The sequence below is a fragment of the Quercus lobata genome, chromosome 5, assembly GCF_001633185.2.
Source record: "Quercus lobata isolate SW786 chromosome 5, ValleyOak3.0 Primary Assembly, whole genome shotgun sequence".
NCBI classification, from domain to species: Eukaryota; Viridiplantae; Streptophyta; class Magnoliopsida; order Fagales; family Fagaceae; genus Quercus; species Quercus lobata.
In genome coordinates, this window is record NC_044908.1 from 85708068 (window position 1) to 85780156 (window position 72089).

Consider the following 72089-nt stretch of genomic DNA (forward strand, 5'->3'; position numbering starts at 1 on the left):
AAGAAGAAGCTAAGAATAGAAATATAAGATAATAAAGATGGGTTACCCTCAAAAATAATAATCCATGGATATTCATTGAAATCTTCTAGACAATTTCAGATAATGGAAAAAATAAACGTAAAAGTTAAGATGTTAAAACTTCAAAAAGGTCAAAAAAATAATAATAATAATTAGAAGATTCAAAGCTTCAAAAGTATTGAAATAAAAAAAAAAATTATATATATATATATTTATATAATTACGCAATAGAAAAATACAATAGAAAGAAGGGTTACTCTCAAAAGATGATTATAGCTTTTCTACTATTGAAATTGGCCAGACAATTAAATGTATTATAAAAAATGAACTAAAAAATTCATATGTAAATCAAACAATTAGAAGATTTTGAGCCTATAATTTATTGAAATAAAACAAAAATTATGTGACTACACAATGAAAAAATATAATAAAATGATGAGATAGCCTTTAAAAATAAATCTATGTCTATAGGTGTTGAATTTTGAAATCTACCAAACAGTTTTAGTTATTGCAAAAATTGAACAAAAAATGTTAAAACTTCTAAAACGCAGAAAGAAAAAAAAATTGAGGAATCAAAAAAAAAAAAAAAAGTCTACACAACATAGAAATATTAGAGAAATATGAGTTACCTTTTAAATGTTAAAATTCAAAATATTAAAACTTTTAAAAGGTAAAAAAAAATTAAAGATTTAATTAAAAGATTCAGGCCTAGCAATTAAATAAACAAAACAAACAATTGACAAACTTATAAGAAAAAGGAACAAAACTATAATTTTTATTGAACAAATCAAAAATCCTAATCTTGATGCATTGACCAAAGAAGGAAAGGAGTCCAATACATAAGTGGAATATGTGAATTGTGAAGCATGAGCCACCCTCAAAAAAATTCTTGAAGAAAAAGAAGTTTTAAGGAGAAAATTGTGTTGCAGTAAAAGAAGATAATAGCAGATCTGATCATAGAGTACTTTATGCACACAAGCATGTGAGAATTCACAAAGTGAGACTTTGTGTTAAGAAAAAAAATTAAAATTAAAAACTTAAATTCATAGAAAGGATAAAGAGAAAAAGAAGCGTTGCTATAAGTTTGACAGTTTCATTGGACCAAAGCAATTGAATTTTCTGGATCTTCATTGGAGGTAGAGATTGAAGTGAGAGAGAAGGAAGGAGGCAATTGAAGCTTAATTCACCTTGTGTTTCTTTAGGTTTTTTTTAGAAACTTGGAGTCAGGTCTTAAAACTAGATATTAAGGAGAGAGATTTATCAACCAAAAAAAAAATAGGAGAGAGAGAGAGAGAGAGAGAGAAGTGTTTGTTTGTTAATTGGTAACTACCACCAAACCCAAGAGACAAAATATTGTAAAAATATCATTGAAACATTTCTTTTATTCCACCAAATGAAAAAACACAATGTTTTGGTGTTGGATATACAAACAGGTGCCTATTGACCAAAAAAGTGCATATTGGCCGAAAACGTGTCTATTGAATGAAAATGTGCCTATTGAATGAAAAAATGTCTATTGATCGAAAAGCATTCTATTGAATAAAAATGTGTCTATTGACCGAAAATGTGCCTATTGAAAAATGAAAAGTCACAACTATTTGGTATTTTTAAATGTATACGTGGCATTAATTTATGTAGCCACGTGGCGCAATGAGGTGCAATCAACAAAAAGTTAAATGTTTCGGCTATTAGTTATTATATAGATATAGATTAAGCACTTGTATTACAATTAACCCAATATAAAGTTTATATACTAGAGAATACTTTACTAACCCCAGGCTACCCATAAACTAACAAAGGTTAGTATGCTTGTTCTACAAGTACATGGGCCTACAATTAGTTTAGGTCACTTGAGCCATACTATATCTAACACTAACACCTATTAAAAAAAATAAAAATAAAAAAGAAGTAAAAATTTCATTTCAAATTACAGGAAACAATTAGAATATATTGATATGCCTATGGAGCCTTGCCATCGATCCCTCACCCTCATATAAAGGTACAAGCCTCCAAGGTCTTATTAGAAAAATAATAATTATTTTGAAAATTTGGTTCAAGAAGAATTCTCCAATAAATAATTCAATAATAAATACTATCACAACAAAATCACAAACTTTCAACTAAATCAATAATCAGATCCTAAAAATAAACATTTAAAAAGTTTCTAATATTAATCTTCTCACATTTAAAAAAAAAAAAAAACTTTCCAATGAAAAGTCATGTGAGCTAGCTACTCTTTCCAAAGAAAATGGTAGCTTAGCAGCTCAAGTAATAACAAATGGTCTTAACTAGTTGGATCAAACATATAGATAATAAAACCAAATAATTTTTCATGGTAAATAGATTTCGTAGTAGAAACAAAATTTAATTTCATATAGAACTACTAATTATAATGTAAAAAATAAAAATAAAAATAGTATCAAATATGCTGGACTTGCCAAGAACATTATACTTAGTGACATTATTAATAACATTAAGATGCGAAGCAAAGAGTTGATTCCTCTCTGACTTTGAAAGTAAAAAGAGAAGAAGGCACATGATGATCCAAAGAAATAAGCAAAATAAAAGTGATTTGTATCACGAATCATGCTGCACTGATGTCTCACAAATGCTGAAAGCTTGAAACTGTAGTTGTCAAGTTTTTACTTAACACAAACAAAGAAAATTAGAAATCATCTCCTTTTTTTCATTTTTTTAATATAATATTGTATGTATGGACTGTTTTTTAAATGCATCAATTTAAATTATTTTAACCCATTTTTATGCTTGAGATTTAGCCTTCGTTCGGGAGTTCTTAAGGGAATGGAATGGAATGGAACGTAAAGATTAGTAAAGGAATGGAATGGAATTTATAAGCAATGGAAATGAATGTAATAGAATTAAGTAATCTTGTTTAGATGTTTTAAAAAAAAGGAATGAAATGTAAATAACATATTTGGAAGTAACTTTAGAGGGAGTGGAATGAAAATATTTTATAATATGATTACTATTATATCCTTCATTTTATAGAACATAAAAATGATTCTAGTTTAGACTCCATGTGAACAATGCTTTGGAGTGGTGCAATTGTGGGGCACACGGATTGTCTTTGTGTTCAAACCGTAGACATGTCTTCTTAAATCCATCAATATTCATTGGCTAAAAATGAAACGTAGATTTCTAAGTATGTCGTAAAGCAATTTTGTGAGAGACTGCGCCCCCGGCTTGTTTTATAGGATGTTGGACCAAACCCATGTGAATGGGTGGAGTCGTGTTATTGCCTCTCAAAATGGAGGCTTGACTGATTATGTTTTCCCCCTTTAGATTAAGGGTTTTACAATGGAATCGCCACTTATTTAATTATTGGAATAAATAAGAAAACCAAAAATTGAAAAATTTCTCATTTCATTAATTTGTAATTGAATTTACATTGATCATAGGAAAATTACATGGCTTTGGTCCTAGATACAATCTAAGATAAAGTACATGGCTTCGTTTCCTAGTTACAATCTAAAAATAAAAAATTACATGGATAAGCATTTGATCTACTAACTCTTGATTTAAGTTCGGAGGCTATGTTACAAGGTGGGAAGGTGTTAGGCATCCACCTTGCCCGGTGAAACCGATCTTCTAGATTATGGTGGCCAACATTCATATCACATCATCCAATATGTTATCAATCAATTTGCATGTTGAATTTAATATGTGTGTATGTGATAAACCCTAATTTAATATATTAAGCATGGCATTTGGATTGAAAAGTTAACTCCAGTGAATGTGTGTGGATAGTGATATTCTAGATTCAAGAATTTAAAAGAATTATTAAACAAACATATTTTTCATATTTTTGATGTGGATTTAAGATCAAAACTAGTGTCATGCAAGAACATGTGATGAACAATTAAGAACATGTGAAGAACATATAAGAACAATTAAGAACATTCAAACGTATTCAAAGGAATTTAAATGATTATTATCATGCTTTAATCTTAAACTCTCTTCATGGCAACACCAAAAACAATTAGGGAATAGGATTATACTTTCATGCAAGATCCATATGGTGGAGGAGGAGACTCTTGAGGGAGGTCGTAAGGGTGGAGGAAAAGAAGAGTTAGGAGAGGAAGAGTGAGTCTCACTCAATACCTTAAGTCTCAAGAAGACCAAGATATGACAAGACTACTCAATTTCCTAGAACTCAAGAGAGGAGAAGAGATGGGGTTTTTGTATGCTTTGGAATGAAGGAGATGTGGGGTTTATATAGTAGTAGTGAAAGAAATGTAAATGAAAGGTCATTTAATGAGAGTGACAAAGAATCATGAACCTAGATCTCATTTTAGCCTTGGGGGAAATCTGGTGTATTAAATGGAAAGATTGGTGGGAGTGAGGAGCAAGCCAAAATTTTATTTTCCCGTAGTTGCTGTAACAGCCTGTAGAATCAACTTTGAATAATCATATCTGACATAATTCTGATCGGAATTGTCTCGTTCTTGTGCTTAAATTGAAGCTCTGGATGTCTAGTTTTTTGAAAAATTAATCTCATTCACAGATTCAAAATATTCTGAGAGATATCGATGAAATGGTGAGCAGAGGTCATTTGTTAGAAAATGATTTTAGCACAATTAACATTAATGGGTCCCAAATTAGCTCCCAATTAACATTAAATGGTTCCAATCACTCCCATTTCAGACTTAATTGGTTCCAAATTTACCCTAATTAGAAGATAATTGCATAAATTATTCATTGAATAATTAATGTTTAACTATCTAGTTAATTAGGTGTGTACAACCCTACCATAAAATGTAGTCCTAACCAATAAAATTATGACACATCATCATTCTCAAATTGTTTATACTTATAATCAAATAAAATCAATTGTTCATAATCACATATAGTCGGACTCAATTTGTGATTGTGCATCTCGGCCATTAGAACTTGATTAGATGATAACTTTCAATCTGATGGTCCGATTAGGGCTTATGACCAATCGATTTGATCGTTACAACATCAAGATCATTTTGGTGAAATGAGATTAAGGATCTAGTGACCAGAATAAAGATGCATATTTCTAAGGTGAAATTACCCTTTTACCCTCCATGTGAGGTTAAATGCGAGTTGCAAAATGGGATGTCAACAAATTCAAGAAATTCCAAGAAATTAAAGCAAATCTAAAGTTAGTCAAGAAATTCCACACTTCTTAATTTTTAAACCTAGACATCAATGTCAATAGGACACCTTTGTGCTCATCATCTAGGCAACCAAAGAAAATCTCCTTAGACAATGGATTTTCCATAAAAAAATATTGTCGACACCAGGCCCTAACTCCAAGAGTCCTCGCTCCATGTGTGTACATGCAAAGGCAAAGACAAAAACAAAGACAAGAAACTAGCAAACAAGCCATGGAAGGAAAAGATGCAAAGAGCATATAAAAAGGCATAAAGCTGATAATCATGATGAGCATGGCAAGCATAGAAACAAGGATGCAAGCAAACAAGTGGTAAGGCAAACAAGCAAGAAAGCAAACAAAAGGTGGTGTCTGCAAGGGACAAATGTAGGTTTGGATTGGATGTCCATAGCTTCATTGAGTTAAAGCATGGACGACACACCAGTAAGCAAGGCTCATGCATGGACATGTAAGCAGGCATGTAAAAATGCATATAAAGCCAACGGGTGGCACAAACAAACATGGTAAGCATATCATCGCACGGAGCAGAAAAGAAGAAAGGTGTGCACGAGGCAACTAGCATCATGGCGATGCATTCCAAATGGTCACATCCAAACAAGGCCTCATGGGTGTCAGACGTAACCACACAACTACAAACCCACTAAGGGCGTTAAGCATGGCAAAGCCACGTACTAGAAAGGCTAACACAAGCATTAAGCATAGAAACGAACAAGCATAGACATGCAAATAGGGGTGATCCAAACCCTTTGATGTGCGCCAAGGTGTACGGGTGATGACAAAGACCATAGGGTCTAGATCGGGTCCCAACCATTAGGCCAAAACATAAGAAAGAAAGATAAAGTGATAAAAGGGTTACAATAGCACATGGCATGACAAACATAGCCTAGGTCTAGGCACGTGAACATGGCATAGAGTGCACAAGCACATGGAATATAGCATAAGGCATGTAGAGAACATAGGTCCAAGCACATAGATATGTGAGAACATAGATCTAGACATATAGGCATAAAAACATTCATGTAAACATATAGAAATTTAGCACATAGACATGGAATGACATGAATCCAAGCATATAAGCATGTGAAGACTCAGATCTAACCATATAGCATGGAAATAAACACATAGACACATAGATCCAAGCAAGGCATAGCCCAACAACATCATACAAGCATGTGAGCATGTAATCCTAACATCAACATAAAACAAAAAGAGACATAAAGCATAGAAAAACATAGCATAAAACCCTAAGCATGTAGATCTAAACATATGAACATGTGGGAACATAGATCTAAGCACGAAACATGGCATCAGACATAACAACAAAGAGATTTAAGCTAGAAACACAAATAAAGCAAGAAACACGCTAAAGAAAGCAATAAATCATGTTATTCAAGGAAAAAAGAGCAAGATAAATGCTAAGAAAAGATTTAGAAGGTTAGGGGTGTGGATGATAGCTAAAAAAGATACATCCACACCCTTAAACCCCAATCCAAAGTGTAGAACCAAGGAAAGGAAGATTGGGTATAAGAATAATACCTTGTGTTATTGGTGAAAAGAGAAGAATCAAGAGATGTTGATGTGTTTTTTGGTGTTTGGAAGAGGGAAAAATGTGTAGAGAAAATAGGTAGAGAGTAGAAAATCAGAAAAATGCCTTCCTCTTTTGTCTGAAAGGTGCTTGGGCTATTTATAGCCTCGGCATGCATTTTGAGGCAGCAGTCCTTGGAGGGCCACCAGTAGCCCTTCAAGGACTACCGGCCTCAAAAGGCCTAATATGGGGTTGATATTGACACCCTTGGAAAGATCTTGACTTTCTGTTTCTGAAAAGGTATGGATCATGGAAATCAAACGGTCGGATCAAAAGTTATGGCTCTCGGAAGTTAGTGGTGCATTGATCGATGCGTCATCTCGGTTTTCATGATATCTCGGCCATTCTAACTCCGATATTGGCCCATTAATAGTCATTAGAATGAGAATCTAATAATGTTCGCAATGACATTAGTTTCAACCCGTTCTGACAACTGAATCAAAATTAGGGTTTTTGGGCCCACCCGAGATCCACTTCGAGTCAAACTTGGTCAAAGTTGTTAAAAATCTCCGAGAAACTTGGGTTTGATGTAAAACTATGAAAAATATTTTTTTTTTTGTGAGGGTTTTGACCTCATTTGTCATTCGGTCAAACCTAGGGTTGACTAGGGGCATTTTGGACATTTTAGCTGAAAAAGGCACTTCGAATGCTCTTATACCCGAACGGGTTACGCCACGTCGTTCTGGATTTTCTCGCGGCCCCATGGAGAAAAAATGATATTTTTGGATTTTTCGGGGTCCGACACGCAAATTGAGGGCAGACAAAATACGGTATCAACAAATATGTAGGCCTCAGTCTTCAAAATTGGATCCAAGTCTAGTAACCCCAAAGCTATATGAAATTCTACTTCATATGACTTTGAGAAGCACTTTGCCATGACCTCAGTCACTCTATCAATTGACATGGATACATTATCAAATGACTGAGAAATTACATTCCCAATTTCATCATCTTCTACCACTCTTCTTTTCTTGTTTTTAGAAGACTTTGCATCACTTAGTGACACTCGAATACGTACAACATTAATTTTTGGAGATCTTGATTGATCACCTTCTTTGACTTCAATGTTCTCTTTACAAAAAAAAAAAAATTGATTTTGCGTTATCTTCAGCCTAAAGTTGTGCCATCTTAAGGTCATTGTGCATAGTAGTTGTCATCCACTTCTTGGAGGTAGGTTTATTGGTACAAACCAAGAAAAATGGTAATACAACAAAAATATATTTATGTAATACAAAATAAAACTCAAGTGATTGAATAGTAATTTACCAATATGAGTGCATCTTAAACTTCTGGTTCAGCTGTCCACATATGTAAAAAATCATTCTATCTAAAACCACTCAATCTTTCTTTAAATATGTCATGACATTCATGATTTTTTTTTTCCAGTGTATTTTGTAGAGTTTTCACCTTATCCTTGTTAATCTCCATATGAAATTTGTTAACCAACTCTTTCACTATGTCATTATATGCCTTAGAGGTAAAAGTTCCATTAACTCTTCCACCTATGTTCAGTTCTTGTAAAAAAAAAAAAAAAAAAAAAAAACCACAAAAGCATCATCCATAATACTAGTCCATTGTACTTATTTGCTTGAATCTCCACCATTCTTCTTTGATATATTGCCTATGCTATAATTAATAGGACAAAAAAAAACAAACATATAAAACAATGATATAGAATCTCTTATAATATCCCCTTGCTAGCATCCTCATCATCTTCTCTTGAAGTAGGGGCCATACGTTTAAGATGAGATTGTAAAACCTCTTCATCAACTTCAACAATAAGGCTTTCATTAGGATTGCACCCATTAAATAACTATGAAGTACCCATTAAATAACTATGAAGTATACAACACACTAAAAAAATTTCAATTTGTGTATCCTCCAAATAAGTAGGCTTCGTAGTACTTGCTATAATAGGAAATCTCTTTTTCAATACACCAAATGCCCTTTCAACAGTATTGTGCAGTGACATATCTTGCAAATTAAACAATTCTTTAGCATTGTAATGATAACACACTCTCCTATAAGGTGCAATTAGACGACTTCTATTTGTGGTTTTAAAATCCGGACCATTCATCAAACCATAAAAGAAAGAGGTTCAAGGTTTTTGAGATCGAACGGGGTCGAACCATGATGATGTCATAATTAATTTTTATTTAAAATTTGACTAAAATAGACCAAATAAATATAAATACCATATTTCAAATGTATTTTTCATATCACTACTTTCATTATAGTGTTTCAAAAATTAACACAATATTATCAATTGTTAAAAAGAACAATAATAATAAGAGGAAAAATTATTTATTTACATTACAATATCAAGGTAAGATTTATAATGTATACTAATTAAATAAATGCGTATAACATTATACACTTTTATACAAATGTTTATAATAGTGTACACTTTTTATACAATATTTTATGCATTTTTTTAATCTAAAATTACAATGATAGTACAAAAGTAATAAATAAATTTAATATACAAATTGGTGGGAATTGGTGGGTTTGAAGTATGCTGCATAAGAAAGGAACGAATCACATGCTGAAAGCTTGGATTTGTGCTAAAATACAAGAGCTTGTTCAGACCCCCAATTAAAAATTACGGTTAGATTGCTTTTATACTAACTTAGACTAAGTGTGGAACAAGACTATTAAGCACAATGAACTGATAACACTACCTTAAGCCATATTCATGCATCATCAATAATAAAATGAAAGCTTAAAGAATAGGGAAGAGTGATACAAACACAAGATAGCACCGAGACGTTTTATTGAAGAGAAAACAGAAGAACCCGGTGAAAAATCTCTCCGCGACCCTCCAAGTCGAAATCGATCCACTGGAGAATAAAGTTAGAGTACACGAAAAACAAAAGACCCTCCAAGCCTAGTCTACCCCATGTACTTGAGCCCTCCAAGCTCCTGCTACCAACTGACTTCTCAGAACTTTATCTTCTCTAACTTTCCAGATCCTGCAATTTAGCTCAATTGCATCTGCCAATGAATGGCTCTTTCCAATGCTTCCTAGTAGTACCAAAATCTCACTTTACACTCAGAATGGGTGTGATAAGTGTTTGGGATAGCAACCTCTCAAGGATATAGAGATGGAAAGGTTGGAGTTGAGAAAAACCACAAGGAAATGTGTAGATGATTGTAGGTATGACAATCTTTAACTCTCAAGTGTATTTTTTAGCTAGAGTTTTCTCTCTGAAAAGCACTCCTTACAATTTATGGGTAATGAGGGTATATATAGTGCGTGTAAAGACACGGTAAAGAAAAACACAACTTTTTGCCAAACAGAATGTTTCGCGGGTTGGCCTTACCCGCGAGACACTCACGAAAAGTACAGTTTGGCGCGACTCTTCATCTTCCAGTCACGTGTTCTACACATGGCGCTTTTCGCGGGAAAGCTTCTCGTGAGACAATCACGAGCCAGTCACGAAATCCACTTGTACATTCTTTGAAGCTTGAGTCTTCACCGATCTCTCACACTCATCCCTTACAATTAATCCACATACATACAGGGAAAATGATTGAAGAAATTACAATAAAACTTGGCAAGAAATTAAAACCAACACAACATAGTTTGAAATCACAACTTTACACATGCCAATAGTAGACTACCAATAATTGAAGCAATCAAACAAAAAAAAGTTTTAAAAAAATAACAAACCAAATGAAAGGTGGAGACATATAGCCATATGTCCAACTTTTCATATCAGGTGGAGACATAGAATATCTGTCAAAGAGAAACAAGGAAAATGCAAAAGAGGAGTAAGAAGGAAAACACAGACGAGGAATAAGAAGAAAATGTTCATGTTTTTCATTTCATTTTATGTGCATTTACTGATTTAGTGTGTTTAGGGACTGCAATTTGAAATTTGGAGTTGAGAAGGAGAGATTAAAGATAGAGAGAATGGCACATAGTGGCAAAGAAACTCAGTTTTATCGGAGATGAATTGATGAAGTCAATTTTTTTAAAAGCTTTGGCTTGAATTGTGAGACCCGGTTATAGTTCTCAAACTTGAGCGATTCAACTATGGTTTGCACGGTTCACTATATTTTTTGTGTAAGGCAAGTTTTGGGATTAAAAGGACTATCCTAATGAGTGGTTCCTAGTTAATCAAGTCGGACTGTACAGTCTGGCCCAGGTTTCAAAACCATGATTCTATTCATATATCTTGTATCAACAAGATAAAATTCACCTAATAAACAATAACAATTATTAATTATATACTATAAAATTAGGGTAAAATATTATTTTGGTCCCTAAACTTTACCAAAAGTTTTTTTTTTTTTTTTTTTTCATCCCTAAACTTTAAAAAGTTCATTTTTCATCCCTAAACTCTTGAAAAGTTCATCTTTTATCCCTAAACTATTGAAAATGTTTTATTTATGTCCTTAAACTTTACTAAAAGTTTGTTTTTCATTCCTAAACTATTGAAAAAAGTTCTCTTTTTATCCCTATTTTTGTCTCTAAACTATTGAAAAAACTCTTTACAAAGTTTAGGGATGAAGAAGTTTTTAAAGTTTAGGAATGAAAAAAAACTTTTGTTAAACTTTAGGGACAAAAATAGCATTTTACCTAATTTTAAATTATATAAAATACAACCTAATATGTATTTGAATTAAATTTACCTTGTGGGATTTTCAAGTTATTGTTCCTAGTTAAAGCATTCTTTATTATTCTTGATAGGGGTGTGCAGAAAACCCACCGACCCGCCAAACCCGACCCGACCCAACCCGACCCGCCGGGTTGGGTCGGTTTTTAAGGCTTGGTGGGTTGGGTTGGGTTACAAAAATTTGGGTTGGGTTTGGGTCATAAAATTACAAACCCACCAAACCCAACCCGACCCACCCATATTTAATATATATTTAAAATATATTTTATATTTAATAATTTTTTTAAAATCAATTGTAGGGCACTTATATATATATATATATTATATTTAATAATTTAAAAAAAAAAACAGCTGTAGAGCAGCATTTCCTCAGTTCCTCCTACTAATACTAATTTAATATATATATATATATATATATATATATATATATAATATATTATATAATTAATAATTTTTTTAAATAGCCAGTTCTTCTTATCCTATATAAAAACCAATTAATTCACACAAATCCTAATAAATTACTATTGTTGTTTAGTCATTAGTGTTGTTTGCCTTTAAGGAGTTACATTGATACTAATCTTTAGGTTTTTTTTAATATATTAATTTTTTTTTCTACTCAATTTAATAATAATAATAATAAAAATTTGTCAAACCCATGAGTTCAACCCGACCCAACTCGACCCATGTGGGTTGGGTTGGGTTGGGTTGGACTTATGTGACGGGTTGGGTTGGGTTGAATTATTTTTGACCCACCATGGTGGGTTGGGTCAAAAAATTCCCTCAACCCGACCCAACCCGACCCATGCACACCCCTAATTCTTGAATTTGAAGCAGTTCCTTCTAATCTGGTAATACGTACATAAATTTCAAATCAAACAAGTATGTAGCCAACACATTTTGTGTTGGGTAACCCTTCCTACTCTGATATCTTAGTGCATCCTCGTTAAACACTTTGACACGAACGTGTGTTCCATCAAGTGCCCCAATATAATCCCGAGATTAACATTATATCTCAAAAAAATTTACCTGAAAAATATTTATACCAACAACTATCAAAAAGAAAATATATACATGATATGTTTATCTTAAAATTTGGGTTGAACAAACTACTTTCTAGCATTTCAGATGGCACTTGGATTCTATCAAGTTGTTGAAAGAATTGATCTTCTAACATAATTATTGATCTTAAAACTCTATGAAAATGGCAACTAATGATCTCCCTGAAACAACGAAAACAAGATTCGAAGAAATTTGGCAACTTGCTTTTCAGTTGTGGTTCATTGTGTGTCTTGAAGATTACCAAATCTTCGCAAAATATTTCACAAACCTTGAAAAGCTTGTGGACTCATGCATACTATATCATAACATTTTTCACTAGTTTGAAGTCGATATATTATTTCATGACAGACTCTTTGTCTTTATGTGGTTGATTGTGTAGGAATACAGTGAACATGTCTTTAATTTCAGTCGTTGTCTTCGATGAATAGTATAGCACAAATAGCGATATATAACATAAACCAAGGCTAGTTGCCACAAAAATCCGAAGGAATTATGGACTTAGCTACCTCCTCGTTCAAATCCATCTAATTACACTATTAGTCATAGTTATAAATTATGGGCACATGTTTTATGCATTATAAAATTTGGATACTTCACAATACAGATTCTGTCAGTTCATCTATATTACTAACGTGAGATAGGATGCAAATCCTATTAACACGTGCGTCTAACCATTATCAGAAAAAAGCATGCATGTGTCCCCTAACTTGCACGATATGAATGAGCATCCTAATTCCTATCCGTTAAACTCTAATGAAGTGATCATATTGAATGGCAGATCAATATGTAGCATGTTAAATGATAGAAATATACTAAAGACAAATAGACGAACATAAGTAGCAATATGATTGTTAGAAAAGTAGCAGACAAAAAGACAAACAAAAATACCAATAATGAATTATTGAAATACATAAAGTGGCGTGTCTCAGAATTGGAAGACTAGCAAGCAAATATACTAGCATCTACTTTTCAGAAGTTACTGAATTGATGGAATTAAATCAACAACAGGAGAGCAGCTCCGGCAGCAACGTGAGCAATAGAGTGCAAGAATGATAGCTATGTTTCAGCAACGTGAACAATAGTGTAAGAATGATAGTTATGTTTTTATGGCTGGTTGAGAAAAAAAAAGGTGTTTTCTTTAATCCTTTATTGGTTAATATTACAAACCAATTGAAGGGTGTAAAGAAGAAATTTAAAATTATGTAAGTAATGAGAAATTAATAATTTCAACCAGGTTTTGATGATAATCAAGTATTTTAAGTATTTTTTTTATTTTTTATTTGGAGCGGAAGATTTCAATTTTCAAATGAAAACCCAAGACTGAGTTTCATTCAAATAAAGGCGGTCTAATATAGGACAAGATATGGGTTTAATTTTTATTGTTTATTAAATTTTTTTATTTTTTTATTTTGGATGTAATTTTCATTGTTTAGCTTTAGAGGTTTTATTTCCTTGATTTTTGGTATTTTAAGGGTTTTCTAGTCAAACTAGAGTCCTATAATGGTAGGGTATCAAGGATTAGTTTTGACTTGTAAAATAAAGTTTTTTATTTTATTATTTTTTTAAGAGTTTAAATAGGCACGTAGTATATAAAACAAAAATTCAATTAAGACACTTCAGAATATCAATAATGTTAGGTTCTAAAGATTTAGGATCTTATGTATTTAGAACTCTAATGTGTATTGTTGGCAAACCATGATCAAAACAAGATGTTTAGTCGTGTTTAGACTTGCTCAAAGTTGGTTCATTTATGTAAAGTTGGAACAAGTTGATACAGAAATTAATATTGCTTCTCGGCTTGGTTCGATTGATCGAAACTTAGGCTCGATCAATCAAAAATCGAGTCAGATGCATTTTTCTGCAAAATTCCAACTCAGCCCTAATTTATTTAAAACATTTTAGGGTTTTGTGTTTTTACCCAGGTATATAAGGCAAACCCTAACAACGTTTTAGTGTTGCTCATATTGCTGTTTGTGTAAATCTCTTGTGAGATCTGTGAGGAGCTTTCCTTTACACAAGTTTAGTATTATCAAGAAGGAGATTTCTTCAAGAGCTTGATGATCATTCAGTTGCAGCCATAAGAACTTAAAGAAACACAAGCGGGTTTGCCTGTACTTGCTGGAGAATCCAAGAAAGAAGGAGTCCGTGGTTTTGGAGCTTGCATGTGGTCGTGTCAGTAAGTTTCTACTATTGGGTAGTAATAGGATGTTAGTAGTCTAAGTCTTGTTGAATAGCTTCGATTCTTTCATAGTGGATTCAGGTTTACCTTGAAGATAGCTAGGTTAAATCCTCCCCAGGTATTTACTGGTTTGGTTTCCTAGATGATCATATCATTGTGTTATTTATCTTTTCGCTGCTTTGCATGATATGATTGTTTGAAATTGTGATAACCTAGATTTGGAATTTAAACTAAGTAACAACTTGGCTAATTACCTAGGTTAATCCAATTATTTGGTTTTAAGGGGTCTAAAAACTATCAAATAATATTTTCCAAAGAGGTTTTCGCTTTTTATGGATTGATTTCCCGTTATGGCTATGGTAGAACAAGATCCAACCCTTATTGCGTTTCACAAAAGAACTACAAAACACCAAGGTCCTTTAATAAAGCAACAAGATATCAAGAACATCGTAGGCAAAGGACCCATGAAAGCATCTCCAGCAGAATCATCAAATTTTTGTACTGTTTGGAGAATAAATAGACTCTTTTACCTTTATCTACCAACTTTTTCAAATACATTTTCCAACAGACTCTTTATCTCATTCTCTATCTCATTTAAATATTATTTCTTCATTCATTAATTTTTTTTTTTAACAATTACACATCTTCCAACATTTTTTTATTCAATACCTAATTATTATAATAGTAAAAAAGGATTTGAAGAATGAACAGTAGCTCATCAGACTTGATGAGCTATTGTTCATGAGCCAAAAAATATTTCATGTATAAAGAGGCCATTGGAGCAGCATTTTGTGGTTATAGTCTCTAAAATAGAGAGTATTTTGTGTTTATTGATGCTATTGGAGATACTATGAGGTACAACAAAATCAAGCACATAATCCCCATTTACACAGTCGCTAATCAACAAAAATAACACACACATATATGGGAGGTAAGTCCATTGGGCAAAAGCCCGACCTGCTTGGTTAATTGGATTTTTGGGCTTTCACTGGCTTTTAAATGAGCTTGGATATTGGCTTTCTTATTTATTTTTTAATTTTTTAAAAGAGCTTGGACCAAAACCTCTTTTTGGTTTTATTTTAAAGCTTCATGTTTAAAATATAAATGTCTAAGATCTGATGAGGGGTACCCAGTAATATTGTATTGTGTGGCCTCCAAAAAAAAAAAAATAATAATAATAATAAAAGAAAGTTTGAATTGGTAAACTTATTTTTTTAATGGTTTTTATCCAGATGTAAACTAATAAAAATTTGTAAAAATATTATGGAAAAGATTTGTCGTTGTAGCATTATTTTCAAAAGAATTAAAAATATTGTTAACGAGGGCAAAAATGTAATTTTATAAGAAAAGATGGTTTGTGGGACCTTCTTTTCTTATAAAATTTTATCCATAATGATTTTTTTAAAATTTTTGATTTTAAATGATTCTTTTTTCATAGTACTGTTTTTTTATTTGTCATCAGGCCGGTTTCTATTGACTTAGTTTTTTAATTTTAAATAATTCCTTTCTGGTAATACTTTGTTTTTATTCGTCACCAGGGCCGGTTTTTACTGACCTGGTTTTCTTATTTTTATTTTTAATTAATTCTTTTTTGGTAATACTGTTTTTTTTTTTATTATTATTATTATTCGTCATCAGGTCCGGTTTTTATTGACATTTTCTTTTTTGAGAAGATGGTTTTTATTGACCACCTAACACTAGGTTTATGGTTACACCAAGTTGGCAAGCTAACGACACTCAGACACACCCCTTTAGGTCCAAGAAAGTCCAACCCGCAAGTCTTTTCACTAGTTTGCTACCGCATGCACATCCTCCTCCTCATCCAAAGTGGGCAAACTATCCAAAGCATATCTCTCACTATCTACTGGCTGTAATAAAGCTAAGAGTTTTTTAGTGAAGTTCTATTATTTATCAAAGTCCAATATGCTATAAATTTATATTTTCACACATTTGACTTTGCATTAAATACAAATCCGGACTCTTTGGTTCACACTACCTACTACCTAATTAATGTTTTAATTTTACTTGCTCAGAGAGAGAGAGAGAGAGAGAGAGAGAGAGAGAACCCGGTGCAACCTTTTTTCCATATAAGGAGGAGTTTCAACACGTCCAAGACCACAAAACTACACAGGCCAGTTCTACATTGTCCTGAAGTTCTAGCTAGACACAGAACACCTGTTTTGAGTGCTGCATATATGTCACAAAGGGTTCTTCGATTTCATCCATAAGAGGTGCATGACCACAAAATCTCATAGTTAGCCTCATATCAAAGCATTGAGGAGCCTAAGGGGACAACTTTAGGTAAGGTCTTTTGTTATATTTATTTAAATATTAATTTAGAAAAATAACTGACTTTTGACATCAATTTTTTCTTTTTCCATTTAAGAAAACATTCCAAGACCTCTAACTCTCAAATTTTATAGCATGTATCCTGTGGGGAAACAAAACAAACACATGTTTCAATTTTTTTTTTTTTGGATAAAAGTTTACAAGTCATGTAAATTAAATAGTTATTTATTAGTACTTGACTACAATAGTTGCATGCAACAGTGAAGAGAAGAGAGATCTAAGTGGTATCAGTTTCATCAAATCTTGATTGAAAGAAGCTATTAGAAAGAATGTGGAAGCTCAAGGTAGCAGAGGGTGGCAATGACCCTTACATCTACAGCACCAATGACTTTGTTGGAAGGCAGATATGGGACTTTGATCCTGAAGCTGGTACTCCAGAAGAGAGAGCTGAGATTGAAGAGGCTCGTCAAAATTTCTACAGGAATCGCTACCAAGTCAAACCCAGTGGCGATCTACTTTGGCGAATGCAGGTCCATACACTATGGCACAGTTTGAATCCATGTTTGCTGCGTTTTAAGTTTCTGCATTTTCCTCTTCTTCTTTTTTTTTTTTTTTTTTTTTTTTTTTGCACGCCTTTTCCCCAACAAGCAGTACTGTTCATGTACGGTATATAAACAATAGTAGCAACTTTTAACCGGTCTTTTGTGAACAGTACATCCGTGCACTATTTACGGACCCATAAATTTCATTTTTTATCAATTTTTTCATTAAAAATGGGTCCCATAGTGTCACACATTTAAAAATTATTTTACTATAGTGTTTTCGATTTTCAATTTTCAGTTTCAGCAAAATAAGTTCTATCCAAACAGACCCTACATCTCTCTCTACCCATCCTATCAATTCCAAAATTATTTCTTACTATTTCATCAAATAATCAAAGTAGTTTTTGGGTTAACTTATCATGGGGTGGAAGATTTGGAAGCCCTACAAGTTTTGCTATCTGCGCTATTGAGTTACATGTATTAGCCTTAGAATATGACTCATGTTCAGTGTCTTTTTGCACGGAATATCCAAAACTAGATATGTGTCGGAATGAGTAATGTCCAGTGCCAAAAAGGCATTGACTGAAGTTTCACCTTTAACTTTATAGATTACAATGCACACCTAGCATGACCTTACTTTATGATTAGTCAACGTTTAATTTCTCATTAATGTTTGGTAAATTGGCACCTAAAAGTTAAACGAACCAAATGCTTCGAAGTTTCCTTATCAATCATGCGTTGATTGTACTAAAAACCCTGAAGCAGGCTTCTTAGACTAGGAGCCAAATTAGAGATTAGACTATTTATTAATGGTGGTTTTTTTTTTTTTTTTTGAGAAACATTAATGGTGGTTTGAAGATACTATAGTTTGGTATGATATATTATATGTATATGGAGTTACTTTTAAGAGATCAATTTTTTAAATAAAAAACCTTAAATAATAGAAAAAAAAAAAAAAAAAAAAAAAAAAAAAAAAAAAAGAGAAGAAGAAGAAGAAGGAATTCAAAATGTTTGGCTGATTACTGCATACTTTACATTTTGAAAGAAAAAATTTTGATTTTTTTAGCATTTATTAACAGTCTTTTTTTAATAATAATAATAATAATAATAATAATGCTACACCCATAAACTATTTTGCAATATTTTTACAAACTGTTGATATAACCACTTTTTTATTGGCTTTCATCAAAGCCCACCATTAACACATCATCACATCATCAGTTTGTAAAAAAGTTTGTATCTCTAACATTATTACTCAATAATAATAATAATAATAGGCCTTTGTTAATGAATGTTTGCAGGCAGTATTTAAGATACATTAAACCCTTTATTAAATTATATTTTTATACATTTTTAAGAAAATAAAGTCAATATATCTAAAAAAGTATACATAATCACAATAAATTTATACGTGTAAGTCAATAAATTATAAAAAATTATATTTAATTATTTTCTTTGTTGGGTTGAAGATGCTGGCCCATTGTTTAATTATAGATGACACACCACTTCCAAATGCCTTAGTTATTGTGTATGTTGGATCAAATTTAATGGTGAAATATAGTAAGTGAGATTTTTGTCTACTCAATTAAATTATTAGTGCGATGAAGCTATTTTTGCTGTTTGTTATAGGAAATGAAATTCTACTTGTGGATACATGATAATCTATGAAGTTTCAAAATTTGATGATATTTGATTATAATGCTTAATAAATTTGTTGACACTAAGGTCATCTTTCTTTGTCAAAATAATTGTAGTTTTTGAGAGAGAAAAACTTTAAACAAACAATTCCCCCAGTAAAGATTGAGGATGGAGAGGAAATCACATATGACAATGCGACAGCTACATTGAGGAGGGCTGTCCATTTCTATTCAGCCTTGCAGGCTAGTGATGGCCATTGGCCTGCTGAAAATGCTGGCCCATTGTTTTTCCTTCCCCCCTTGGTGAGTTATATCATTATCATCTATTACTATCATTGTGAAAAACGCATTTTGGCTTACTTGTTTACAAAATATACATCAATAAAAACTTTTATACTGAACTAATAGTCCGTTTGGATTGAGGGAGAGGGAGGGGGAGTAGAGTAGAGTAAATTTAGTACAGAATTAGTTTATTTTTAACCAACTCTAATCTACTCTCCTCCACTCCCTCTCCTTCCCCTCTTTATCTAAACAGGCCATAAATCATCAAGAAAATAAACAAATTATAGCAAATCATGCTTATTGATACAATATCTTCTAGTTCGTGCAATGTATACTCCTAGAGCATCGTAGATTGATTTGACTATGAATTATATATTGTTTCCAATACACTGCAATTAGATTCTAAGATGCATGCTTGTGACTTATTATAGTTTTTAGATTGATGCAATTGCTAATTGTCTTGCATTTAATCCAAAAAAATGTAGGTATTTTGTATGTACATTACAGGACATCTTAATACAGTATTCCCAGCTGAGCATCAAAAAGAAATCCTTCGATACCTGTATTGCCATCAGGTACATATTCTTGGAAGTTTTAAAAGTTAGTAGTAAAGACAGAATCAAAGTTTCTGCTAGATTTGTTACTTCCCTTTTTTCTTGCAGTTCAAACTTTCCTTTATAACAACTATGTTGTAAATTTTGTATATTATTAGAACGAAGATGGTGGTTGGGGATTCCACATAGAGGGCCACAGCATGATGTTTTGCACAACTCTTAGTTACATTTGTATGCGTATGCTCGGGGAAGGACCTGAGGGTGGCAAGGACAATGCCTGTGCAAGAGCAAGAAAATGGATCCTTGATCATGGTGGAGTAACACACATACCTTCTTGGGGAAAGACATGGCTTTCGGTATGACCATATTCAGTAAAATTCAAATCTCAATAGACTTACATACTAAAAAAATTTGTACTGTAAACTAAAATCTAATCATACTCGTATTACCAATTTGGAAATGAATAGGTTAGGTTTCAAATATATACACTCTGGATGATAACTATATATGTTAAATAACTCAACTATGCAATGTTCCTTTATTCTAGATACTTGGTCTATTTGAATGGACTGGAAGCAATCCAATGCCCCCAGAATTTTGGATCCTTCCTTCATTCCTTCCCATGCATCCAGGTTTGTACAATATCTACTTACTGCTTCTATTTGAATTAGTCATCTCTACTTAAAGTTGCTACTACAAAGTTTTATTGGTTTTTGTTTTTTGAAATTTCATAATAAAACTTGCAACATTCAAAATGCTTATTTTACTTATAGCTTACCAATTGCTTTGCCCCTAAAATGTAGCCAAAATGTGGTGCTACTGTCGGATGGTGTACATGCCCATGTCATACCTTTATGGGAAAAGGTTTGTTGGCCCAATCACACCTCTCATTCTTCAATTGAGGGAGGAACTCTACAATGAACCTTATAATGAAATTAACTGGAAGAGTGTGCGTCATCTTTGCGCGCAGGTGAGTTTACCTTAATTTTCTCCTCATGGTTGATACTTTTTTGTTTTTTGGTAGATATGTTTTTAAATATTTCTTCCAATGCATTGATTATGTAAAACTATTATTACAGGAGGATATCTACTATCCCCATCCTTTGATACAAGATTTGCTTTGGGATAGTCTATACCTATTCACTGAGCCTCTTCTCACTCGTTGGCCATTTAACAAGTTGGTCAGAGAGAAGGCTCTTCAAGTAACAATGAAGCATATTCATTATGAAGATGAGAATAGTCGATACATTACTATTGGATGTGTAGAAAAGGTAATGTAACTTTACAATCAAGAAAAGCAATGGTGAGCATCTACTTAGGCTATGAAACAGTTTTCCTAATGTCATATGCTTTGAACAGGTTCTATGTATGCTTGCTTGTTGGGTTGAAGATCCAAATGGAGATTATTTCAAGAAGCATCTTGCTAGGATCCCAGATTACATATGGGTTGCTGAAGATGGAATAAAGATGCAGGTTAGTAGTTATATTTAGCAAAATAATTGTAGATTTTTGTTCCCTCTGTTGAAGATTTACATTTCACTTTATAATGAACTGTGTAAGAAGACATTCCCTAAATCGTACTATTTTAGGGTTGGTTATGTACACCAATATATACATTTAAACTTTAGCATGAGCCTAACCTATGGTTTTCAGGTTTTAAGTTTATAGTGCTGAGGTACCTTGCAATAAAATAAGTGCTTGCTAATTTTGATATTTTGTATGCAGAGTTTTGGTAGTCAAGAGTGGGATACTGGTTTTGCCATTCAAGCATTACTTGCTAGTAATCTTGTTGATGAAATTGGACCTACACTCGCAAGAGGACATGACTTCATAAAGAAATCTCAGGTTTGCTTTTCAATTCTTTTACCACCACTTAACCTTGATAATCAGGTCTACCTTTTGACCTTTTTTCTTTTATTTTTTTAAAAATATGTATGTATATATCCTGTATTCACTCAATCTAATTATTGCAATTTCCATGAAAAATTAAAAAGGTCAAAGACAATCCTTCTGGGGACTTCAAAAGCATGTACCGTCACATTTCCAAAGGATCGTGGACCTTCTCTGATCAAGATCATGGATGGCAAGTTTCTGATTGCACTGCAGAAGGTTTGAAGGTAATTTACTTTGTTTACATGATTCAATAAAGTCAAGTATTTCACCTCATCCATAATCACTGTGGTCCTCACCAAATATAATCTATTTCACAGTGTTGCTTGCTTTTCTCAATGATGCCTCCAGAGATTGTTGGTGAGCAAATGGAACCAGAGCAGTTCTATGATTCTGTCAATGTCCTACTTTCTCTACAGGTAAGGATTAACTTAGTTAATGTTGTATCTTCAAGAATATTTATTGTGCACTTGTGAGCAAGAATAAGAAATCCAAATTGCCATTGGTTTTACTACGGAACTAAAATTGCTCAACTACAGGAAAATTATTTTTCCAAATGCAATAGGTTTTGTTTTCTAAAGCTTCTTCTCCTAAACTTTTACCAATTCCAGTTGTAGCTACCATTACATTTGAACAATATGATAAAATTCTAAAGGCTTTTGAAACTCACTTTGCACAAACCGTGGAAGCTTCATTTCCCTCTAGTACATTGTTTATTTCTTAAGTATTTCACTTTGTTCAGATCAATAAGCTTTATTCTATGGCTTAATGTAGAGTAAAAATGGTGGTTTAGCTGCATGGGAGCCAGCAGGAGCATCAGATTGGTTGGAAGTAAGTAATTAACTCAGCAAATTGAATTGACCTTGAAATATTATTTTGGAAATACTTTGAAACTATCTAATTGCCGTTAAATTCACTCATTGACATATATTAATGGTATATTATTTTTCTTTTCCCCCCCTCAGCTGCTTAATCCAACTGAATTCTTCGCGGATATTGTTATTGAGCATGAGTATGTTGAATGCACTGCATCAGCAATCCAGGCTTTAGTTTTGTTTAAAAAATTATATCCCGGGCATAGGAGAAAAGAGATTGAAAACTTCATTAAAAATGCGGCACGCTTCCTTGAAGACATACAAATGCCAGATGGTTCATGGTTTGTTCCTCCATTGGTTTATTAGATATGTTTGAAACGATTGGTGTTTATAAAAAAGAAGTATTACAGAAGGTCACTTACATGATAAAGCATTTTGACAGGTATGGAAATTGGGGAGTTTGCTTCACTTATGGTTCATGGTTTGCACTTGGAGGTCTGGCTGCTGCTGGCAAGAGTTACAACAATTGTCCAGCTATGCGCAAAGGTGTTGACTTCCTACTTAGAACACAGAGAGATAATGGTGGTTGGGGAGAAAGCTACCTTTCTTGCCCAAAAAAGGTAAATGCTTCGACATGGAATGTGCTTCTTGATAAATTTTCATAATATCTTTAATTCCATCACTGTTTTTAAAAGTTCAACCATCTTTAACAACACACACCATATTGTTTCCCAAATTGTTATGAAGGGTAAAATTTTGGTCAGCTAAGTTATCGTGGATCAAGAAGTTAAAGAAATGTCTTAGTGTTTTGTACTGATGAGAATTTGTAGATACTAGATAATTTTGATAAAAAGTTCTCTGTCCTTTATTTTATAGGAATATGTACCTCTAGAAGGCAACCGATCAAATTTGGTGCATACTGCATGGGCAATGATGGGTCTTATTCATTCTGGACAGGTCAGTTAGTAGTCTGAAAATGTAGAGTTATACCTCTCATACTATCTTTTCATATTCTTTTATTTCATAACTCTGATATTAAAACCTTATTTGTGATAGGCTGAAAGAGACCCAACACCTCTTCACCGTGCCGCAAAGCTGATAATAAATTCTCAAATGGAAGATGGTGATTTTCCTCAACAGGTACATATCTTTAATTTACATCTATAGCTCCAAACAATCAAAAAATGAAAAAGATAATAATTAATAATCATAAAAAATAAAAATATATATATATAAAAAAAAAAGAGAGAAGAAAGGAGATTGACATGTTACACTATGAACACATTTAGCCCCCAAAAAATAATCTAAATGGGTGCTAGGTAATTGAAACAATAATTTTGTCTTAAAGAGGTTAGAAGAGAAAGACAAAGCAACAAAACAATATGGAAGTATATATGCTTGCATAGTGCTAGTGTTTATAACAATTTATCTCATTTTTATGGCAGGAAATCGCTGGAGTGTTCATGAAGAATTGCATGTTACACTATGCAGCATACAGAAATATATATCCATTGTGGGCTCTTGCAGAATACCGCAAGCTTGTCCCATTACCATCTAGAAATGCTTAAGTGAAGCAGTGAATTTTGTAGTTCAAGAAATGTATGAATGACAATGATATAAAATCCAACAGTGAATTCTCTTACCATTGTGTAACCTTTTTTTTCTCTCTTCCCTAAGGGGCTATTTATGTTTGTATAGAAATTTAAATACACTGGATAAAAGAAATGAGAAGTTCTTCCTTCCACGTGTAGAAGCAAGGCTTGCATAATGTTGTATCACTGGATAATAAAGTAAATGAGAAATTCTTCCATGTATTATACCAACCTTTTGCTCTTAAACTCTGTGCACAATGAAACTACTTCTTTTCAATTATTCCATGTGAAAGCTCGGATTTGTGTTAAAATAAAAGAGCTTGTTCAGACCCCCAATTAAAAATTACGGCTAGATTGCTTTTACTTTTACTTAATCAAAGTGCGGAACAAAAGTAAATGTACGCAATGAACTGATACTACTCTAGAGCATAAACATGAACAACAAACAATAAAAGTAAAGCATAAGAGTAAGGGAAGAGAGATGCAAATACAAGATAACACCAAGATGTGTTATTAAAAAGGAAACCGAAGAACTCGACAAAAAACCTCTCTGTGACCCTCCAAGTCGAAATTGATCCACTAAAGAATAAAGTTGGAGTACACGAATAACAAAAACCCCTCCAAACCTAGTCTACCCAATCATGGACAAACGCAGTGTTTTAAGCCGGGAGGGGGGTGGAGATGAGCGAAAAAAAATTTTCAAATACGCATTCATATAGTATTAATAAACTATCAACCAAGACAAATACAAAAAAATCATTGTTTCTAAATATATTACGATACAATCTACTAACAAAAACAAAAGACATGAAACACTACTGTTTCTTTATGCTATCATCTATGAAAAGGGAACTCGACGCTCTTTCAAATCTTCAAAATCATCTACTATTGAATCCAAACTAAATGTCGAGGCTATATCCTTTTCAATGTATAACATCAAAGAGTCCGTCAAAAAATCATTTTCCATTTTGTTTCGAAGGTTAGTTTTGACAACTTTCATAGCTGAAAATGCTCGCTCTATAGTGGCAATAGAAACTGGAAGAGTAAGCACAAGTCTCACCATTCTATAAACAGGTTTGTAGTGTTCTGAATTTCCAGTTCTCACTAACCATTGAGACAACTCAGATAAATTTTTCAATTTTTTGAACTCTGGATCTTGGACTCCATTATGCTCAAAATAATAAAGCTCCTTCTCCAACACTTGTTTGTCATAATCTGTGAAATCTTGTGGATAGAAATTCTTTACCAACAAACAAAGATCACTAATTCTGAAAGATTTTAATGCCTCTCAAGTTTCTAAATCTAAGCTAAGCCTAAGTAACTCCATTGCATCTTCATTAAACTGATAATTTAGTTCCTGTAATTGAGAATCTATTGTAGCATAAAAAATATTTACTCGATAATGACGCTCATTTGTAACGTTATCTTACTGATTACAAGCTTGACCTCACCTCGCAACATAACGAGCATTCATATCCAGGACATTAATGCAATACTTCTCACAAAATGATATTACAGTGGTAAGTAAGCCATCCCATCCATTATCTCTAAATTTTTGGATAAGTGCTTTAGTAGATGAAACTAAATGCATGACATTTAAAATGTCTTGAAATTGGCTTTGCAAAGCTTGACAAAGTTTATCAGTGATCTCCATAGTTTCCTTCTCAAGATGCAAGATGAAGACAAATTCAAATGAAGTTAAACCATCATAAGCTGACTCTCCTTTTGCCCGATGTTCTCCATCAATCGCATCATCAATTATATTTTGTAAAACTTCAACAGTTGAAGTAAACATCCTTAATAAGCTAGAAACTGATCTAAAATGTGAACTCCAACATGTTTCTACAGGTCGTTGTAAAGTGCCAATTTGATTAAGTCCACTTCCAGTCTCAAGCTCTTCAAGATCAATCAAACGTGTTATTTCATTAGCATTGGCAACTCTCAATTGCTCATTGCGCTTGCATGAAGCATTAATAATTTTGATCAGAAAAAGCAATGTAAGAAAAAAATGACTAATGGGAACAACTTGTTTTGATGCTTCTACTAATGCCAATTATAAGCGATGTGCAAAACAATGGATGTAGTAAGCATATGGGCAATCATTCAAAATCAAAACCTGTAATCCATTCCACATACCTCGCATGTTGCTTGCTCCATCATATCTTTACCCTCGAATATTTTGTATATCTAAGCAATGTTGAGATAACAAAGAATATATCCCTTCTTTAGAGTCAAAGCCACAGTGTCAACAACATGAATAAGCCCAAAAAAACGTTCTTTCACAAAGCCTTCTGCATCAACATATCTAAAAATCACAACCATTTGCTCTTTCATGGACTCATCATGAGCTTCATCAACCATTATGCAAAACTTTGCATCACCAATTTCTTCCCGAATGGCCTTCTTCACTTTGGTTGAGAAAACAAGTAGAATTTCCTTTTGAATCCTAAGTGATGTGTAGATTGCATTTTTGGGAGCTTTTTCTATTATTTTAGCAACCTTTTCATTCCAAAAAGTCACAATACCCAATGATTCATGAAAGTTCCCACGATTTAATGAACTAAAACTTTTATCTCGACCTCTAAAAACTATAGCTTGAAAGGCAAGATATCAGAAAATAAAAATTGTGGCCTTTAGTTGCAACCGATTATTTGCAATTTGTTCAGTAGTGAAATGATCAACTACCCTTTGCAAATGCTATGATTAGTTCATCAAATCCTTACACATTTGCTTAGCAACTCTATGAGCTGAGTTAGGATCTTTTCCTATATGACCTTAAAAATAACAATCTTTGCCCCCAACCTTTTTCCAATTTCTAAATCCACCAACAATGAATGTATTTTGTCCCACAACCACATTTGGATTATGAAAGACAAAGCAGGGTAGACAATAAACTACATCTGTTGTAGGAGAATATTCAAGCCCATTTGAATTATTTCTAAACCAAGAAGCTTGAAAGCTACGATTGCGCTTTCCACTTTTTTTGAATGTCTCTAGAGGAGGTTGGTGCGGACCTTTTTTAATGTAAGCCTGTCGAATTTCATCACGTTGATTAACATGATATTCCCATATTTGTTTGCGTGTTCCGGGATCATAATCCAAAGAATCAAGGTCAATTCTTTGAAATTGTGTTTGAGAGATTGGAACATCCACATTTTCCGGAATTGGAACATCCACATTTTCTAGAATTGGAATAGCAACATTAGTTGTTGGCAATTCCACGTTGACTTCGGAAGAATTTGAAGTTGAACCTTTTCTTTTGAAAAAATCAAGCATTGTAGTTGATTTTTTCATGATCTACAAATAAAATAAAAATCATATAAGAATCACCGTTATTTTCTTAAATTTGTGTGACAATTTTTTATATTATATGATTTGTTTTTTTCTTTTTGTCTTTGGTTTGCCTTTATTTATGTCTTTGTGTTTGGTCTACCTTTATTTATGTCTCTGTGTTGTCTCTGCCTTTATTTATGTCTTTTGTGTCTTTGTGTTGTCTCCATCTTTCTAATTCTGACCCACTAATCCAATGAATCCCACTACCAACACTACTAACAAAAACTTTTCTTAAATTTACCTTCTTCTTTTTTTTTGTCACTTATCCGTTGCCCAACTCCACTTGTCCCTTTTATGCCCAACTACCAGTCAACTAAGAAAAAACTATCTCTACAAACTCTACTCTCTCTCTGTATCTCTCTTATCTATATAATGCAAGAGAGAGTCACAAATACAAAGTGACAGAGTCACAAAGCCAAAAAGCCCCCCCCCCCCAAAAAAAAAAAAAACACCACAGCCACAAGCAGCACAGATTCAATTCACAATCACCATTCACCAACATCAGTTCAGTTCATCACTCATCAGTAAAAACACAAACATGAAACACCACAAGTCCACAAGGCACAAGCATAGTTTCTATGAATCTCAGATTCTCAGATCACAAGGTTTTGAAAATTTGAAGGAAAAGATAAGAGTAAATACTTGTGAACTATGAAGGCTCGAAGCTAGGCTAGCTAGGTAGATTGAGCAATTGGCGGCGGCAGCGGCAAGTGGGTCTCTTCTCGCGTGGGTTTCGCTCTCGCTGGTGTGGGTACTGTTGTATTGGACTGGGTCTCGCTCTGGTCTCGCTCTTTGTCTCGCTTCGTCACGGTGACACGGCTCTTTGTCTCTCTCCATCACGGCAACATAGCTCTATGATCCGTGATCAAGATGGCTCTGCTCTGAGTACTCTCTATCTTTATCTCTATCTCTCTGTCTCGCAGCTCTTGCCTCTCACTTTCCTTTCTTTTCTTTTCTTTTCCTTTATTTTTTGCTTTCTCCGTTTGGTTTTGGATTGTTGAAAGCCGAGGGTTTTTTTTTTTTTTTTTTAAGATTTACATGGATCATGGGCTCTGCCCTGAGCTTGTCGGATGATGGGAAGGGGTTCATGATTTTTGGGAGGGGGGCCTAAGCTAAAATCTCAGGGGGGCCTAAGCCCCTTTTTTTTTTTTTTTGGGTCTAGTGGGGGCTCGAACCCCCTTAGCCCTTTACCTGTGTCCGTCCCTGTACCCAATGTACTTGAACCCTCCAAGCTCCTGCTACCAACGGACTTCTCGGAGTCATGTCTTCACTAGCTTTTTGGATCCCGCAATACGCCCGATTGCATCTGCCAAGCCTCACCAGCTTCTTTTGGCAAATCTCTAAATCTTCCCTAGCTCCAAAACACTCTATACTTTGAATAGGTGTGGGTTGTTTTTGGGTACAAAACTCCTCTTAAGGTATGGCAATGAGAGAGGGAAGGAGAAGATGTTACAATGATTTCTCACTAAGGATAAGTAGCTCTCTCTCTAAACGATGAGTGTCTTGTGTTGTAGAAAACCTATTTATGGTTTTTCTCTCTAAAATGACCTCTCATACTTTTGTGGGTAATGAGGGTATATATAGTATGGGTGAAGGGTAAGAAAGTCACACTTAAAATCCTTCGGGAAGAACGTTTCGTGAGTATTTCGCAAGAAGGCCTTACCAACGAGACACTCATGACATCGATAGCCTGGGATGACTCTTCAGTTTCTAGCATGTGCTTCTCACATGCCCTTTTCGCGTGATACTCTTCTCACGAGTTAGTCGCAAAATTACACTAATTCTTCATTTCATGCTCGATTCTTCACCAATTTAATACTAAACCCAATATAATAAAATCCCACAAAATACAAGAAACAAAATTAAAGCAATTACAACACTTTTTGTTATGGAATAAAGCCAACATAAAACATAGTTGTAAATCACAACTTTACAAGAAATGGTGAAATAATGATTCTCAAAAAAAAAAAAAGAAAAAAGAAAAAGAAAAAGAAATGGTGTAATAAAAATTCAAAATACACTACTCAGAAAGCATAAAATAAAAAACTCTTTTAGCGCCCCCACACACACACGGAAAAATCGAATTATGCTTTTCAATAATGATTTCTTTATTTACCTTTACTTATTATCATTTAAAAATCAGGGCAGGGTTATTGATATAACTGATATCTGATTGAGTCAAAATCAAACCCATCCAATCTATAATCATATATAGGTTATTAGTAATATATCTTTTTGTTTTTAATTATTGTTCATACTTTTGTTGTTGGTTAGTTAGTAACTAACGTGGTTGACTTGATTTTGTAAGCTTAGCCTATGTTACATCAAGTGCTATTACCAATTTTATTTCAAAAAATCTGCTAACTAATGATATAATAATGAATGAAAGTGCATGATTGATATCACAACCAAGGTTGTTAGTTTCGTACTGTACTGGTGCCTGAAACGGTACAGAAACATCCTTCCTTCGTACCGGTTTAAATACCGGCAGTACCGCGAGCGTTTTGGTTGTACCAGAAGAAATGCCATATTTCGGCTGGAAGATGGATATCGGCCCGAAACAAAAACACAGATTTCTATGTAATTTTTCACTCGCCTAAGATAATTTCTCAACAAATATAACGATCTGATGCATCTCTCTTTGTCTCTCTCGTATCTTGGTCTCAACAAATTTCACGTCTGTATTCCTCTAATCTTCTTCGCTTTTTTATGTCTTCATTGTTTCTCAAATTGTTTTGCTTTGGGTGCCCACATGATGACTGACCAAAGGTGAGATAAGACTTGCTTTTTGAAATTTGAAATGAGATAAGAATCAATGGAGGTAGCCTTGTGGAGGAGATAAAATCAAGATAAAAATATAGAAAGATAAATTGTAAAAGTAAAAGAGAATGAGTGGAGGTGAAAAAAAAAGTGAGTTATTAAAAACTATTTGTTGGCAAATGGTAGTTGAAAATTGAGATCCGTGTACCAAAACAGAAATAAAAATGTAATCTTCACAGTATTTTTATAACACTTTCACAATAAGTTTTAAGTTTCAGGTTGTTAAGGGTTTTTATTAGTGGGGCAAAAAGGTCATTTTAGTGGTAAATTCAAATTAGAACCAATAACAAATAGTCACCTATGATTTTGTTAGGTTCTAAATGTTTAGACCAATTGGCAAATCGTGAACACAAACTTGTCTAGATATAGATCTTAAAGTCTATAGGTTTTATTAGACAATGCTCAATGTGATTCAAGTCAAGATTCAAGAACATACAAGCTGCAGGAAGAAGATTTCATAATCTGTCTGGTTCGATCGATCGAAAGACAGGCTCGATTGATCGAAAGTCGTATCTGCAGAATTTTAATTAAGCCCAAACAGCAGTTCAAGCCCATTTAGGATTAGGGTTTCTAATCTACTTCTCCCAATATATAAAGGAAACCTTAAGCACGTTTTTATGTGGCTTTTCAAAGAGAAAAGAGTGTGCCTCTTTTGTATTTAGGGTTTTGTTCCTAAAAGGCTCTCTTATGTCTTCTACTGGTGCTATTCCTTGAAGAATCTTAAGATCCAGTGTTGTAGAAGTTGCTGTCTTCTCTTGTCATCAAAGGTGTTGATGATCTAAACCTTCAAGGGTGGTCTTGGAGTCACAAACAGAAGAGTTTGTGTTGCTAAACCTTTGAGTGGGATCTCAAAGTCACAAACGGGGGTGTTTGTGTTTTGCAAAGGCCAAAGAAAGAAGGAGTTCGTGGATTCGGAGCTTGCACGTGGTCGTGTCAGTAAGTTCTACTGGTTGGTAACAATAAGAAGTCAAGTGTGGGGGCTTGTAAGTCTTATTGTATGAACTTCGATTCTTTCTAGTGGATTTGCTTTTTACCTTAAGGATAGCTAGGTTAACTCCTCCCCAGGTTTTTTTACCGATTTGGTTTTCCTAGGTTATCATATCATTGTGTTATTTATCTTTCCGCTATTATGCATGATATGATTGTTTGATTGTGATAACCTAGACTTGTAATTTGGACTAAGTAATCACTTGGCTAATTACCTAGGTTAATTTGATTGTGGTTTTAAGGGGTCTAAAAACTATCAAGTGGTATCAGAGCGGGTTGCTCTTTTGTTTTAGATCTTTTGATCTAAGAGCTGATCCTTGACCCCTATTATCATGGATAATTTGAAGTGTCTTTCTGATCATGTTTATGCTCATGCTTCTGTTGATTTTATTGATGCCTGTGAAACTCTTCGTAAGGAATTATTGAAATCTATGAAAATTGCTAAGAAATTCAAGGAAAAGTTAAAATTGGCTAATCTTAAAAAAGAGGAATTGATTGTTAGATTAGATGAATCTAATAAAAAGAATGAATTTTTGAGAAATCAAATTTCCTCTCAAGATGAGAATATGAAAAGCTTGGAAAAAGAGTTAGTTGAATCTAAAGCTAAAATTGAAAATTTGACTAGTACCAAGCCTGCTGTTGATAACAGAAGTGTTTCTGTTTCTCTTAAGTCTAAAACTGAGAAAGTTTATATCCCTCATTTCAAGAGGAATAATAAAGAAAATACTTATTTTGCTAGGTTAGACAAAGGTAAATATTCTGATGTAGACGTTGAAGTTTCTAAACCTATGTCTAAACCTACTGTTAGAAAGCACAATAAATCTGTTTTTGTGTCTACCTGTCACCTTTGTGGTGTTGTTGGTCATATTAGACCAAATTGTTCTTTGTTAAGGCAAAAACCAAAATTTGAGACTAGATTTGTTCTTAGAAATACTGATGTTCCTAATTTTGTTCCTGTTTGTCACTTTTGTGGTGTCCATGGTCACATTTGTCCTAATTGTCATAAATTGAAATTTAAGCATTCAATGTTTCAATCTAGGATATGTGATGATATTTCTCCTACCATAAGTCCATATAAATTGCTTCATATTCTTTTGAAAAATTTGAGCTTGTTGGCTTGTGAAAGAAATTTGCAAGATTTTAGTCTTTCTCAGAAGATTGGTATAATTCCTCAAATACACTCTGCTTCTCATGAATTTTCACCTACAAAGCCGAAGACTCGTGCTATATGGGTGAGAAAAGATTCTCCAAGGTGAGTGTTGCTAACTTGTCCCTGATTTAATTCTTTCAATATATTGTGGACATGTTTTGTTTCTGTTTTTGGTCGTGTTTTTTTTAGGTTGTTTTTTATTTAAAAAAAAAATCCAAAAACATTGAAAATTTTCAAAAAGACAAAAATATTTTATTTTGTGTCTAGTTTTTCTTTTTGAGGATTACATGAATTGTGATATCTCTCTCTGGATTTAGAACATGCTTGACATTATGGAGAAACTTGAATAGTATGTGTTAAATAAGTGCTAAGTTTTTTTTTTTCTGATTTTGTATGAGTATGTACTAATTTGTACATGTACTCAAAGGTTAATTAAGAAATTGATATTTCTTGTTTGTGTACTCTCTATAGCTTAGTTAAGCACTGTCATGCATTGCATTTGCATTGTTCATTTAGCATAATGTGTGCTTTTTGTTTTTGGTCATAAATTTTTTAAAAGCAAAAAGATTTTTGTCTTTTTCACATCTTGGATTTATAATCAAGGATTGGCTATATTATCTTTACATAACAAGTTTATGTACCTTGTTTAGCTTGGGTGAGCTTCTTTTATTGCACTTTACTAATTTGAGCTTTGTAGTGCATGTTGTGTGGGAGATGTTTATAGTTTTTGATCACTTTGTCTTGATCTTGAAGTCACATGTTTTTGACTGTTGGACTTGAACCTTTTGAGAAAGGCATAAATAACTATCTTACCATTGTTCACTAGCCAATCATGAACACCTTATTGCATATCATAAGATTCTGTGCTCGAGAAAATGTAACACATGCACAAAAAGAACATAAGGTGTAACCTCGGTTTAATTGCTTAATACTTAAAATTGATGTGTACTATTAGGCTTGATGCCAAATCACATAATTAAAATCGGTGTATATTATGAAGCATAAAATCAAGAAACTTACATGATTGCAAGCTTATGATCTAGGAGATGTGGGAGTTATATGATATAACTCTTTAGGTGATAGTCTCTTTCAAATTCTATGTAATGAATTTTGTAGACTTTGTAATTGATTTCTATTTATATATCACCTCACATGTATCTCAAGTTTATGCTAGTTGCACACACTACACAAGTTACTCTTTGCTAAACTTGGTACATTATATTGTGTGTGATCTTGTTGTAGCCATCCAAGATTACATGTTCCTGGATTTTGATGCAAATGTCTTTAATATTTGAGTTTTGGAGACAAATTGATTAAAAAATCTTGTCTTTGGAAGATCTGGGTTGAATTCAAGTGTTTTTGAAAAACTTTTAATCTCATACTCATGCATTTCATTCATGAAATATTGTGCTTTGAGGAGTTTCTGCATTAAATTGCTCTGTTTTTTCAAAAAATTGATTTTTCCATGCATCATTTATGTTTAGGATTCACATGCATTGCACTGTTTCTGCATCCATCTTACAGTTTTGCAGTCATATCTCTCATTGTTTTCACATATAACATGCATACACTTTGCTACATTGTGTACTCAACTTGATCAAAAATTGATTAATGAATTTTTGAGCTATGTACTTTCTAGTATATGCATTTTTTATGTGTGAACTGTAGAAAATATTTTTCTTAAAAAATGTGATGGATAATCAATGTGCAAATATTTTCTCTACTCATGCAACTGTTTATGGGTCAAATAGTGCCATGTTTGCATTTTATTGAAAGAGAGAATATTTTTTCTTCATGTGTATCCTCAACTTAGTTTTTTTTTTTAAACTTGGTTTGTGTCTTTTTATTTATCCCCACCCCCTTTATTTTTCCCCAAAACTGTTTTTCCCAAAACTTGTTTTGTTTTTCCTATTTTTATAGGGGGAGAATTTTTTTTTAACCTTTGTGGTTCTTAGGGGGAGTTGTTGCTCTTCATAGGGGGAGTTGTCTCTATTTTCTCTTACTCTGTTACGTATGTTTTCTGTCTACCTTCTGATTAGGTAGACTTTGTTAATACCTGACAAAAAGGGGGAGACATAGATTGACCTGTTTGTTTTGTTTAAGGGGAGAATATAAAAAACTTTTTATTGTATCTAACTTAGGGGGGGGGGAGTTAGTTTATTTTTTTATATATATTCTATTTCATATTATTGTTTATATGTCTTTCTTTCCACACATACGGTGATGTGTTTGTTCAGTGTTTCAGGAAAGACAGGTGCATTCTGATCAAGACCTTCTACCTCTTCTTGCAACTTCTAGGTTAGGAGTCTTAGATTGGGATTTGTGATGTAATTGGGTATTTTATTGTATTGGGTTATTCTTGTATTTGAGCATTTCATTTTGTATGAAAGTTTTGTCACGAATTGCCAAATGGGAAGTTTGTTAGGTTCTAAATGTTTAGAACAATTGGCAAATCGTGAACACAAACTTGTCTAGATATAGATCTTAGAGTCTATAGGTTTTATTAGACAATACTCAATGTGATTCAAGTCAAGATTCAAGAACATACAGGCTGCAGGAAGAAGATTTCATAATCTGTCTGGTTCGATCAATCGAAAGACAGGCTCGATCGATCGAAAGTCGTATATGCAGAATTTTAATTAAGCCCAAACAGCAGTTCAAGCCCATTTAGGATTAGGGTTTCTAATCTACTTCTCCCAGTATATAAAGGAAACCCTAAGCATGTTTTTATGTGGCTTTTCAGAGAGAAAAGAGTGTGCCTCTTTTGTATTTAGGGTTTTGTTCCTAAAAAGTTCTCTTATGTCTTCTACCGGTGCTATTCCTTGAAGAATCTTAAGATCCGGTGTTGTAGAAGTTGCTGCCTTCTCTTGTCATCAAAGGTGTTAATGATCTAAACCTTCAAGGGTAGTCTTGGAGTCACAAACAGGAGAGTTTGTGTTGCTAAACCTTTAAGTGGGATCTCAAAGTCACAAACGGGGGTGTTTGTGCTTTGCAAAGGCCAAAGAAAGAAGGAGTCCGTGGATTCGGAGCTTGCACGTGGTCGTATCAGTAAGTTCTACTGGTTGGTAGCAATAAGAAGTCGAGCGTGGGGGCTTGTAAGTCTTATTGTATAAACTTCGATTCTTTCTAATGGATTTGCTTTTTACCTTGAGGATAGTTAGGTTAAATTCTCCCCAGGGTTTTTTACCAGTTTGGTTTTCCTGGGTTATCATATCATTGTGTTATTTATCTTTCTGCTGCTATGCATGATATGATTGTTTGATTGTGATAACCTAGACTTGTAATTTGGACTAAGTAATCACTTGGCTAATTACCTAGGTTAATCTGATTGTGGTTTTAAGGGGTCTAAAATCTATCAAATTTGTTGTAAAAATATTGAGAAAATGAAAGTTCAAAAACGTGTATAAACACCCTTGAACGTTTAGACCCCCGAATTACAACTTAACCAATTCAAGCAATATGTCAAACAACAAGTGTGCGGAAACTTAACAAAAGCTATAATATGGAATTGGTTAAAAACTATCTAAGCCAAAACAAAACATAATCCACAGCAGATAATAAAAAGGCAAAGATAGAGAGGAAGGAAGATGCAAACACAAAGACAACACGCGATGTGTTATCAAAGAGGAAACCGAAGCCCTCGGGGTAAAACCTCTCCGCCGTCCTCCAAGCAATAAACAATCCACTAGAAAATACAGTTGGGATACATGGACAGCAATAGACCCTCCAAGCCTAATCTACCCAGTGCACCTAAGCCCTCCAAGCTTCTTGCTCCAACGAGGTTGCGCTGAACCTTTTTCTTTTCTAGCTTCCCGGATTCCGCTACTAGACCGTAGCATCAACCAATGAAGATTGGTTCCTTCCTAACTGCTTCCCAGAAATCCAAACAGCTCTCTCACAGTAGTGATAATGGTGAGAATCAGGTTTGGTATAATGCCTCTCAAGGATTTGACAATGGAGAGGAAGAAAGTTGAGGAATTTGAAGAGACTCTAAGGTATAGATTGTGAGTGAATCAATCTTGTTTTTCTTTAGGGTTTCTCTCTCAAAATTCTCTCTGGAAACTCTCTCACAATCGTGGGTAAAAGGGGTATTTATACTAGAGTGGGAGAGGAATGTGAAACGTCAGGTTTTACAAAAAAGGGGTGGCTCGCGGCTTGACCAAGTCGCGAGATCCAGTCGCGAGATAACCGTATGGCCAGTTGTCTTGCTTTGTTCTGTAGTGCTCCAGCTAGCATGACTGTTCATCTTCCAGCATGCTTGGCACGTGTGCTGCGTCTGGTGGCTTGCAACCGCGAGTCACCCGCAAGTCCCAACCGCGAGTCTCTGTTTTCTTGCACACTCTTGAGCAATCTTCACTCTATCTCACTCACTACCCTTACATCAAACCCACCTAAATACAGGGTTACTAAATGCTGAATTACAAGCAAATTTAGCACGGAATAAAGCCAATTAGATTGTTGAATAAATTCAACCTTACAATCTCCCCCTTTAGCTATTCCGTGACAAAACCCTAAAACAGACTCTAGACTTAAAATGTGAGTTGGGAACAATTGATCAAAACTCACTCACACCTAACTCTAGAAGCTGTGAAGCACTTGAATCATATGAACATAATACTCTTGGAACACAACAATACACCGTGATCATTGTAAGCAGAAAATTATAAAATGCATATGAAACAGGTAATATGTGATCAAGCAAAGATGGAGTTAAGAAACAGACCATGGCTTGATCAACCAAGTGAACACCACAAGATAGTGATCACAGTGCTTATTCACACTTGGAATGAACACAAGGACATACAAGTTAACAAGCACAAGGCAAGACACTTGTATGTTCAACACTCAACCAATGCATAGTACACAAGGTATATGCATCTAGGAACAATCCTACAAGGGCACAAGAGTGACAGTATATAAATCAAAATGCAAGACATTTAGATTAAAGTACTGATTTCAACATAGCATAAAGGCTGCATTAAGCAAGGTACAAACCATAAAGCCTACAAACTATGCATAAAACATTAACCCTGAAAGCTTACAAAAGCACATGGGTACAAACACAAAACATCCTGAATAACAATTTACAAAACACAATATATCAACTTAAAGTGAAAACTTAAACTAAAGAAGAATGTAAAGACACTCCCCCTTAGGTAATATCCTCCCCCTCTGATCATGCCTATCACTCCCCCTTATTGTCATGGAATAGGCAATTCATCCTCTTCCAGCTTTCTCTGAATTTGATCCAATTGAGTTTGAAGAGAAGTAAACTTCATATCCCATCGAGTGCTTTGATGGTGTAGAGAAGCTGTGAGTCCAGACATCTTTGTATTCAACTCGTGGACAGAGGATACAATGCGATCAAGTTTCTCATCTAGGGAGAGAGTGCTGAAATGAGAGCCACTGTGAGATGCAGAAGTTTCTGGTTTGGCTCTCTTCCGACTATGTCCAATGCTTGCATTGAATGTACGCATGTTGATTGGACTTGGTTTTGAGATAGGAGATTCATCTGTATTATGAACAAGGGAAATGGCAGAACACAATCCAACAGACTTTATTAGCAGTGGGTTAATGGAAATTTAGGGATAATGAAGAAACCCTAATAGCTGGATGAAAATGGCCAGAAAATAGCAATGAGGGACACAAATGGCCCAAATTGAACTACACAGTAGAGGGAGTCAAAATAAAACCACACAATCAGCTGAAAAAGGACCCACATTCAACAACACATCAACAGGATACCACACAGGATCATTTTGAAACACCACATCAACAGCAGATCAGACAAAAATAGCTAACCCTAGCTAAGCACATGATGAAGAACAAAACCAACAATTTAAAATAGCTCAAAACAGAAACAAAAGCTTCCATAAGCTAAGCATGGACAAAGAGTAATAGCTGAGCTAAAAACCCATCTCAAAATCACAATCAAATGTGAATAATCCAGAGGGAAAACCATAACAACAAGTAGAATAGAGTTCAAGACAGAAAAACCATACCTGTTACTCGATGATTTTGAGCTGAAAAGAGGCAAACAACGGAAATCGAAAATGGAGGCACGGTGTGAATGGGTAAGAGCAGATGAGAAAGACAATGAACAGTCACAAAAAGATCGATGGAAAAACAAAAAAGTTTAAAAACTGCCCCTGTATTTCCAAAACATGCGATTTTTGCAACTGAAACGAGTCGCCAAAAAGTCGCCAGATTAAGCTGCCAAAACACTCAAGGACAAAAATTTGAAAAAAATTTTCTAAGTGTTTTTCGCGACTGGAAGGTCTACCCGCGAGTGAGTCGCGAGATGAGTCGCGAAAATCTCTGAGTAAAACGCGCGACTGGACTTTCCACTCACGAACAAGTCGCCAAAAATGACCCGCAAAGACGCGACTAAGGCACGCGACTTGACATACCCGCGACTGAGCCGCCAAAACAGGGCAAAACTGGATTTTTGAAATTTTCAGATTTTTCAAACAAAATACTTTCCAAAAACACCTAAAACACTCAAAAATCTTTTTGTGCTTGAATTAACAAAGATTGAGCATGTGAAAACACATTTCATCAAGTACAATCACACAAATGAATATGAAATTTATTGAACATAAACCTGTGTGTTGTGTGTGGATATCAACAATGAGATAGTCCTTCGTCTAATGTGAAGCTTCAATGATCAATTCAACCAAGGCATACACAATTAGCACTAGATCATGTGACCCATCTCAATTATAGAAATATGTATATATGACCTCCCACACAACTTGATAACATAACTTGGAGCTTAACATTTGACTCCACTTTCAATCATAACATTTGATCTTTTTGATCTTTTGAGGCAATCATCTCTCATTGTGAGAGTGATATATGACATTTCACTTTAAAGAACAAGCCTTTGGCTTTTTGAATAAACATTCACTTTAATATAAGGTCGCTTACCCTTTTTCCTAGTCAAATACTAGAATGTGCGACAGGCTTTTGCAGCTCAATATCTCTTTTCATTTGGAGATTTACATTTGGTGAGCTATTTTTAGCAAAACAAAAATAAAGAGTGGGAAGATATATAGACACAAGTCTATGCATGTCTCAAGATCAACAAAACCATTCACTAATCATTCATGACAAGTTTGAAGATCTATTTACAACAATCACAAAGATTTCAAGATTTCTCCCACAGAAATATGAGTGCAAAGAAACAAGTAATGCTCGAAAATGCACAAAGCCATTAGCACAAAGGTACAAGGCAAAACAAGTTTTGAGGCAAAAACTCAACAATGTGAATCAAGCTTTTTGATTTTCTAATTTTGATGTAATTTTTGGATTTTTGACATAAAAGAAGAAAATGATTGAACAAACATAGAAAGAAGCAACAGTATTCACAAATGGACAAACAAACAATAAACATGTTGCACAAAGAGCTAACAAAGAAGTGTGTGCCCCAACACAAACAAACTTATCATATTATAAATATGTGAAGCACACAACACACAAGAGAGTCAAGGAATTGTACCAACACCAATGGTCTTACGGAGTGATTCAAACCGTGGACCATCGAGAGGCTTGGTGAAGAAGTCCGCCTTTTGATTGTCGGTGGGTATGAACTCAAGACACACAACTCTTTCCTCTACCAAATCCCAAATGAAATGGTAACGTATCTCTATGTGTTTAGATTTTGAATGCTGGACAGGATTCTTGGAAAGATTGATGGCACTGGTGTTGTCACAGAAGACACACAACGTTTCTTGAGGAATTCCATAGTCATGAAGTAATTTCTTCATCCAAAGAAGCTGAGTGCAGCAACTTCCAGCAGCGATGTATTCTGCTTTAACAGTAGATAGAGACACGGAATTTTGCTTCTTGCTCATCCACAAGACAAGATTGTTACCAAGGTAGAAACAGCCACCTGAAGTACTTTTCCGATCGTCTACACTGCCAGCCCAGTCAGCATCTGAATATCCAGCAAGACAAGCATTTGAGTCTTTTGAATACCACAGACCATAGTTTGAAGTACCATTCACATATCGAATGATTCGCTTAGCAGCAGTCAGGTGAGATTCCTTCGGATTAGCTTGGTACCTGGCACAAACGCCAACACCGAAAGCAATGTCCGGTTTACTGGCTGTAAGATAGAGCAAACTCCCTATGATACTCCTATACAATGTAGGACTTACTTCGACTCCAGACGAATCAACATTCAGTTTAGTGGATGAGTTCATGGGAGTGGAGGCATGTTTTTTGGAGTTTAGTCCAAACTTCTTGACAATGTTTCTGGCATACTTCTCTTGAGATACAAATATACCCTCCTTCTGTTGTTTGACTTGAAGACCCAAGAAAAATGTGAGTTCCCCCAACATACTCATCTCAAACTCCTTCTTCATCTCTTCAGAAAATTCAGTAGCACGATCTTCGATGGTTGCCCCAAACACTATGTCATCAACATAGACTTGTGCCACAAGGAGATAATCTTCATCATTTTTGACAAACAGAGTTCGGTCGGCATACCCTCTTTTGAAACCTCTATTTAGAAGATAGTGTGTAAGACGATCGTACCAGGCTCTAGGCGCTTGTTTTAAGCCATAAAGGGCTTTCTTCAATCTTAATACATGATCTGGAAAATGAGGATCCTCAAATCCTTTTCGTTGCTCAACAAATACTTCTTCATTTAGATATTCATTCAGAAATGCACACTTTACATCCATTTGATAAAGTTTGAAATTCAAAGTGCATGCAATGGACATGAGGATTCGAATGGATTCGAGTCTTGCCACCGGAGCGAAAGATTCATCAAAATCTACTCCTTCTACTTGAGTGTATCATTGAGCTACTAACCGAGATTTGTTTCGAATTATCTCTCCATCTTCATCAGTTTTGTTTTTAAAAATCCATTTTGTGCCTATAACATGAACGTTCTCAGGCCTTAGAGCAAGTTCCCACACATCATTCCTCACAAACTGATTCAGCTCTTCATGCATTGACTCAACCCAATTCTCATCTTGAAGAGCCTCTTCAACCCTTTTTGGTTCAAACTGTGCAAGATAGTAGTGATATGTTACATGATTGGCTAGCAGAATGTTTCCTTTCCTGAGGCGAAGGCCGTCATCAAGAGATCCTATGATGTTACTTTCCGGATGATTCTTGATAACTCTTGAAGATGGCCTTTTTGAAGTGGAAACTTCATCACTTCGAGAGATAGGAGGATGAACTTCCGGAGGAGTAAGAGGACTTGATGTTCTAAACATCGATCTCGTTTCCATTCTTGGGTTGATGGGAGTCGATTCTACTTCTGTTATAGGTTCTTCACCTTCTATATCCAAAGCTTCTACCTCAACATCGGGCTCTTTGGTGCTCATCCCTTCTACATCATCAATCATTTCCACCTTAGATAAGGCATCATCAATCTTGACATTTATGGACTCCATCACAGTCTTTGTTCTCTTGTTAAACACTCTATACGCTCGACTTGTAGTAGAGTACCCAAGAAAAATACCCTCATCACTTCTCGCATCAAACTTCCCAAGATTCTCCCGATCATTTAGGATATAGCATTTACTTCCAAACACTCGGAAATACTTCACTTTAGGCATCTTCCCATTCCATATCTCATAGGCAGTCTTCTTTGTACCAACTCGAAAGAAAATCCTATTGCCAATGTGACACGAGGTGTTGACAGCTTCTCCCCAACATTTTTGAGGTATTTGCTTGTTAAGCAACATGACTCTTGCAATCTCCTGAATCACACGATTTTTTCTCTCTACCACTCCATTTTGTTATGGAGTTTTGGGAGCTGAAATTCTCTTTTAATTCCATTCTTCTCATAGAAGGACTCGAATCTTGTATTCTCAAATTCCCTCCCATGATCACTTCTAATTTTGGCAATCGGAATCCCTTTTTCGTTTTGTAGTTTCTTGCACAGAATCTCCAACCTCTCACATGCTTCTGATTTTTCTCTAAGGAATTCAACCCAAGTGTATCTTGAGTAGTCTTCCACAATGACCATAATGTATCTCTTCCCCCCTAGGCTTTCAGTTCTGGTATGCCCCATTAGATCAACATGAAGTAACTCCAAACACCGAGAAGTGGCAATCACATTCACCTTGTGATGACTTGCCTTAGTTTGCTTCCCCATTTGACACGCACCACAAACGGTCTTCTTCACTTTTCCAAACTTAGGAAGTCCCTTGACTGCTTCAAGTTTGGAGACTTTTGCTACTTGTTTGAAGTTGGCATGCCCAAATCTGTGATGCCACAGCTCCAACATATCCACACGAGCACTTCTACACGATATGGGTGCCGTGGGAACTATTCCATAACAGTTATCTGTAGTCCGATTTCCCTCCAAAACCTGAATCCCCTCTTCATTGATGATCAAGCATCCCTTCTTAGATAATTGTACCAGGAAATCATCATCACAAATTTGAGTGATGCTCAGCAAATTCGCCTTCAGTCCTTTTATGTACAGCACATCTTTCAACAGCGGCAAACCAGGTATCTCAATGGTTCCTTTGCCTAGGACTTGAGCATGACTTCCATCACCAAAGGTCACATAGTCACCAACCTTTTCTTTGAGTGTCTTAAACAGTGACTTATCCCCTGTCATATAGCGAGAACACCCACTGTCAAGATACCACAAACACGCATTAAACACCTTCAATGAGGTATGCACAAATAGGTTCACATGTGACAAACATTCTTGACCTTCAAACACAAACTCATCATCAGTTTTCATGCTTCTTTCAGATTGATTTTTCATTTTCAGATTCTCAATCATCTCACACGACATTCTATTCTTTCTTTTATATTTCTTAATCAATGATTTAGATTCAGATATGCTACTGTGTAAGACATGATTCTGATTTTCAAGATATTCTAGCATGTGAACAAATACTCTAGCATGTTTCTTAGTTTTTAACAACTCTACGAGATCATTAGTAAAACACCTTTCAAACATATGCATAGAGTCATTTTCACAAACACTTAAGCTACAATTCAGCATGGTATTTTCTATAACAACAACCACAACACAGGGGTCTAGGATCACACTTAGGTAATAAAACCACAACAAGTGTACCCGCTCTGATACCAATTGAAAGTTCAAAAACGTGTATAAACACCCTTGAACGTTTAGACCCCCAAATTACAACTTAACCAATTCAAGTAATATGTCAAACAACAAGTGTGCGGAAACTTAACAAAAGCTATAATATGGAATTGGTTAAAAACTATCTAAGCCAAAACAAAACATAATCCACAGCAGATAATAAAAAGGCAAAGATAGAGAGGAAGGAAGATGCAAACACAAAGACAACACGCGATGTGTTATCGAAGAGGAAACCGAAGCTCTCGGCGTAAAACCTCTCCGCCGCCCTCCAAGCGGTAAACAATCCACTAGAAAATACAGTTGGGATACATGGACAGCAATAGACCCTCCAAGCCTAATCTACCCAGTGCACCTAAGCCCTCCAAGCTTCTTGCTCCAACGAGGTTGCGCTGAACCTTTTTCTTTTCTAGCTTCCCGAATTCCGCTACTAGACCGTAGCATCAACCAATGAAGATTGGTTCCTTCCTAACTGCTTCCCAGAAATCCAAACAGCTCTCTCACAGTAGTGATAATGGTGAGAATCAGGTTTGGTATAATGCCTCTTAAGAATTTGACAATGGAGAGGAAGAGAGTTGAGGAATTTGAAGAGACTCTAAGGTATAGATTATGGGTGAATCAGTCTTGTTTTTCTTTAGGGTTTCTCTCTCAAAATTCTCTCTGGAAGCTCTCTCACAATCGTGGGTAAAAGGGGTATTTATACTAGAGTGGGAGAGGAATGTGAAACATCAGGTTTTACAAAACAGGGGTGGCTCGCGGCTTGACCTCGCGGCTTGACCAAGTCGCGAGATCCAGTCGCGAGATAACCGTATGGCTAGTTGTCCTGTTTTGTCCTATAGTGCTCCAGCTAGCATGACTGTTCATCTTCCAGCATGCTTGGCACGTGTGCTGTGTCTGGCGGCTTGCAGCCGCGAGTCACCCGCGAGTCCCAGCCGCGAGTCTCTGTTTTCTTGCACACTCTTGAGCAATCTTCACTCTATCTCACTCACTACCCTTACATCAAACCCACCTAAATACAAGGTTACTAAATACTGAATTACAAGCAAATTTGGCATGGAATAAAGCCAATTAGATGGTTGAATAAATTCAACCTTACAGAAAATATTGTGGATGTAGCACATCTAAAAAAAATTGATGTTAAAAATATTACAAAATTTTTTGTATAACTATTAAAATTAAAGTATTACTAATAAAATATGATTTTAATTTATTATGTTTTACTATGTTTTTAATTCACATTTACCAATCACATCAATTGTTATATCAATTTGTATATATAATGTAATAAAATTTATAATGTTTTTATTATTTTCCAAAAAATATTTAGTTTATATACATATCTCTAAACCGTAATTAAATACAATCACTGTAGTAATTAAAAGGTAAAGAGTAAATGAAGAGAGATGCAAACACAAAGATAAGACGGTGATGTGTTATCGAAAAGGAAACCGAAGTACTCGGCGAAAAACCTCTCCGCCGCCCTCCAAACAGTCAATAATCCATTAAAGAATAAAGTTGGGATACATGAATAGCAGAAGACCTTCTAAGTCTAATCTACCCAGTGCACTTAAACCCTCCAAACTTCTTGCTCCAATAGGGTTACCCCGAACCTTGTCTTCTCTAGTTTACCAGATCCCGCAATCGCCCATTGCATCAACCAAAATGAATTAGTCCCTTTTGAACTGCTTTCTAAGTACCAAAATACTTCATCATTGATATAGGTATGGTGAGATAAAGATTTGGCTAATTGTACCTTTCAAGGATATATCAATGGAGAGGGTGAGAGTAGAGGAATTTGGAGAATCAAAGGATGAAGATTGTGGATGAGTCAATCTTGTTTTTCTCTAGGGTTTTTCTCTCAAAATTCTCTTTAGAAGCTTTCTAAATTTTGTGGGTATAAGGGTATTTATAGTAGGGTGTATGAGGAATGCGAAAGGTCAGTTTTCAACAAACAGAGCATTCTAGCGACTCGACCTCGCGACTGGAACGAGTCGTGAGTTTGAGTCGTGAGCAAACTGCCTGGCCAAACTGGAAGTTTTGTCCTGTCATGCTCCAGCTGTCATGATCCTTCAACTCCCCCTGCATGCTTCTCATGTGTGCCATTCTAGCGACTTGCTAGTCGAAAGATCCAATCATGAGACTCCCTTGAATTGCACACTTCTTGAGATTTCTTTACACTCTCTCACACACTACCCTTACATGATTCCCACCTAAATACAGGGTATCTAATTGCTAAATTACAAGCAAATTTGGTATGAAATAAAGCCAACACATGATTGAATAAATTCAACCTTACAATCCCCTCATTTGGCTATTCTATGACAAAACCTTAAAACAGACTCTAGACTTAACATGTGAGTTGGAAACAGTTGCCAAAACTTACTTACATCCTAATTTTAGAAACTGTGAAGCTCTTGAATCATACGAACAAGTATTTCCTTAAAACAACAACATAAGAAGATCATTGTAAGCAGAAATCTTGAAATGCATATGGAGCAAACATAATGCAATTAAGCGATGAAGATTAAAGTATTAAAGCATGACTTAACCAAACAGGGACAACCACTCTAAATAGTGATCACAATGATCATTCACACAAGGAATGAACATCTGAACATGCAAGCTAATAAGCTCAACGCAAAGTATCATTTACATGTCCAACACTCAACCGATACAAAAACTCAAGGTAATTGCATCAAGGATATAAAATCCAATAAGGGCACAAGAGTGAAGTACTAAAGAAAATGCATAACATTAACTAAAAGTACTGAGCTACAAAGCAAAGGTACAAATAAAATATAGTTTAAACAGCTAAACATAATCATGAACTATGAGCAAAGCAAAAACATAGTTAATATAACACAAAGCTCTTTCTCTCTTTCTCTCTTTCTCCCCTTATCATATCACTCCCCCGATCATGAATCATAGAAGCTGTAATGAACTTGGAATATATATACCTGTAACCTGAAACGCTTCCACAAAACACATTAGACCCTCAAGGTAAAGCAAGTAATAAAAGGACAAGTATAATGTAACAAGTCAATTGCAATCAAGTAAACATATGAGCAACTTGATCATACACCAAAACAGTCATATAGAAATGACTACAATGATCACAAAGCAAAGCAAATGATCATCCGAACATGCATTCAATGAAACATAATAGCATAAGAATGTATGCATGTCCAACACACAAACATGATGCAATGAGAACAACAAAGCATAGATACTAAACATAAATCAAAGCACCATAAAGCGAACAAGAAAACAAACATAAAGAAAAGCAAACAAAATAGAGTTTTCTTATTAATACAACGTCTTCTCCTCCTTGGTATATGCATTTCCCCCATAGAATATCTCTCCCTCTATAAATGTGCACAAGAAATAAAATTTCTCCCCCTAAGAATGTGTACAAGAGTCATATAGAAATAACAAAACTCTCCGGTATACTAATCTAGAGTATACTCTCCCCCTTTTTGACATGAATAGAGAAAGGGATAAGGGGAAATGAGGGCAAGAGATGAAGGTATGAACAAGAATAAAGATGCATGAGGGATGCAAGATGAATGAGAAAATGAAGCTCAAACAAAAGAAAAAAATAAAATGCTACAAAGCATAAGGTAAACATGACATGCTAGGATGAAGAAACAAGGTATAGACCAATACATGACAAGGGTAGCAAAGGTGTGTGCAAAAGGTGGCTATGTGCAATACATGACCAAAGCATGGAAAATGCATATGTGAGGCAAGGTGTGTTAAATACACAACCAATGATCCGAATATGTTCCTCATGAGAAAACATGAGAAACCTCAAAGTTTGATACTCATCGGAGACCAAACAAATGAGAAAATACTTAAGATATATTTTATCAAACACCTAGCGTGCACACTATGAACAACAATGTAAAACAATGCATGAACATCATGAAATCCACCCTTAATACATGTTCTTTTTGCCATAAGGGGCCAACATCCAAAGCAAATCATCAAAAGAAACTAATCCCATACAAAAATTTGACAAAAATTAAGTTTTCTCAACCCCTATGATGAAAATTCCAACCAAGAGTACAAAACTCTCATAAACATAATCTAAGGATCCAAATCAATGAAAAGAGTTTTAAAATTACTATAGAGATGTTAATGAAATAAAAAACCATTCAAATTGATTGGGTTTTTATGTAAATATGTTGAAAGAGGGGTTTTAGAGAGGATGGAAGAGGTTTAAAACAGATTTCCCACAAAAAGCTCTTTAAAAAGCTATTTTTGGGCGTTTCGCGACTGGGCGAGTCGCGAAGATTTTTGAGAGTCGCAAATAAGTCAAGAGGGAGTTGCGAAAGCTTCTGGATGAACTCGCAATTTGTAAATTTCATGACTGGTGAGTCATGAGATGAGTTGCGAAGATTTTCGTGAGTCGTGAGTGAGTCGCGAAAAATGCATTTTTCCAATTTCACAACTAGCAAGTTGCGAGATGAGTCCCGAAGATTTTTGCGAGTTGCAAGTGAGTTGCGAAAAACATTTACACCTATTTTTTAACACAAAACATGTTTAAAACAATGAAAAACAAAGTAAGCACTAAACATGAACACAAAGAGTAATAAAAATCACTTCCAAATACATATAAAATGATCAAAAATCTTTTTGGTTTGATCAGTATATAGTTGAGCACACACACATCACATTTAAACAAGTACAATCGAACGAATGAATAAGACATTCATTGAACATTAAGCATGTGTGTTGTGTGTGTGTGTATCAAATGTGGAATAGTCTTTAATCTAGAGTGAAGTTTCAATGATCAATTCAATCAAGTCATATGTAACTAGTACTAAGTCAAGTAGTCTATCTCAATTATAGAAACTAGCCTTTAACCCGCGCAATGCGCGGGCTATTCCACAAAGTAACTTTTATTGCAGTTTCTTTTTTTTGGGGTAACTTTTCTGTACTTTTTATTCAACCCAAAAAAATGTTAACAGTATCTTTTTGATTCTTTGATTTGGCATGACCAAACTCCCAACTCTTTAAAATCACCATTTATCATCAACAATAAATTTCTATAAATAAAAAATGCAGTTGTATTTGCAATTGACATGCATTCAGATTTACATAAATAAACCCAATTCATTCAGATTTACATAAATAAACCCAATTGCACAGGAGTACTTTATGTATTAGTCATGTTAAAACATGTAAAGTTTGTTAATCATATGAATGCTTTCTATAAAATACAATAAAATTTTAGTAGGAAATTACAATTTAATTGAGTGTGAAATCAACCACAGATAAACTCTAATTATATAAACGTTATATCATAAAAATTCTTATATAGCCGTACAAATCATCTTAACATAAATGTTATATCATAGAAGTTTAGCAATAAGTTGCTATTGTACCCTATTCAATTCTTTTCCCTATTGGATGCATTCTGTTTAGTAGTCTTGTGACGTTTATGAAGCATTTGGCAAACGTCATAATTAAATGGTGCATCAAAAAGTGATTTTCAATGGAGTCGTCATTCTTTGATTTTCCCACAACAACATTTTTTATTTCCTGCAATGATCGACAATTTAATTAAATGGTGCATCAAAAAGTGTCTAAATATATGCATATTGCTCAAACATCATAATGCTATTTAATGATCAATATCAAATCAAGATGAAGACATCCTAAGCAATAAAAGTTGTGTGTTTTGTTATATATTTTTGTAACATAGACTTTTATCTAGAGTGAAAACATATAAACATTAAACATACCAAGACAAAGGAACAGGCAAAATATAGAAAAACTGTGAAGTTACAAACTTTAGATAAAATAAGATGGATATTAGTTAGCATGCTATTTGATCCATTGATATCTGATTGGGTGCATGTTCAAATACTCATAATTTAGTAGTTTGTAACATTTCTATCACCATTCAGTAAGGTTCAGAGTTTATGCTCTTCTACATATAAACATCCACAATAATAATCTCTAAGAGAATGCATTACTTAGTTTTTTTTTTTTTTTTTTTAAAACACATTTATTCACAATCTACCAATCTCGCTAGTAATGGAGAATTTAAAGGTTGTCTCAACGGGAATGTGTCAAATAAATTTTTATATTAAAAAAATCAAACAAAAACACGTACACACTACGAAATTCCCCAATCATAGATAATTCAAAGGTTTTCCTAGATATAACTCTCAAAGTAGATGAATTTAATGGGTTATAGCATGTTCTTATCTTGAAATTAGCAAATATGACGAACATAATATTCCTACGTCTGTTGAAAAGAGTAGATTCAGATGTACTTCAATGTGAAAGTCATGATAATTAGCCCTACTTATTATGTAATAACCTTCAAATATATCAAACATAATATTTCTAAATCAGTTTAAAATGTGCACATGTCCCAGCCATATGAAAAGAGTGTTCTGAATGTTAGCCAAAAGATAATTCTGTCCTTGAAAATATCAATCACATAAAGCCAAGAGCTGGACGGAAAGATTTGTATTTACCACTACATGTCCAAATTGCTTTGTAGGAGAAACTGAAAAACTTTCAAACTTCATCATAAGTTGAAAGTAGAGACTATTTTTCCTTCAAAATTAGGACAAAAGAGTTGTTAGTAGTATGGATTCAACTTTTCACTTTGGTCAACTGAAACAGAGTTATCAAGATGTTAAATTGTTAATTAATTAACTTATCTTCATTGCTAGTAATGTAAGATTTAGTAGCTTTAGTGTCAAAAGACAACATAAAATATTATTTAGATCTCACAGAGTGTGAAGTTGCTCAAGCAAACGAAGACACTCACGCAAAGAAAACAAACCACAAAAAAACTAAAATTTTAGGATAAGATTACTTGCATTCAGAGACATGATATAAACAAATTAGCAAAGCTCCTATCAAAACACTTTTTTTTGTTAAAAAAAAAAAAAAAAAAAAAAAAAAAAAAAAAAAAAAACTGAATAAAGCAACTTGAAAGAAATGCAAATTTTATTTTTGATAGATCAATATAAGTTTACAATTTCTTATAGATAAATGCCACTAATTAGAGGTGTGCAACTAAAACAACCAAAATAATTTAAACTGACAGGACTGCAACAAACCTTCCATTTTACCCAAAACCCTTTTCATAGATCCACCTCAACTTCACAGACAACAAACCTTTCATATAGTTATATTAAAGTCCGTTGAAGTTAAAAGGGGGAAAAAATGAAGCTATTTTATTAAACACTTAGTGTGCATATAACAAAAGGCAAAATTTGAGAGAGAGAGAATGGGGTGATTTTCTAGAGATTCTATTCCCATCTAATATTCATGTAGAGAAAAAGAAAACCATTTAAAGAATAAGGAGAAAAGAAGATAAAAAGGACAAAATACCTTGACCTAGAGATATAATGAGATGGGCGAGTCTTAAAAGAACTGTTAATCTGGTTCATTGTGCAACGCAGGAAACAAAAAAATTAAGCTGAAAATAATATAAAAGGGGGAATTCAAAAAACTTGCTGTTAATTTGTTGATACTCATTGTAATGAAATTACTTGCCTCAAACAATACGATCTGTGACATCTTTGTCATTTATATCACAAATGCAAGAAAAGCTTAATTAAGAGAGAAAAAGAAAAACCTTAAATAAGTTGACATCCACAAAAAAGAACATAGGAAACCAAAACATAAAGAAGAGGGAATTATCTATTATTTAAATCAAAAACACATAAAAGAATGGCATGAATTTATGTTCTTCCGCAAAAAAAAAAAAAAAAAAAAAAAAAAAAAAAAAAAAAAAAAAATCCTGATTCAAAGCCTAATATTAACCCAAATACCTAATCAAAACTAAGCCAATCAAAACCTATATAAAACACAACTATCTATTTATTTATTTAAATTACCGGTAGAGGTTTTAGAAATCTGACAGTGATGGATTGGTTTAATGATAACAGGTGGCGGCTTTTGTAGGGGTGACCCTCAGATTTCTCTATAAACCTTAGGGACTCTAATCTCTTAATTTTGTCTCAAATTTAAACAATGTAAATAGAACTATCTCCAACAGAGTTGTGTTTGGAACCTATAAGATGATTAACCAAACAACATTGTGAAGAACAAATAAAAAATCAAGAGCATATTTGAAACCTTAAATGTGATATTTCTTTAAAGAATTTCGCATTCAAAAAATCACATACCCAAACCTAAGCCTAAATCAAAATCAATTCGATTGAAATAGCCAAGCCTAAAACATATTTAAACAATATAATTTTAAAACAAAACAAAAAAACCTTACTGTTAAAGGTTTCGACATGGTAAATAGTGAAGCGGTTTGGTTAATCAGCCAAATGAGAAGGTAGAGGGTCTGGTGATGGCAGAGGCTGGATTTTCTTACAGCTTGAAGCAGTTGGCGGTCTCAGATTTTTCTCTCTCCCTAGTCCCCACTTCGTGCCTTCTTTGTTTACCAAAAGTCTAGGTTTTGGGTCTGCAAAGTCATGTTTTTAAACTTTTTGATCTATTATGCCCAATTGATGTAGTGTTTTGGGTTTCAGTTTTTAGATCGTGCAGTGTTTTAGCAAGTGACTTTTGGCATTTTAATTGTAAACATGGCAGAATTTTAAGTGGTCTTTTTTCCAGGTGTGGGATGTTGAGGATGCAAATAATGTCCATGACCTAGTTTCATTCATGCAAATGCTACCAAAACTAATAGCATCAAAGAGATATCAAGACAATTTTGTTCTGATGGGTCCCTTTCTATAGGTAGAATAGAAACATTGATAATATCAAGCTGCCATGATCCAGTGAGTGACAGTTTTTTGCCTACTGCTGTTTGGTTTCATTCCTTGTGATCTCAATCTTATGTTCATGTCCTAAAGTTTATGGGTCCCTGATGGCTTGCTTATAGGTAGATGATTTTCTTGAGTTTTGTTTTTCTTCTCATAGAATCCACATATATATGCCTTCCCCTTTATCTCTGTACTCTCTGTTTTTGCAATAGTTATAATAAATCATTGTGTATAATATGTAATAGAAAGATTCTCCAGATGTTTGAAAAGTGTAAAAGTCCATCAATCAATGTGCCAAAGAATACAATTCATCACCTTTCAACGTCTAAACATTAACCTTCCCAAAAAGGGCCAAAAACTGCACTGTGCTCAGTGTACAGAATGTGAGGTTCATGAATTATAAAGAAATTCTATTAGTATGGAATTACAATTTTCACTTATTGTTAAAACCCACCACTATCACAATAAAGTAATATTTTAGCTTGATTATATTTTTACACAAAAAATATAAAGCCCAAAAAAAAAAAAAAAAAAAGCAACAATAATTAGTTTAGAATACCTGCAATCACTCTCCCTTAGTGTTGATGTTGAGGTTGTATCACCTTTGATAATCAAATCCTTCAATCCATTATATAATTCAGTCTTCAATATACATTGGTTACACCTCACCCACATAAGCAAATTTTCATTCATACATGTGTATGCACCAACATGTAATTGTTGAAATAATCGGCCACCATTAAAAGAGTATGTCTCTCATCTTCATGTGGTCACCATTCAAGTTTGGATTATTCCTTTTTCTTTATGGGTTTTCTATAGCATAATCATATGCACATGGTCATAAATCATAATCATCCGCATTGGTATATTTCTTTTCCTTTCCCTTTTAATTGAACATATAGATTGACTAACATTTGTACATTACTTTTAAAATCTTGTACTGTTAACCATTACTTTGTTCAACTTAGTGAATGGTTATAAACATCAGAAAAATGATAATGTATAACCATCAGATTATATGATTTCTCAATTATTAACGTCTAACATAATACAACTTGAATACATGATTTGTTGAAATAAGAAAACTATGCATATGACCTCAACCACATCTACAGTATCAAGCTTCCCTCATATGCCCCCATTCATTCTCAGATGTTCCATCACCACATAGAGAAAATCATCCTTTCCCTAAGTTAAATAAACATATCCATTAAAAAAAACAAACATCATCAAAATCTGAAATCTACAAACCATAACAGAAAATCCCAAAACATCAAAGCAAACATCTAAATCTATACCTATCCAACCAAAATACCCAAAAACTAAGTCATATTTCATACCCAGATCTCAGAAAGGGGGAAAAATTACCGATGGCAGTTTCAGTGATCTGATGATGGCAGGTAAATGGCCTGATCGACGGAGTTAATGGCACTTAGATTTCTGTTCCTCAATCTCAATTCCAGTGTGTGCTTGTGGTTTCGGTGTTTTGAGTCCAGCGAGAGAACAGAACGGATGGCGGTAGAAAAATTGACAGTAATGGTGGAACTTAGATATTTCTCTCTTGGCGCCATACGAACTTTCTCTCTTTGTGACTGTATCTTTCTCTTGCCATACGAACATAGATATAATTATATCAAAATACTACCACGTTTAGAATTTAAAAAAAAAAAAAAAAAAAAACAACAACAACAACAACACTCCCACACTGCCACGATTCTACACTCCAACGTTTAGATTAAAAAGAAACACTCCCACCCAAAAAACAGACTCCAATTCCCACGTTTAGACTTAAGAAAAGAAGAGAGTAAAAAATAAAAATAAAAACCCAATCCCTAATTTAACTCAAATACCCCAGACTAAAGCATTCTTACCCAGATACCTTAATCAAAATCAAATTTAATCCAAACACCTAAATCAACATCAATTCGACCAAAATAACCAAATCTAAATTATAATTAATCCATAAATTAACAATTAAAAAAAAAAAAAAAAAAACTTTACCTGTGGGGTTACAGGAGTCTGATGGTGGTGGGAGAACGGACTTTAGCGGGCATACGGCCTAGTGAACTCCCTCTCTCTATCCCAGACTTTTTTCTTTTAATTTGTACAGAAACGATTATCCCTCTTACGAACTCTATCTCACGATTTGGGTTTGCGCATTAGAGAGTGGCAGCGAGAAGAAAGACGGATGAGAGAGGGGATAGGTTATATGCAGCGTATGAGTAAATTATTTAAAAATCTAAATCTAAACCAATCCAACCAAGAAATTCAAACCCAAATTATATTCAATTCCCAGATTTGAAACCAAAATGAAAAAAACAAAAACAAAAACAATAACTTTACCTGTTATGGGTACACGGCCTATTTCTCTGATGGTGGCAGATTTTTCTTTCTCCCCAGTCCCCACGACGTGCCTTCTCTATTTTTTCGTTCTGCCTAGGTTTTGGGTTTGCAAAATCATTTTTTGAAACTTTTTGATTTCATAGCCTCTCTCTTTCTCTGCTTCTTTCTCCGTGTCCACCTCTCTCTGTTTCATCGCCTCTCTCTATTTCTACCCTAATGTACATCTAATTTTAATCGGTTATTTTTTTTTTTTTTTAATAATGGGAGGCTTTTAAACGGTGTTATAGAATTGCCGACCAACATAATTTATCGCTTTTTAATTTATACGTGGCAGAATTTTAAGGGGTCATTTTTCCTAACGTGTCAACACCTCTTTAAAGGCTTCTGCTATTATATATAGTATTAGATGAACAAATATGACCTCCTACAAAATTTGATATCATAATTTTGAAGCTTTTCATTTGGCTTCATACACATCATAACATTTGATCATTTTGAATCAATACATCACATTTTGAACAAAACATCTCATTTTAAGATTGATGCCTGAAATTTTTTATATTTCAATTCGAGGAACAAGCCTTTCGCTTTTTGGGCATCATACATTTTCATTACAAGTCGCTTTCCCTTTTTCCTAATCAAACACTAGTATGTGCGACGAATTTTGTAGCTCATTATCTCTTTTCGAGATTTAACATTGGTTGAGCTCTTTAAGCAAAAGTATAAAAGAGTGGGAAGATATATAGGCACAAGTTTGCGTATCAGCGTATGTATCAAAACCAACATGACTATGGACTAATCATTCATGACAAGCTTGAAGATCAATTTACAACAATCACACATAGATATCAAGATTTTTCCCACTAAGATATATATGCATACATAACAAACTAAGCTCGTAAATGCACTACGCCATTAGTACGAAGGTATTAGGCCAAACTCACATGTGATAAGTACTCAACATATACGATCAAACTTTTTGAATTTTTCACTTTTTATGTGGTTTTGGATTTTTTTTTACTCACACAAAACTAAAACATAAAAGTAAGATCAAAACAAAAGCAATGCATACAAAGAAATGTAAAATGCACAAAATGCATGAAGATATGACATTCAATGCATGAAGGGTCCTACATAGATTGAAAAAATTAGATTAAGGACCAAAAAAGTAAAAGCTCAACCATAGGAACCTTTCCTCTTCCAAACGGAACAATTGTTTTGAATGAGAGTCTCATGAGAAGAGAGACGAGGGTTTGAAGAATGAAAACCGGAGGTGCACATTGACAAGGAGGTAAGAACATTAAAAACTTTCTTCAACAACTTACCATTTTCCCCCAAAACCGGTTTAGATTTCGTAGCACAACTTCCAAGAAGCTCAAGTTTCTCTTTTCTTTTGATTCTAAATGTTCAAAATGTGTGTAAAACACCCATGAACGTTTAGACCCCCAAATTACAAATTACCAATTCAAACTTATTAACAAACAATGTACATGCCGAAAATATAAATAAGCTAAAATAAAATTGATAACATAATCTAAACCAAATAAAATCACATCCACAGCAGAAATTAAATGGCAAAGATTAAGGGAAAAGAGATGCAAACACAAGGACAATACAGCGATGTGTTATCGAAGAGGAAACCGATGTCCTCGGCGTAAAACCTCTTCGTTGCCCTTCATGCGGTAAATAATCCACTAAAGAATCAAGTTGGGATACATGAACAGCAGAAGACCCTCCAAGCCTAATCTACCCAGTGTACCTTAACCTTCCAAGCTCCTACTCTAACGAGGTTACGTCAAACATTTGTCTTCTCTAGCCTACCGGATTCCGCTATAACTCATAGTATCAACCCATATCAATTGGTCCCTTCCTAACTGCTTCTTAAGCACCAAAAAGCCTTCTCATAGATATGGGTATTGTCACGCCCCAAACCCGATACTCGTATTTGTGACCATGACCAGCATACTAATATTAACAAGAACCAACTTAACTTTTACAAAACTTTTACAAAAGCTTCCTTTTTTCTTTTCATTCTTATTTCTTTACTTCTTGATATAATTTTTCACTTGATAGTCAGTGCATCTACACTGTACTCGATATATAACATAATCCACCAATTATTTAATTTCCACACTTTCACATAATACATCTCTTAATACTTTAAGGTACACAAGACTAAGGCTCTCTCTGCTCCAAAATAAAACCTGCTAACTGAAAGAGTGGAAGGGGTGAGCTACACAGCTCATTAAAGGTAAGATATATGAGAATTCAATAAGGATGCATGTAAATCAAATCATTTCATAAAGAACAGGTATCTGATAACTTTTAAACATAACTTGTACTTTCATCAGAAGCTTTATCTTTATAGCACAATAGAACTTCAGAAATTTTTATCTTTAATGAATAGCTTTTCTTTTCATCAAAAACTTCTTCTTGCCATGAGAGCTTTTACTTTTCACAATGCATTTAAACAAAATAATTCTCTCATAATTAATAACATAACATAGCTATTCGTAAATACATATTGGTTAGTCCATATATGATAAGTCTGTACTTATGAGCGCGGACGCACCGCCATCCTCATTACATATTTTAATTGAGCGCGGACGCACCGCCATCCTCAATACATACTTAAATTGAGCGCGGACGAACCGCCATCCTCAATACATACTTTGATCGAATTCAGATTACCAGAAGACATAACCCGAAAACATTTCATACTTTACATCATACTGAAATTTCTTATTTTGCATAACATTTCATAATAATAGCATTTCCATTATTTTCTTTAAACATCATGTTCGTGGAAATTAGTAATGACATTAATATGCTTAAATCATATACATAAGATTTTGAAAACTCACGAACATATCTTTGTCAGAATAATGATTATATGGCATATCTCTAATTAAAAACCTTTTAATGCATAATATACTTTAAAAAAATCTCATGACTTACCAAATGCCCATATAACTTATCCCTTACTTGAAAGCAGAGGAACCGAGAGCTTACAATTGACGGAGCTTAAACCTGGGGAACTGGAAACACCTAAACCAAATATCAAATCTTATTACTTACTATCAATTATTCCTTATCATAAACTAACACATTCATCTCAAAGCCTATCTCTTAAAATCAAGGAAGTCCTAATCCCACCTCAAAGAGGTTCCCACAAATACAAAATACATTCATCAGACAACATGATGTACTAAATCATAGAGAAACCAATTCATAAAATTTATATATGATTGTAACAAACCAAAGGATGAGCATATTAAATTATAGCTCAAAAAATTCAACCTAACTTGAGAATTAAATCCACAAAGTCAGGTGTAGCATATGTTGTTTACTGCTCATTTCAACAGCATATGCTTTATTTGTAAAATACCAACGGGCTGTCCATACACATCCAATTGTCATGAAATTTTACATAACTACTCCCCTGTATGTCCAGTATAAACCATGAAAATTTCGGAGTCAAAGAATAAACCCATGATTTACTAAAAATCACACAAGATAGCATACTCAAATCTGTCCTGACAGAATTTCTTGCAAATTAAAAATTAAACCATTATTTTTATGTTCATCCAAATTCTGTGAGACCACTTCCATAACAACCATGTGTGTCTTATAATTCATAAAAACTACTCCTAGAATCCTAATTCATAGAATATGATTTAATACATATTTTTCTTTTGTAAACATCAAATCTGTCACAGAGACAGCTTCAGTACATATTCTTACAAAATCATCAACAAATAGCAATAGGCCTAAATTTCATTTGGATATTTTTATACCTATAATAAACATACTAAAATATGTTATTAAACATTCAATAAACCATAATATCATCAAAGCTTCAAATCACTAAAACAGAATCATAATTCAGCCTATAAAATCAAGATAGAGGTTAAAGAAGTAGAAATAAACAAATGAAGTTTTGATTACTTACCCCCAACAATTTGAAACTGAAATTTTAGTGTTAACCCTTTAATTTCTCCTTTAGAGAAAGATATTTTGTTTTGGTGAGAGAGGGAGGGCTGCCATGTAATAAGGGGAGAAGAAAGAAACAAAGAACAAGGAAAAGAGTAGGGAAAGAGGGCTAGACTTTCTGTCTGGTGTAGCCAAGAAAATAAGATAAGGGGAAGACTTTTGGGGCAGCAAAAAGGGGATAAAAGATGGGGAATTTGGGTGGAATACGTGTGGAGCTTAGGAAAAATCTCACCACCCACTTTTCCAATTTTCTTGCATTCACACTCACACCTTTCTACAAAAATAATTTCTTACATTCACCATCACATTAAAAAAGCATATATATTCTATAATATAACGATATCAAAGCTTCATGCACTTAAAAGTAATTAAGATAATGACATGCATATCAACCCATAAAATTAATTATGAAATTAGGTTTGGGTGTTACAAGTATGGTGAGAAATGGATTTGGCTAATGAACCTCTCAAGGATGTAACAATGGAAAGAGTGAGAGTTGAGGAATTTGAAGAGTCACTATGTAATGATTGTGGATGAATCAATCTTGTTTTTCTCTAGGTTTTCTTTGTCAAAATTCTCTCTAGAAGCTCTCTATATTTCATGGGTATAAGGGGTATTTATACTGAAGTGAGAAAGGAATGCGAAGAGTCAATTTTTCAAAATAGAGTGGACTGGTGACTTGGCCTCGCAACTTGACTGAGTCGCGAGTCCAAGCCGTGAGCCAACTGAATGGCCAGTCTAGACTTTTTGTCCTATAGTGCTACAGATGACATGACGGTTCAGCTTCTCTACATGCTTCACTCGTGTGCATCATTTGGCAGCTTGCCAGTCGCGAGCCAATCGCGAGATCCAGTCGCGAGTCCTTGCTTCAGAGCACATTCTTGAGTATTTCTTCACACTCTTTCACACACTACCCTTATATGATTCCCACCTAAATATAGGGTTTCTAAGTGTTGAATTACAAGAAAATTGGCATGGAATAAAGCCAACAAAATGGTTGATTAAATTCAATCTTACAATCTCTCCCTTTGGCTATTCCGTGACAAAACCTTAAAACAAACTCTAGACTTAACAGGTGAGTTGGGAATAGTTGAACAAAACTCACTCACACCTAACTCTAGAATCTGTGAAGCTCTTGAACCTTAAGAACAAGTATCTCCTAAAAACACAACAACACAATATGATCATTGTATGCAGAAAACTTGTAATGCATATGGATCAAGCACAATGTGATCAAGAAAACTAGAATTAAGCAATAAACCATGGCTTGACCAAAAATGAACAATCACTATAAATAGTGATCACAATGCTTATTCACACACGGAATGAACATCCGGACATGCAAGCTAATAAGCTCAATGCAAAGTATCATTTGCATGTCCAACACTCAACCGATACATAAACACTAGGTAAATGCATCAAGGATAAAAATCCAATAGGGACACAAGAGTGATGTACTTAAAGAGAATGCAAAAACATTAAACAACAAGTACTACACTACAAAGCAAGGGTACAAAACCCAAGGTGCATAAAAACTGAATATAAACTTAAAAACATTACACCATAATAACACAAGTTTTAAAGCTTAATCACATAAACCAACCATGAGTTTAAAACAGTGTTTAACAAAGTATGTAGCAAACCCATAATTAAAACAGTGTCTAAAACATAATACCAACTCCACCACATAACATCAAAACACATAAATAATAAAAAGCATAAAGTAAATGCTTGCTCCCCCTCAAAATGTGCTTCCCCTCAAGAGCTACCCCTCCAAAAATCTCCCACCTTTTGACCGGAATGGCCAAAGGGTCCCTGCTGGGTGGTGAAGGTATCAAATTTTGAAAAAAGTAAGGTCAACTGATCTTAAAGTGCAGCCAGCCTATCAAATTGCTCATTCTGGACATCTCTGATCCTATCAATCCTCTCAAGGATGATCTAGAATGCATCTACAGGTACAGCTGATGAGGATGAAGCTCTGCTCCTCTTGCCACGACCTCTTGAGTTCAAGGGTTGTCCTGTAGCCTCTGTCTCAGTCTCCATTGGTCCACCTTCTTCTTAGTCACCTTCCTCTTCATCACTTGCAAGACGAACTCTTATCCTTGTAATGGTTAAAGCATTGATGGCTAAGGGTGTAGGCATAAGGCTGATATCTTGAGGGATTTCCACACCTTTCAATCTAAAAAGCCTCATAAGAAGGCTAGGAAAGATCAGCTTGGCCCTAGAGGTTGTTCTAGTGTCATCGACAATGGTGTAGAAGATATGAGCACTGATGTCTATGTAGGTGTTCTCCTCGAGCTCCATGAGGAAGATGGCTCTAGCATTGTTGATGGTGGTCAGCTTCCTCACTGGGTACAGATTGAACATCATGATAGTTGTTAGACACCTCATGTCAACTGGGAAGGCAGTAGTGTTGGGGCATTTCCCTCTCTAACTCCACCAATATGAGATTGGACAGTTTCAATGGATAGCATCCTGTCCTTATAATGGGTGAAGTCATGATAATCCAAACCTTTAAACCCGAGCACCTCATCTATGTCATCCACATCTATGGTGAACTCATGTCCATGAATCCAACAATTTATCTCATGCTCTCTTAATTTAGCATTAGCATAAAACTCCCTAATCAGAGGGTCACACATTCTAGGCAAGTCACTCAACAACTTATCCCAACCTCTGCCCTGAAAGCAGCTTGGAATGAAAGTGTCCTTCAAATCCACCATGTCCACAAATCTTTCTTGAATGATGGTTGCCTTTATGTAGAATTGAGAGTATCTCTCAAAGTGTTGAAGAAACCTGAACTTGGTATTGTCCATCTTTAGCCTCTTGTCACCCTTCTTAGTAGTAGTCTTCTTCTTTGTAGGAGAAGGAGTCATCTATAAACACAGCAGAAAAAGCCACACCAAAAAAAAAAAAAAAAAAAAAGAGCACAATAGATGGAAACTCAAAACATTAGTAGCCTGTTAGTGGCATAGAGAAAGACAGAGCATCATACCAAACATTTAGTTCATGCACAATTCAAGATCAACATGTCATGAAATAACCCAATTTAGAAGAACACAGTGCATTTTAACACCAATTTTAAAACATAACACAGTGACAATGAGTATAGAAACTCAACAAGAATCACCTAGGGTACACAGCCCAACACATAATCCAATCATGTAATAAATAAACATGGTGACCCAACCATACTCACCATCTGAGTGTATCACAAGAAAATCCCAAAAAAAAAAAATACATATGGCAATAAGACAGATCACAATGGGTATGACATGCTCAAAACATTACAGATCAGTAAACATACTCAATATTGAAATTCAATCATGATAACACTAAAATGTAGCATCTTAAAAGCATAATCAACAAGTCCCATTCATTCAAACTCAACAAAAATAACCAAACCCATGTCCGAAACCCCAAGTAACACAATACTCAATAAAAACTCACAAATCAAGAAACCAAGGCAAAGAACATGAAATATATAGTGAGAATAAGAAAACTCATACCTTTTTCTTGAAGATAGAAGTTGAAATGATGAACAAATGGAGGTTTTTCGAGAGAGACTCGGTGAGTTTGAGAGAGGTAAAAATGGGGAAGACAATGAACAGTTACAAAAGTTCGAGGGCACACTCAAAAAGTTTTTAAAAAACTGACTGATTTGCGCAAAAATAAGTGATTTTCGCGACTGAGTTAAGTCGTGTGCAAGTTGCTTGAGCAAGTTGCCAGAACACTTAAAACAAATATTTTAAAAAAATTTCTAAGTGTTTTTTCGTGACTGGAAGTTCCCCTCGCGAGAGAGTCACGAGTTGAGCCGCGAAACTTTTGGTATGACTCTCTCAACTGGACCTCCACTCGCGAACAAGTCACCACATTAAGTCGCGAGAAACCTAAAAACCCTGATTTTGAAAAATTTTCTAAGTATTTTTTGCGACTGAGACAATGACCTGCCAGTGAGTCGCGAAAACCTACTATATGTGCTCGCGACTGGGGACATGTGATTGGACTGACCCGCGACCAAGTCGCCAAAACAGGCCAACACTGTTTTTGAAAATTTGACACTTTTTGTAAAAACAAAATACTTTCCAAAAAGAACTAAAACACTCAAAAATCTTTTTGTGTTTGATCAACAAAAATTAAGCATGTGCAAACACATTTAATCAAGTAAAATCACACAAATGAATATGGCATTCGTTGAACATAGACATGTGTGATGTGTGTGGATATCAAAACTGAGATAGTCCTTAGTCTAATGTGAAGCTTCAATGATCAATTCAACCAAGACATACACAATTAGCACTAGATAGAGTGACCCATCTCAATTATAGAAATATGCATATATGACCTCCCACAAAACTTGATTACATAACTTGTGAAGCTTTTCATTTGGCTCCATATACATTATATCATTTGATCTTTTTGAATCAATACATCTCATTGTGAGATCGATGCCTGGAATTTTTTATATTTCAATTTGATGAGTTAGCCTTTGGCCTTTTGGCATCATACATTTCATTTTACGTTGCTTTCCCTTTTTCATAGTCAAATACTAGTATGTGCGATAGGCTTTTGCAGCTCAATATCTCTTTTCATTTTGAGATTTACATTTGGTGAGCTCTTTAAACAAAAACAATGAAATAAATGAGTGGGAAGATATATAGGCACAAGTCTATGCATGTCTCAAGATCAACAATACCATTGACGAATCATTTATGACAAGTTTGAAGATCTATTTACAACAGTCACATAGATGTCAAGATTTCTCCCACAAAGATATGAGTGCATAGGGAACAAGCTACGCTCGTAAATGCACAAGGCCATTTGTACAAGGGTACAAGGAAAAATATGCTTGTGACAAAACACAATAATGTTGATCAAACTTTTTAGAAGTTCTACTTTTTATGCGTTTTTGGATTTTTGACATAAAAGCAAGAAAAGATTGATAAAAAACAACAATGTAAAAAAAATTTAAAACAAATGCAGACAAACAAACAATTTTTAATTCAAGCTAGCAAAAAACTCACAACCAAGCATAGTCACAAAACATTGGAAGTATTAATGCATAGATATGTTGTAATGCTTATGCATGAGTACCCCTTTTCACCCACACGTCACGTGCGTTTGGGGTGATATCCTTATAGGATTGGGTACGAGTGTTAGGGCTTCAAACCTTCTGGTGATGCTTGCTAAATAGGTGGTGAATACATCAATCATCTTCATCACATCCATCACTCCAGAATCACCATCTCGATCTCTAGAATGCCCAGCAGCCCAATTCCTTTTGTCATCTCTTGGTCCTCTTGACCTTTGATCCCTTGCATTCTTCAATGCACTAAGCTTATGACAATTTGGTCTAGTGTGCCCTTGAAGTCCACAGTGATGACAGAAATGGTATGTTCTCGGACCTTTTTGTGATTTTGGAAGTGATTTCCCTTTGGCTTCAAGTCTGACAACTGATTGATTACGAGGCTTATTCAATACCCGTTGGTCAGCCACATTCTTCTTCTTCTCCATATTTACTTTCTCAACAGTAGGTGCAACTACAACCGGTTTTTTTGCTATTACAAACTTTACTTCCCTGGAGATATTCACAACTGAACTACTCTCTTCTGTATATCCCAATCCAGCTCTGTTAGAGAAAGGTTTTTGATGAGAAAGGACTTCATCAAGCTTCTTAGTAGAGACCCTCTCTATCTTGGCATTTGATTGAACCACCTCAAGGTCAAGGAATTTTACCTTTGCGTTAGCTTAATTAGCTCACCATTCAGCATCTCTATTTCACACTTGGCCTCCTTATAACGTACTAGAAGACTTCTATAGTCCTCCTTTGCCTTTTTCATCTTTGTCACGGCTACCTTGGCCACCCTTGCATATTCTCCTGACTTCTCAATGAAGGAATTGTAGTTTTCTTGAAGACCCATATTACTTTTATCTTCTTCAACATCTGATTCTTCTACACCTCCCATTGATTCCTCATCACTATGCTCCCTAAGCTCTTCTACAAGAAAACTCAAGTCCTCCGAAGACTCAACATGATCAATAGTCATAAAAGCGGAGTAATTCCCTTCTCCATCACAACTTCCCTCCAAATCAAAGTTGGGAAAGTATGAGTCACTAAGAGTGGTGGCATACACCTTCCCCTTCATTCTCAAATAATTGGACATTCCTTTTTGAAATGGCCATGTCCATTACATTCAAAACAAGTGACTTTTTGAGTGGATTGAGACTCCTTTCCATCTTTCCTTTTGAAGTCCTTTTTATCCTTTCCGGAACTTAGAAATCTCACTTTCTCGCCAAATTTTCCATTGTTCTTGAACTTCAAAAAATTTTCGGAAATTTTTCACAAGGTAAGCAACATCCTTTTCGACAACATTCTCATCTGATGAGTCATGAGTCTCTACCCTTTCATTAATAGTCTTAAGAGCAAGAGATTTACTTTTCCTTTGTATGGGCAATGACAACTCATAAGTCTGAAGTGAGCCAATCAGCTCTTGGACTTTGATACCATCGAGGTCCTTGCTCTCCTCAATTGCTGTGACCTTTGCATGGAAGCTCTCCGGTAATGAACGAAGAATTTTCCTAGCTATTTTCGAGTCCTCTGTTTTCTCCTCAAGTTGAACTTGTCGTTGACCACTTCATTCAGCTTGCTATAGAAAGAGTCAAAAGACTCATCCTCACTCATTTTCAGCTCCTCAAACTGGGTGGTCAGCATCTGCAACTTAGTGTCTTTTACTTTCTTCATTCTTTCATAAGTGGTCTCCAATATCTGCCATGCCTCTTTGGCAACAGTGATGTGAGATATCCTATGGAACTCATCTAGAGATACACCACAAAAAATAGCGTTTAGTGCTTTACTATTCGCATTAGATGCCGCGAGAGCTACCTTATCCCACGTGGATTTGGCAGCCTCCGGCCTAGTCCATCCAATATCAACGGCATCCCAAACAGTTTCATCTATCGAACATAAAAATTCCCTCATTCGGACTTTCCAAAAAGCATAGTTGCTAGCATCAAGGATTGCACTAAGGTAATTAAACCACACAAGTGCACCCACTTTGATACCAATTGAATGTTCAAAATGTGTGTAAAACACCGTTGAACGTTTGGACGCCCAAATTTCAAATTACCAATTCTAGCTTATCAACAAACAATGTACGTGCGGAAAATGTAAATAAGCTAAAACAGAATTGATAATATAATCTAAACCAAATAAAATCACAACCACAGCAGAAATTAAATGGCAAAGATTAAGGGAAGAGAGATGCAAATACAAGGACAACATAGCGATGTGTTATTGAAGAGGAAACCGAAGTCATTGGCGTAAAACCTCTCTGCCGCCTTCCAAGCGGTAAATAATCCACTAGAGAATCAAGTTGAGATAAATAAACAGTAAAGGACCCTCCAAGCCTAATCTACCCTGTGTACCTAAGCTCTCCAAGCTCCTACTCTAACGAGGTTACGCTAAACCTTTGTCTTCTCTAGCTTACCGGATTTCGCTATAGCCGATAGCATCAACCAATATCAATTAGTCCCTTCCTAATTGCTTCTCAAGCACCAAAAAGCCTTCTTACAGATATGAGTATGGTGAGAAAAATATTTGGCTAATGAACCTCTCAAGGATGTAACAATGGAGAGGGTGAGAGTTAAGGAATTTGAAGAGTCACTGTGTAAAGATTGTGGATGAGTCAATCTTGTTTTTCTTTGGGGTTTCACTCTCAAAATTCTCTTTGGAAGATCTCAATATTTAGTGTGTATAAAGGGTATTTATACTGGAGTGAGAAAAGAATTCGAAGAGTCAGTTTTTCCAAAACAGAGTGGATTGGCGACTTGGCCTCGCGACTTGACTGAGTTGTGAGTCCAAGCCATGAGCTAACTGAATGGCTAGTCTAGACTTTTTGTCCTATAGTGCTATAACTGGCATAATGGTTTAGCTTCTCTGCATGCTTCACTCATATGCATCATCTGGTGGCTTGCCAATTACGAGCCACCCGCGAGATCCAATCGTGAGTTCCTGCTTCAGTGCACATTCTTGAGTATTTCTTCACCCTCTCTCACACACTAGCCTTACATGATTCCCACCTAAATACAGGGTTTCTATGTGCTGAATTACAAGCAAATTGGCACAGAATAATGCCAAGAAAATGGTTGATTAAATTCAACCTTACATATTCTTTTAAAAGCATGAAACTTAGAGCAATGAGGTTTAAGATGACCAAAGGCACCACAATGGTGACAAACAATGTGTTTAGGTCCACTAGGCTTTTTGGGAAGGGATCTAGTAATAAGGTTTTGTTCTATCTTCAACTTATGACATTGAGGTCTTATATGACCAATCACACCACAATGGTGACAAGTTGGAACAAACTTAGAATCATCAAAAACCTTAGGTTGAGACCTAAATGGAGGCTTTGACTTAAGAGCCTTTCTTTCCACATTGTGATTTCTTTTGTGTGGAGGAATGCACACCAATTTTTCCTTTGAGGTAGAACACACAATAGGCACAAAATCGAGTACCACAACATGATTGCAACAAATATTTTCATCCATTTTTATCAATAGGTTCAACAATCAAATACTTGGCATGCATCTTAAGAGAGTCATTTTCACATTTTAGCTCATCAACAAGTTTGTTAGACAGAACAAGTTTAGCATCCAAGTCCATATTCAAACATTTCAACTATTTCAGCTTTTCAAGAGAATTTTCAACAAGTTTTTTATATTTCTCAACCAATTTGTTGGATTTATTGAGCTTAGCAATCAAATCATCCTTTCTACAAAATAACATGCTCAAATTCTTATAAAACTTCTTAGTCTTTTTCATCAAAAGTTTGATGTTAAGAATATCAACAATACCCAAAAATTCATGTAACATAGCATCACAATCATGAGGATTATCCCTCATAGAGGCATTTTCACAAACACATGGTATTTACATTCATTATCAACCAAATCATGCATAGAGGCATACAAAGCACTATCCATGGCAAATAAACACAAGGGGTCAAGGATCACATTTAGGTATTTAAACCAAAATAAGTGTACCCACTTTGATATCAATTGAAATTTCAAATAGTATGTAAAACACCTATGAACGTTTAGACCCCCAAATACAAAAATACCAACAAAAGCTTAAAATCAAACAATATATGTGCGGAATATGAAATATAAGTTACATCCAAATTTGTAACACACTCTAAGCCATAATTAAATACAATCACAACAGTAATTAAAAAGTAAAGAGTAAAGGAAGAGAGATGCAAACACAAAGATAACACGGCGATGTGTTATCAAAGAAGAAACCGAAGTACTTGGCGAAAAACCTCTCTGCCGCCCTCCAAGCAGTCGATAATCCACTAGAGAATAAAGTTGTGATACATGAATAGCAGAAGACCCTCTAAGTCTAATTTACCCTGAATGTTCAAAATGCGTATAAAACATCTATGAACGTTTAGACCCTCAAATTACAAATTACCAATTTAAGCTTATTATCAAATAATGTATGTGCGGAATATGAACATAAGCTAAACATAGAATTGATAAAACAATCTAAACGAAATAAAATCACAACCACAGCAGAAATTAAATGGCAAATGAAAGTTCAAATTTGTGTATAAACACCCTTGAACGTTTAGACCCCTAAATTACAACTTAACCAATTCAAGCAATATGTCAAACAACTAGTGTGTGGAAATGAACATAAGCTACAATATAGAATTGGATAAACTATCTAAGCCAAATTAATCATCACAACCCACAACAGATAATAAAAAGGCAAAGATTGAAGGGAAGGAAAATGCAAACAAAAAGACAACATGCGATGTGTTATCGAAGAGGAAACTGAAACCCTCGGTGTAAAACCTCTCTGCTGCCCTCCAAGCGGTAAACAATCCACTAGAAAATATAGTTGGGATACATGGACAGCAATAGACCCTCCAAGCCTAATCTACCCAGTGCACCTAAGCCCTCCAAGCTTTTTGCTCCAACGAGGTTGCGCCGAACCTTTTTTCTTTTCTAGCTTCCCGGATTCCGCTACTAGACCGTAGCATCAACCAATGAAGATTGGTTCCTTCCTAACTACTTCCTAGAAATCCAAATAGCTCTCTCACAGTAATGAAAATGGTGAGAACAAGGTTTGGTAAGATGCCTCTCAAGGATTTGACAATGGAAAGGAAGAGAGTTGAGGAATTTGAAGAGACTCTAATGTATAAATTGTGGATGAATCAATCTTGTTTTTCTTTTGGGTTTCTCTCTCAAAATTCTCTCTGGAAGCTCTCTTACATTTGTGGGTAAAAGGGGTATTTATACTGGAGTGGGAGAGGAATGTGAAACGTCAGGATTTACAAAACAGGAGTGGCTCGCGGCTTGACCTCGCGGCTTGACTAAGTCGCGAGATCCAGTCGCGAGATAACCGTATGGCCAGTTGTCTTGTTTTGTCCTGTAGTGCTCCAGCTAGCATGACTGTTCACCTTCCGGCATGCTTGGCACGTGTGCTGCGTTTGGCGGCTTGCAGCCGCGAGTCACCCGCGAGGCCAAGCCGCGAGTCTCTGATTTCTTGCACACTCTTGAGCAAACTTCACTCTATCTCACTCACTACCCTTACATCAAACCCACCTAAATATAGGGTTACTAAATGCTGAAATACAAGCAAATTTGGCACGAAATAAAGCCAATTAGATGGTTGAATAAATTCAACCTTACAATCTCCCCCTTTGGCTATTCCGTGACAAAACCCTAAAACAGACTCTAGATTTAACATGTGAGTTAGGAACAGTTGAACAAAACTCACTCACACCTAACTCTAGAAGCTGTAAAGCACTTGAATCATATGAACATAAGACTCCTGAAACACAACAATACACCATGATCATTGTTAAGTAGAAAATCGTAAAATGCATATGAAACAGGCAATATGTGATCAAGCAAATATGGAGTTAAGAAATAAATCATGGCTTGATCAACAAAGTAATCACTACAAGGTAGTGACCACAATGCTCATTCACACTTGGAATGAACACAAGGACATACAAGCTAACAAGCACAAGGCAAGATACTTGTATGCTCAACACTCAACCAATGCATAATACACAAGGTATATACATCTAGGAACAATCCTACAAGGGCACAAGAGTGACAGTACATAAATCAAAATGCAAGACATTTAGATATAAGTACTGATTTCAACATAGCATAAAAGCTGCATTAAGCAAGGTACATACCATAAAGCCTACAAAATATGCATAAAAACATTAACCCTAAAAGCTTACATAAGCACATGGGTACAAACCACAATATATCAGAATAACATCAACAAAATATATAAAAGATTAAACCAAGAGTGTAAGTTATGAGTTGGAAACAAAAATACACCAAAACCATAGTGTATCAAAACCATATAAACACTAAAATATTCCAAAAACATAAACCTATAAGTTTAGAGGATAAGACTTAAAACAAAAGTATGACAAAAGTATGTGTGTACTCCCCCTATCACTATGCACACTTCCCTTTGAACTTTCTCCCCCTTACTAACTTTCTCCCCCTTACTGAATGCTCTCCCCCTTTTTGGCATGAATAGCTAAAGGCTGTCGTCCAACTTTTTTTGAATAGCGTCTAGCTGATTTTCCATAGTCTCAAGACGCATTTGGACATGGTTGTTTGTGGAGTAGAGAAGTGCCATAATCTCATCAATGCCTTTCTGAATATGCTCAAGTAAACTACCCACTCTATCAGTATGAGAAGCAGTCTGTGCTTGCAGGGTACTAGCTTGTGGAACTTCAGGAACAGCATGCGAAGTAGATGTGGTATGTACAGGTGTTTCTGACTCAGGGGCAGATGGAGTAACCGGAGAGATGTGTGCACTCTTTGGTGTTTTAGAGGAGTGACTTCTGCTAGCTTGAAGAGTGTACATGGAAATAGGACGCTGACGGGTCAACATTTTGCCATCTGTAGGAGGAACAATGCCTTCACGAAGAATGAGCTTCATGATGAGACTGCAAAATGGAATGATTCCTCGAGCTGCAGTTCGAACCGCGGTCTTCCTCAAGGTGTAATAGATGTGAGCACATATATCAATGGGGGCTCCTGTAATAAGATCACAAAGGAATAGAGATCTCCCAAGATTGATGAATGTAGTGTTGGACAGTGGGTAGAGATTGGTGAACGTGATCAACTTCAGTGTGGTCAGCTCTAGTGCAAACTTTGCGGTGCTGATGGATGTTCCTGTATTGGATACTTCATGATCGGATCCTAGGATTTGTAGAATTTCTTCAACCTCTGGAGTTTGATCATCGTACGGAGTTAGATCCACATTCTGCGGTCTAGTGATGCCGAGAAGATTTGCGATGGAGTTTGGGGAAATACCAAACTCTTTTCCTCTGACCCAGAAAATAAGTTCAGCTCCAAGATCAGTTGCATTGGAGAAGCATTCTTTGACCAGCTCATCCATTGGATCATCAAAGTTCCCAAACAAGTTTGCCCAATCTCGTTTCTCAAAGATTCGAGGAATAAAAGTGGTCCCTAAGGTGTTAAACTCCACCACCCATTCCACTATGGGAGTTGACTTGTCAAAGATGTTTGAGTAGATATGTGAGGTAAGCGGAGTTCTGAACCTCTCCTCATTGGGGTCTTGAGATGCCTGTGATGATAGTTGAGTCCTTTTAGCAACTGGTGTTGCTGAATCGTTAGCAACAATGTCTTTACCTCTGGAAGATCGACGAGACATCTGCAAGAGAATAGGCCCACAGCAAAGAACCAACAACAGTACCACACAAGATAAATATCAACATGATTCAATGCTAATAGAAGTGAAAAATAGAGATTTCAATACATAAATAGAAACTGAAGATAGTGCAGACCCAACCAAACTACCAACAATACTAAGGTGCACAAAATGACAGGTGCAGCAAAATGGTGATAGCGCAAAAAGGCGTAGAGAGACAAAATCAAACAGAACTGTCAATGAGACAGTTTACCATGACCATGATATGCAAACAAATACAGCATTCGAACATTAAGAACAGATATCATAAAATATGCCACAAAAGATATGAGCATGGGAAAAAATTTCAAAATGAAGTAACAGAGCACCCAAACTAGAGCACATGGTTGTGAAACACACATTATGTTAACATAAAAGCACAATAAACCAATGCCGAAAACCAACATCAACACACAAACAAGTGAAATGAGCAAGTCATATAAATATCAAACCCATTTAACAAAAGATTTTCAGAATCAACAACAGGCAAATATCAGAACAATGAAAAAGCACATTGTGACCACTCAACATGAAAACAGATGAAAACAACAACAAACATAACAAGCCATATCAATCACACAAAAAAAGGAATGTTTCGAACACAATATCAATCCAAATGGTAATAAAAACATCCATGAAATAGGG

The 72089-nt window shown here is 34.9% G+C and overlaps 2 protein-coding genes and 1 long non-coding RNA gene across 7 annotated transcripts; 1 reads left to right on the forward strand and 2 right to left on the reverse strand.

Moving 5' to 3' along the window:
- Nucleotides 1-16826: 16826 nt before the first annotated feature.
- LOC115989786 (beta-amyrin synthase-like) lies at nucleotides 16827-24456 on the forward strand. Its single transcript, XM_031113655.1, has 18 exons — nucleotides 16827-16925; nucleotides 17175-17443; nucleotides 19210-19395; nucleotides 19860-19949; nucleotides 20087-20284; nucleotides 20476-20560; nucleotides 20732-20898; nucleotides 21008-21199; nucleotides 21288-21401; nucleotides 21654-21773; nucleotides 21923-22045; nucleotides 22139-22237; nucleotides 22593-22649; nucleotides 22784-22974; nucleotides 23076-23253; nucleotides 23510-23590; nucleotides 23690-23773; nucleotides 24079-24456. The coding sequence occupies exons 2-18, from the start codon at nucleotides 17243-17245 to the stop codon at nucleotides 24199-24201; spliced, it is 2289 nt and encodes a 762-aa protein (XP_030969515.1). The 5' UTR covers nucleotides 16827-16925; nucleotides 17175-17242; the 3' UTR covers nucleotides 24202-24456.
- A 607-nt stretch (nucleotides 24457-25063) lies between these two features.
- Nucleotides 25064-26382, reverse strand: LOC115991368. The gene is made up of 3 exons (XM_031115070.1): nucleotides 26362-26382; nucleotides 25820-26182; nucleotides 25064-25465 (listed from the first exon to the last, which is right to left on the reverse strand). The coding sequence occupies exons 1-3, from the start codon at nucleotides 26380-26382 to the stop codon at nucleotides 25064-25066; spliced, it is 786 nt and encodes a 261-aa protein (XP_030970930.1).
- Nucleotides 26383-46329: 19947 nt separating this feature from the next.
- On the reverse strand, nucleotides 46330-54921 carry LOC115989787. 5 transcript variants are annotated; one of them, XR_004092120.1, is made up of 7 exons: nucleotides 54695-54915; nucleotides 54353-54485; nucleotides 53720-53955; nucleotides 52911-52969; nucleotides 50096-50177; nucleotides 48992-49148; nucleotides 46330-46565 (listed from the first exon to the last, which is right to left on the reverse strand). It is a non-coding gene; the product is annotated as an uncharacterized LOC115989787 (long non-coding RNA). The 5 variants fall into 5 exon arrangements; XR_004092123.1 differs by lacking the exon at nucleotides 46330-46565 and having other exon boundaries at nucleotides 48391-49148; nucleotides 54353-54596; nucleotides 54695-54921; XR_004092122.1 differs by lacking the exons at nucleotides 46330-46565; nucleotides 52911-52969 and having other exon boundaries at nucleotides 48391-49148; nucleotides 54695-54908.
- Between the last annotated feature and the right edge of the window lie 17168 nt (nucleotides 54922-72089).

What these genes read in the sequence shown, in the direction of transcription:
- LOC115989786 (XM_031113655.1), top strand. Translation starts at nt 17,243, where the DNA reads ATGTGGAAGCTCAAGGTAGCAGAGGGTGGCAATGACCCTTACATCTAC. An exon ending in ATTCCTTCCCATGCATCCAG is followed by an intron (nt 20,561 to 20,731) that starts GTTTGTACAATA and finishes CCTAAAATGTAG; the next exon opens with CCAAAATGTGGTGCTACTGT. An exon ending in ACTTCATAAAGAAATCTCAG is followed by an intron (nt 21,774 to 21,922) that starts GTTTGCTTTTCA and finishes AAAATTAAAAAG; the next exon opens with GTCAAAGACAATCCTTCTGG.
- LOC115991368 (XM_031115070.1), bottom strand. Translation starts at nt 26,382, where the DNA reads ATGGAGCAAGCAACATGCGAG. An exon ending in TGGAGCAAGCAACATGCGAG is followed by an intron (nt 26,183 to 26,361) that starts GTATGTGGAATG and finishes GCTTCATGCAAG; the next exon opens with CGCAATGAGCAATTGAGAGT. An exon ending in AATTTCAAGACATTTTAAAT is followed by an intron (nt 25,466 to 25,819) that starts GTCATGCATTTA and finishes TTGTTGGTAAAG; the next exon opens with AATTTCTATCCACAAGATTT.